Below are 72089 nucleotides of genomic sequence, written 5' to 3'. Positions count from 1 at the left end.
TCGAGCCGTAGGTTCAATAGGAGGTTGCTCTGGAGAGGGGTGCGTTATGATTTGCGCGGCCTGAAAGGCCGGATAATGTGATAGGGCCGATTCAAGGACGGGGCCTATCAGGGACGGAAGGAGGGCAGCCACTTGGGCAGCCAGAGTTCCCTCTCCCCTCGTTTCGTCCCCCGGCTCCCTGCCCTTGTGGGATTTACGGCGAGGAAAAGGAGAGCGAGGAAGGGAGGGTGAGTTGGGGGGAGAGGCTGTGGAGGGTGGGGACAAGCTGAGCGTCCTGGACCTCGGTGAGGCAGACCTCTTTTTCGAGCGAGATTTCCTGCCGGGTTCACGTGAGTGAACTAGGGAGGAAGACGAGTTCGTGGGGGTGCTTGACAAAGCAAGCCGTAAGGGTTTTAAGGACCCTTGATGGTCGGATGTATGGGGCTGCCGAGAGGCCTGAGGACGCTCGGGGACACCATACTCCGCAACATCAGACTCGTCCCCTTGTACTCCGAGAGGCCCAGGTTGTCCACCAACGGAAGTCTCGGAGACATAGGGAGACGGATGGCGAGGGCGAACGAGGCCCAATTCCACGCCTAACGCCGGATCCGCCCACACCAGGGGGGGGGGGTCGTCAGCGGATTTCAATTTCCGAGCTCTGTGCCATGCCTCCCGAAGAAGTTCGAGGGCGGCTAGCTTGGAACGGGTTTTGGGAGGAGCAGCACGAATCTCCTCAACCCGCGCTTTGCACACAACGCAGGCTAGGGGGTTAAAGCCAGCTTGTGAGAAACAAGGGGCATGGCGGGAGCAGAGGTCGTGGTGGCCGTCTGACGAGATCCTGGCTGTGCAGCCGGATTCCACACACAAGCGTTTGGTCTGAAAATAGAATAATGATAATCATAGAAGGGGTGTCCCAAAGGTGTCTGGACACAACACCGAAGGGGAAAAACTGCAGGAGAACAGGTAGGGCTCCCTACGAGAACACACGAGCACGAGCAGGAACCAGACTTACCGGCATGAAAAGAAGGTGGGTTGTGGAGTGACCGACTCGTCTGGTTCCGCGATGCTAAGTGACACGACGTCCGGCTCGAGCTAGCCGGGTAAGAAGGGAGGGGATAGGGAGGGGGAGGTGGGGTCGACAATGCGCATGCCTGCACAGAGCCGGGAATTTTAAATTTCCGATGATTTTGGCGGAAAATTCAAACCACACTCAACCTTCGGGAAATGGCCATATGACCAGGAGTGTGGTATGGGATTATCGCTATAGCTTCGCTGTGCAGGTTTCTTTCAGCCGATAATACTCTCATACGGAAGATGAACTCTGTGAGTCAATGGCCAGCCACTCCCACTATAGATCGGTCACACATTGGCCGTGCATGGCATTCCTGCAGGGTTTGGAGGCGGAAGTCCTGAAGTTCAGTAATGCCACAGTGCTGTGCTTGTGCTGAAGTACGACCTTGGGACATGACACGCCTCTTTGCTCCTCTATTTAGGCTCTGAAAGGTAAATCGGGTGGTCTGTCTGAATTTAGCCTTTTGGGTTAGGCATGTCCTGAGTCAAGCAACTACCGCCTGGATCAACACATCATGGTCCGCTGCTGTCTCCCCTTGTTACCAAGGTGGCGGGTGTGTACACTCCCCCATGACCCTTGGGGCTGTTGGGTTGAAATGTGTACCTAAATCCTGGTCTCCCTTTCTGAGCTCGGTGATGGGTGATGCGGTATGAGGGTGAATCTTAGACACATGTGCATGGTATTCATAAATGACGCTTATGTTGGGGGCGACCTTCCAAACCGTCCCTGTCAAAAACCACCAAGCCCACTATGCGGGTTGCCGGGGGTTTTGCAAGTGAGACACAAACACGTCGAGCCAGGCCTATGGTGAACCTCCGACGTTAGGTTAGGTTAGGTTAGGTTGAATGAGGGTTATGATTATTGTCATCAAATTGTACAACCGAAGAATCGTAAACCCAGGATGACCCACATGAAAAATTGTCACACTGGGACAGCCCACATGAAGAATTGTCACCCTAGGACAGCCCACAAGAAGAATTGTCACCCTGTCGAAGTCTGGGGTAACGATTCTTCATGTGATCCGGCGGGAACACGGTGGCGGTATTACTGTCCCCCACCATATGAACACAAGAAAATAAGAGGTGGTGTCCCAAGAGTGGTACAGGGATAATTCAATATCAGAAGAATCGAGGAACTGTAATATTTAGAAAGGGGTTCAGCATTCCGCTGTCTTAGTGGGGCTTTGTCTCCGAACAAGAATGTTGGGTGTCTCATAGTTATCACTAAACTACAGGTATGGACTTTATGGAACTAGTCTATGCAGCTATTACACCAGTATATGGAATATCTATATAGTAACTATTTTCTGCAACAATTAGAAAATTTAGCTATAGCTTTGTGAAAGACAAATGTGTGTGAAACGTCAGGCCATTATATTATCACGATGCTTCTTACTCTCCACAGACTCGGAACCTGCCATGGCAGTTGTGTCAGCAGATGTGGGCTCGGTACTTCACATTACTACTCCGGCGTCGCCCCCTCCTCCCGATGCTATTACTTTCCCCGGGTCCGATTTATACGAACGTCACCCACAAACTTCCCGAAGTCGGCGTGATTCTTGCAGCTCGAGCACACCAGAATCCACTGCCTTTACCTTTGCCTCCTTTACCATTCTCATCGCCCAGGGTATAGTCAACGTCGTCAATGTGATCAACAACAACAATAATAATAATAATAACAATAATGACAATAATGACAACAATGACAATAATAACAACAATAATGAAAACAGCAACAACGTTATGAGGAGTGTCAGTAGTGATGGTAACAGTGGAAGTGGTCTAAGTCTCCTATGGTCTTTGATAAGACCGTCACTAGACCAGGATAACGTAGAAATCCAAGCAAGGCACTCGCACACAGCCCCAGCCAAGCTGACATACATCGATTGCAATAAAACGATCAACCGGAATGAATCTAATGAAAAGTTGAACACGAAATCTGTGCGTTCGACAAACTGTTCTAATATAACAGAACTCCATGTACAGAATATGCCAATCGAATCTGAAGAGGTACCATCACAACGTTTACTTTTATTGAGATCAATTATTGAAGGTTCTAGAAGGAACACTTTGAACCTTCAGAGAGCACAACGGGAACATCATTTTGCCAGAAAACGCAGTTTTGGTTTGAAGTTTCCCGAAAGAAATTATTTTTCTCCCTCGCCCAACAGAAGTCAAATCAGAAGTCACCGCCAGATTAGGAATGGTGTTAATTTTCCATACGCTAGGTCAAATAACTTCTCCCGCTGCCGTTGTCAGAATAAAAATAATCTTGATAACTATAGAGAGATAAATAACAGTCAAAATATCAAGACAAAACGGTCGTTCACTGCTATTTTGAAGAACATTTCATATGCCCTAACTGGTGTTATTTTTTCTCTTCTGTGAGGTAGAACGTTTCACCACATTCTGAGGTAGAAAAGTTTTGGGTTATTTGCACTTTCGTTGACTGTCGGCCTACCTTTTCGCTCGAGTGCAACCGATGCACACCAAATAGAGGTGTTCAAATGGATCAAAGGCTTTAACAAGGGTGATGCAAACAAGGTCATCATATTAAAATAACAGGGCAGGACTCGCAGGAATGGATTTAAACTGGACATATTTAGATTTAAGAAAGAATTAGGCAAGAATTGGTTTACTAATAGGGTGCTCAACGAATGGAATAGACTTAGTAACTATGTATTGAGCGCTGAAACTATCAGTTGTTTAAAAAAACGGTCAGACAACTTTATGGATGGGGATGACAGGTGGTGATGGATATGGAGCTGCCTAGCGTAGGCCTTATGGCCTCTTGCAGTCTCCTTCATTCATATGTTCTTATGTTCAAAGCCAGTCCAGCATGTTATCAGAGATGCGTCTTATCACTCATAATGCTGTACACGCCTCTTTACATTTAACTGTATTTATCTTAGACCAGAGCCATATATGTCCTACGAACTCGACGCCGAAGAAAACCATTTATCCGTCTTCGAACTTCATCAACATCCCCACCTCCTAGATGTGCAGTCCTGAGGGGCAGGCATTCGGTCTCAGTTTCGACTGTCCTTCGTTATTTCAAATAAGGAGAGCTGACAACAGGCGATTGCTCTCCTCTTGCCAGACACTGACATAAAAACGGATCCTCACTAATACAACATAGATAGAGTCCAACGTTTCTTCCTGAAGAGGTCTATGGGAGGGCCCGTGGAATGTCGTTGATCATTATGGGATTGTGAGTTTTCAGTCAGTGAAAGTCAAGTCAACAACTGTTACCGCTTTATCCCCTTTCATACCTTGTCGTTTCTTAATCTGAATAAAATTCGCTGGCTGTTGACCAGACTAAAACCTACAACGTGTGTCATCTTTGTAAGGGAGTCATAGATCAAAATAGTCAAGCACTTTTACTACGGTGTCGTTCCTTAAACGAAATAAAATCGTTTTTAGCCAGAGTAACATAGATATGGAAAAAATTATTATAACAAACGTGTTCTTACACATAAATGCTCTTTTTTCAATCTGGTTAAAATTCTGTTTCTGCAAGTCAACTAAATATTTGTGCTGATTCACTCCCAATCTTAAAAGTTGTCGGGGTATTTTCTTATCCAATTTCAGAGATGAAAAACATTTAAAATGTTTTCTGCAATGCTTCCATTTTTCTCATGTTTCTTTATTTTTTTTCCAGCTAAGGAATTAACATTTACACTTTTATCTATTCATAACAAGTTAGAACAGTTTAATCAGTAATTCTAATTGTTTGGAGACATTTCTCTCTACCATACATTTACTCTCACACACACACACTAACACACACACACACATGAACCTCAAGCTAGGTATGATAACTGGAGAATTATGATAATTGAAGAGTACCCCACGAACGTTGCTACATTCTTGTATATTACAATGAGGTATGCGTATGTTTGAAGTGTATTGCAATGTTTTTCATTTATTTATCTATTTATTGTGCGTTCAGTGGGATGTGCTTGTGGCGATACAGTGTGATATGTATGAGGTGAGACGTTTCGAAGCCGTTTGCCTATTATTCTCTAGTGAAGCTATATGGGAAAGATTTTAGTTTTTGAATATAGATGTCCTGTTGGTATTGTTTCAGTGCAGCTGGTTATCATTCTTAATGTTTTATTTTACGTTCAAAAGACTTCAAAGGATGCATTATATTGGAGAAAACACATCTCGGTTCAAGGCTCAGGGATTGTGTAGACAGATGTTTACAAATTCATGTTTGGGGAGAGAGAGAAAGAGTTGTGCTTATATAAGAATGTTCTGCAGTGTTGAGAAGATTGGGTGAGACAATCAAGGAACTCGTAATACGAATAGAATGCAGGTACATGCTCAGTCATGCTACCAAATTGCCCTTCAAGCCATTGATATCAAGAGGAAATGAATAACATCTCATACAAATAAATAAATAAATATACAAAATTAATAGATATAAAAACGTAAGAGGGCATATTTATCATAGCGCCTGTATCTGCACCATTTGCTAGACGTTTACGTCGGACCTCGAAACATTTCCCCGAGATTTAGGCAAAGTACAATTATTACGCAGGAGCAAGTGGGGTGGTAAAATACTATAGCGTGAGCATGGTCGAGCATGTGACAAGAATTAACATAATTGTGTTAAACCCGATAGGATAAATACATTATCTGTACAGAAACCAAATGATTAATTACTTTAAATCTGCTAGAGACGTGATTTATGATATTGTTAATCTACACTAATGTAGAGGATGCCGATTATATGTAATAATTTGTTTACGGGTTTTTGTCTGTTGACTGAAAATTACATAATTATCACACTGTTGTAATAATCACAATGTGGTAAAAATGAGATGTCAACAAAACTCTGAGTTTGGTATAGCCATACAAGGGATTCTGGAGTTACGTTGAACTGTTCACACGGACAGTCGCTAGGCGATTTTAGACGCAAGTCGGAACTATCATAGCCTAAGTCACTTACCTAATCTAAAACACCCAAAATTAAACTTAAGAGAAAGAGAGAGAGAAATGAGTATTGCCGTAAAGTCGAAACGACGCATGTCGTGGATTTTTTTCGCAGCGTTGAGAGAAAAACAAGATAAATTGGTGAGTGGTGACGAATCTTATTTTTTCGATATTTTCATACTGATGATTTACATGTTCTGTGGATGTATGGTTTGATGGGAAAGGCATGTTCTAGTAAGATATAGTGTGTTAAAGATTCTTAAATGTTTTACAAAATTAAATTGTGCAAATGTATTTTAATAAAAAGGATAATGTTACTACCTTGCTTGTATACTTGAACACTTGTCTTTGGGTGGTACTAACATATTTTCTAGGTAACACTGATTGTGATAAAGTATTGTTAAGCTATCTATTTTTTAATAGATAGAACTGTTTGGGACAGAAACATGGAACATAAAAGAGGAGTTTATGTGTTTGAGATTAAATGCCTGAGAAGTAAGGTAGGGGTTACTAGGCTGGATAGAGTGAGAAACGAGGGGGTGAGGAGGAGAACGGGGATGGAAAAGGAGTTGGGAGATAGGGCTCATGAAAGAGTATTGGGATGGTTTGGACACATGGAAATAATGAGTGAAGACTAGTAAAAGAGTTATGGAAGGCAAAGGTGGAAGGAGTGAACTTGAGGGGGCGACCAAGGATGAAATGGATGGATGGGGTAATAGGGGCATCGGGAAAGAGGGGAATGTCTGTTCAGGAAGGGAGAAGACTGAATATAGGGGTGAGTGGAGAATGGTTGTGTATGGTTGACGATGTGATCCTTGGGAGTGGGATGGGAGGTAAGGGAATATGTGTGAATGATATTTTGACTCAGTCTGAAGGGATTGCTCCCGTCTTCTCTTTTTCTGCATGAGGGGATGGCGAGGGGAGGTCGCCGATTAAATGAAGCGGCCTTGCTGTGGATATTCTGTGTCTTGCTACATTATTTCTGAACCAGGGCATTAAGCGAGATACAGGGATGACCAGTCATCCAAGAGGAGCCAAGAAAAGAGGAAGGGGTGGTGAATAGTGGAGTATGTGATGAAATGGGTGGGAGTGGATTTATGCCTCATTACATCAAAAGGTGGCAGACACATAGCCATGCAGCCAAAATTAAATTCAGGTATTTAAAAAAATAATAATGTTTTCTGAATACGCTGCCCATATATATATATATATATATATATATATGTATATACATATTATATATATATATATATTATATATATATATATATTATATATATATATATGTGTGTGTTTGTGTGTGTGTGTGCCTATGTTTGTGTGTGCGTATGTACCTAGTTGTATTTTGCAGGAAGGGGAGCTATGCTCGTGGTGTCCCGCCATTGTATCTCACAGTGTCTAGTTTGCTTTTAAACTCATGAATGGTTTTTGCGCATACTATTTCATTATCCAGTTTGTTCCAAGTGTGTGTGTGTGTGTATGTGTGTGTGTTTGTATGGAACTTGAACCCTTGGTTGTGCAACTGTTCATCATAAACAGTCCATTACCATTGTACTGCACTTGGTCATACAAAATGTACAAAATGGAATCTGAGCTGACCATTCTCCCAATGACTCTCAAATGCAGTAATATCAATTTCATTGTCTTCATTCAGTCGAGCCATCCAACAAGAGTGTGAAGTTACAACAAATGAATGAATAAACACCGATACTGGGAAACAAACCCTTGGATGTGTGACTACTTACCACAAAGCAAGGACGTTACCATTGTACCATACTTCATTGTACTAAAGGAACAATCTATGAGTGTCGTTGGGGAATGGTCAGGTCAAATTCCAGATCATTCTTTTTTTGTATCATCAAGTGTGGTACAATGGTAACATCCTTGCTTTGTGGTAGGCAGCCACACATCCAAGGGTTCGAGTCCCTGTGGCAGAGCGTGTTAAGCCATTTGTCATAACTTCATACACTTATCAGATGCTCACTTGAATTAAGACTCAATGAAGTTAAGATTACATACTACACTATGCGAGTGTCGATGGGGAATGGTCAGGTCATGCTTCAGATTGTACCTTTTGTGTGATCAAGTGTGGTGCAATGGTAAGAACTGAACTGAAAACTAGAATCTCACAACACATAGTATTAATACAGCACAATCAAATAATGACCTTTTCCACCATAAAGCCACTTTTGATCACCACACTGACTGAACTGGTGTTAAGGTAAAGGCAAGGACAAATAGATTACCTTAAAATAAATGTAATTGAATCATGTCTGATTTTGGATAACTATTAGAAATGTTTTATTTTAACATATGGAAATTATTAATGTGACAAATCTTCAGCCGAGTTGATCATGAAACCGATTCCTCCTGATTGACATTTGAGGAACTTGAGAGACACAGCAGAGATGATGGTCATGACCTGAGTCACAGCCTTTCCCAGGTGTACTTTCATTGTTGTGGAGTGAAGAAAAAAAATTAATTCTCGTTTCTACATGATACATTGTCTGAAGATGTAATATATGAAAGATTTTACTGTCATTTTGTTAAATCTTCTTCTCTGGTTGTGTTGTATATATACTATACAGTGAAGTGAGATTTCTGCTGAACAAAAGACTCTCATATCATTCCAAGACTTGCATTACTATGCCAACCTCTGCCACGTCACTACTGTTAACTTACCTGCCAAACTCTACTTCCTCTCTTTTACATACATACATATACCAAGGCTTTTTCCCCCTTACAAGGGGGGTAGCCAAAAAGAAAAAGGCATAAAATCATTCCCACCCATTCCATCCCTGAATACACTCCACACCCCTCCACCCTCCCTCTCATCTTAGAACCCCCTGAATGACGGGTCATCCCTGCACCTTGTCCACTGCCCTGGGTCACAAGCAGTGTCGCAAGACACAGCACATCCACAGCAAGGCCGCTTCATTAAATCGGCAACCCCCCATTGCATAAAATGAAAGGACGGGGAGAAATCCCTTCGGGCTGCGTCAAATTTTGCTCACACATACTACCTCACCCCCCATCCACCCGCCCATTCCACCTCATGCTATCACAACATCATCCATTAACAACCATTTTCCATTCACCCGTCTTCTGTCCTCTCCCGTCCTTCCTGAATAGACATACCCCTCTTCCCCAAAGCCCCCTTCACCCCATCCATCCACCTCATCCTAGGACGTCCCCTCATGTTCACTCTCTCCACATCTGCCTTCCACACCTCTTTTACTAGTCTTTCTTCACTCATTCTTTACATGTGTCCAAACCATACTAATATTCTTTCATAAAACCTATATCCCAGCTCCTTTTTCACCCCTGTTCTCCTCCTCACCTCCTCATTTCTCACTCTATCTAGCCTAGTAACCCCCATCATACTTCTCAGACACCTCATCTCAAACACATTCAAACTCCTTCTCTCTTCTTTTCTTATGTTCCATGTTTCTGCCCCATACAGTGCTGTTGGCACAATCACTCCTTCATACAGTCTCCTCTTAGCATCCATTCCCAAATGTCTATTCCTCATTACACTCTTTAATCCACCAAGGCATTTACTCACTTCTCTCAATCTACATTCTACCTCCACCTTCACTCCTTTTCCTGCCACATTTGCACCCAAGTATCTAAAACTATCCACTTCCTCCAGTCGCTCTCCCTTAATGCTCACTTCCAGTCTACTGCCACTTTCACCCCTTGTACATCTCATCACCTTACATTTACCCACATTTATCTTTAGCTTTTTTCTATCACATACTCTCCCAAACTCTGCCACCAACTTCCTCAATCCCTCCTCCGATCCTGCCACAAGCGCAGTGTCGTCCGTAAACAACAGCTGGCTCACCTCCCACTTTTCTCCATTTTCTTTAACCATCTCCAATCCCTTGCCCACTACCCTTGCATTTACCTCTCGCACCACCCCATCCATGTATAAGTTGAACAGCCAGGGCGACATAACGCATCCTTGACGAAGTCCCACCTTTACCTCGAACCACTCAGTCTCTCCATTTCCAATCCTGACACAAGCTCTACTATTCTCATAAAAACTCTTGACAGCTCCTAGAAGCTTTCCTCCTATCCCGTATATCTGCATAACCTCCCACAGTGCCTTCCTGTCTACCCTATCATAAGCCTTTTCCAGATCCATAAAAGCCCAAAAAAACCTCCTTCCCCTTTCCTATAGCTTTCTCACATATCTGTCTTACCACAAAGATCTGATCTACACAACCTCTACCTGTCCTAAATCCACACTGTTCCTCACCAATTACTCCTTCTGTTCCTCTCCTAATCCTCTCAACCAAGATCCTCCCATAAGCCTTCCCAACTACACTCAACAAGCAAATCCCTCTGAAACTACTACATTCACACTTGTCCCCTTTTCCCTTGTAAAGAGGAACTATACAGGCACTCCTCCAGTCCTCCGGCACTCTACCCTCTCTCCAACAAACATTAAATAACCTCACCAACCAGTCCACCATCACTGTACCTCCCTTTTTCAGACATTCCGCATGGCATCCATCCAGACCAGATGCCTTACCTGCTTTCATCATCTTAACAACTGCCTTCACCTCATCCTTCCTTATTTCTCCTCATTCATCACTCTCATTTTCTTCGCACTTCCCACTGCAGCAATCTTTCCTTCCCTATCCTCCTTCACATTTAGCAACTCCCTAAAATATTCTGCCCATCTTCCCCTTACTGCCTTCTCTTCCATTATCATCTCTCCATCTGCACCTTTTACCTTTTCTTCTCTACTTGATTCGCCTCCTCTTCCTCTTAATTTCTTTCCAAAACATCTTTTTATTACTTTCAAAATTTTCTGTCAAACTCTTACCCCATTTCACATCTGCTCTCCTCTTTGCAACCTTTACCTTTTGCTTTACTTCTCTTTTCTTTTACTATCCCTAAAACATTTCATTCCAGTCTGCTCTAACACCTAATTTGCCCTTGTCTCTCAGTGTTTTTCCCACTAATGATCTCTCCCTTCTCCTTTGTGCACTACTTTGCTTCATTAGTTTCCAACTCTCACATCTGTATATAATGGCTAGCATTATACACCAATTATAAATTTGTATTTTAGACATAAAGGCAGAGCCTCTCATAATCTTATGCTCACCATTTTCCAACCAGTTATAATATGCCTTTTCATTACACTATCATAAGTCACTTTCACCATCTGGCTTAAATTATTACACCCTACTTTATGACCCACCAGCCATTATATCTTTACTTGTGTTGAATATTACTTTGGTTTTACTCATTTATTTTTAATCCTACTTGATATTTTCCTTGTTCTGAGGCATGTACCTATTTCTACCCAGTTCTCTCCCCTTCCATCTCAGCTCCTCATGGATGACAGGTCATCCCTGCACCTACCAACTGCCCTCAAAATTACTCTTCCAAAACAAAAGTCCACCCTGTGGGCATGTCATGTTGCTTAATCACCTCAACCATTGGTTCATTGCTATGTAGATTTTACTCATTGACCAATTATCATATTAAAATGGTTAGAGTACAACCCTAGAAGAGGTGCTTACATCATACCAAAGGTACCTTGCAGGCTTGTAGGAAGACAGAGCTTCAACCCTTGCAGGCTTGTAGGAAGACAGAGCTTCAACCCTTGCAGGCTTGTAGGAAGACAGAGCTTCAACCCTTGCAGGCTTGTAGGAAGACAGAGCTTCAACCCTGACTATACAGGTTAGTAAAATTCCCATTCTTGATCAGTCAATATTCCTCCATTACCATTACACTTGTACTAGACACCAAAGCCTGAGAAACATGTATCCTGTGTGTTGAACCACAGCATTCATGCACATCTGTTATTTATGCTCTTAGCCAGCCACTGCTACCAATATAGAGGGGAACATGAAACAAGGACTAGAGGCACTTTTTCTGGTGGGCCATTGCGTTTTTCTTTTCAAACAACCGATACTGCACCATGATGACAATGATAGCTTTCACATTACATTTTGGACGACCCTACTCGCTGGCAGCTACGTAGAAGATACCTTTTCCAGCACCTTCCTTAAGTCAAGTAAGCAGATCAGATAACAAATGGGGCTTATCCAAAGCCACATTACTCCCCATCCTTATATATGGTAACCACAAGGCCTAAACTGCCTGCTGTGGGAGTTGCAACTAAGGCTTTCTGGGATCATCTGCCTCCACTATCCCACCGTTAGCTTTTTGTTTGTTGGCAAGAAAAATCAATATCTATTATCTAGTGGGAGAGTTATGTAACAATACTATTAATCTCTTGTTTCTCCACTGCATTACCCAAGCACACTTGGAGGCTATTAGGTAGCAGCTTTTCACTTCCCATTTTCAAAGCCAGTTTTGAGACCTTGCCTCATCTAGGCAGGAGATAGGATGTAATACTTAAACAGGGTTCACAAGAGGTACGGAAAACCTAAACCCACTTATATGCTGTGAATCCCTGTCTCCCAAAGGTTAACTTAATGTTGTAATGTTAAAACTATATTCTACAGGTACAAAAAAACTATCATGTATTGTTCAACAATTTATTAAAAATATTTTTTTTTCAGAATGGTAGTTCTGCATGGCAAACAATTCCTACACTTTGTTAAAAGCTGCAATATCCACAGACTGCACAAAGTCTTCATCCTCCTGGATTTTATCTATAAGGTCGTCTACAGAAATTTTTGCATCTTCAACAGTGCATAAAATCTGTAGTTTCATGATGCCGAAGGCCAAAGGTGCTAGCTTACCTGGAAAGTAGAAGAAATAAAAATTAATTTCTCATCCTAACCTGTCAAAGGTTACTCCTATTGAATAATACATACACACACCAAGGGCTTTTTCCCCCTTCCAAGGGAGATAGCCAAAGTCAAAAGGCAATCAACTCTCACCCATTTCATCCCCACATACTCCACCTCTCCCTCCCTCTTTTCTTGGCTCCTCCTGGATGATGGATCATCCCTGCATCTTGCCCACTGCTATGGGTCAGAACCAATGTAGCAAGATGCAGCACAACAGCAAGGTTGCTCCATTTAATTGGCAACCCTCCCCCTCACCATCCCCTCATGCAGAAAATGAGAAAACGGGGAGAAATCCTTTTGGACTGTGTAAGAGTATCATTCACACGTACTCCATGCCACCCCCATCCCCCTCCCGCTCCCTTCCGTTCATCACAGCATCATCCATACACAATCATTCCCCACTCACCCCTATCTTCTCTTTTCTTATTGAATCGTATGGAAGGATTTTAATTGAGAGGATTAAGAGAGAAACAGTAAGTAGTAGAAAAATGGGTATGTTTCAAGAGGAAGTGACATGTGCAAGAAGATGGCATGTGAGAAGAGGAGGATGGGAGGAAATAGAAGAGAAATGAGCATACAAGGATTGCAAGGTAGAACTGAAATGTAAGGCGAGGTAAGAAAATTTCGAGTGTAGACAAAATGGGGAAGAATTAGAAACATGAAGATAGAAGAAAGTTTTAGAAGGAAGTAAAAAAAAAGATGAGAGGGAGGGTGGGAGGGGTGTGGAGTGTATTTAGGGATGAAATGGGTGGGAGTGTTTTTATGCCTTTCCCTTTTTGGCTACCTCCCTTGAAAGGGGGAAAAAGCCTTGGTATATGTATGTAAAAAAAGAGGGGTTGGGTCAGGTAGAAAGGAAAAGGTAAAGGGTGAAGATGGGAAGCATATTTTATGTATTTGTTGAATGTGGAGGAAGCTTGGGAGGGAGGGATTTTGGCAGTGGGAGCAACTAGTAAAGAGAAGAAAATTACAGAAATATAGGAAAAGATGAGGTACACAGCACTGAAAATTATGAAAGCTGGTAAGGCACTTGGGAAAACTAGGCATTATGTGCAGTGTGACAAATGTAGGAACAGTTAAATTGGACTGGCTAGTAAGGTTGTTTAATGTGTGCCTAAGGAAGGGGGAATGTGCCATAGGACTTGAGGAATGCTTGTAGTTCTATCTTACATAGGAAATGGGGACAAACATGCATGTTAGTTTTATGGGGATCAGTTTGTTGTGGGTAGCTATAAAGGCATATGTGTGGTTATTCATTGAGAGGATTAGAGGAGGTGTGGATTTAGGAAATGCTGAGGGTGTGTGGATATTTTTGTGATGAGGCAAAAAGAGACATTTTTGGCCAAATATCAGGTTGTCTGGGGCTACTGTGGATTTAGAAAAGTATGACCAGGTCAACAGGGAAGCGTTGTGGGAGGTGTGGGAGATGTACAAGACAAGGGAAAGCTCTTCAGGATAGCCCAAAACTTTTACACGAGCAGTAAAGCTCGTTTTAATGTTGGGAATTGTGAGATCAATTGGTTTAAGATAAAGTCTGGACTAAGTCACCATAGCTGTCCAATGTGTACATAGGTTGGTACAGGAAGTATGTGCATGGGCAATGGGTATTGAAGATTGCTTGTAAGAGTGGAAGTGGAAGAATAAATGTAGCAAGTTTCTGAGCTCAATCCAAAGACCATCTACAGCCTTGTTAGGACAGCATCTCTTTCTGGAGGTGGGGTTGAATTAAAGACCATGGTACTACGTCAAACTTCTAAACTTTCATTCTCATCTGGACCAGCAAGGCGCCCAATCGCAGCCCCGTATGCACTGGTAGAATGAGGGTATGCCATGGTTCTATTTAGTTTTGTTTTACTGTCATAAACTCCCCCTCTCAGATAGTAAAACGATGATACCTCTTTCCAAAGGGTTAAAGATGGGAATTCAATGAAGTTTGCCCTTACAACAAACTTGCTAGCTGCCATGCAGATCTTGAGCTGCTTACAATCCATACTTCCACAGCAAGTGGCACTGCTCAAACCCATTTGGCCAGCAAACGTACCTAGTATTCACATACATACATATATCAAAGGCTTTTTTCACCCTTACACAAGGGGTAGCCAAAAAGAAAAAGCATAGAAATCACTCCCACCTATTCCATTCCCTACATATTCCACTCCCCTCCACCCTCCCTCTTAAATTGGCACCTCCTGGATGATGGGTCATCCCTGCATCCTGTCCACTGCCCTGGGTCAGAAGCAGTGTCTCAAGACACAACACATCCATAGCAAAGCCACTTCATAAAATCGGCAACACCCACCTCTCTGTCCCCTCATGCAGAAAAGGAGAAGACAGGGAGGAATCCCTTCAGGCTGCATCAATTTTTTCTCGTACATACATCACCCCCCCATCCCCCTCATGCATCACAGCATCATCCATACACAACCCTTCTCCATTCATCCCTATCTTCTGTCCTCTATTCACACAAGAAAATTATAACAAAGCCAGCATCTATTTATACTTACTTGCACCCCAAACGAGGCCATCCAGTTCAATGGTTCGAACATGTTCCTCCATCACCTTCATGTCTGTTTCATCATCCCATGGTTTGACATCCAACATGATTTGGGATTTAGCAATTGGGCCTGGCTTCTTGGCTTTCTTCTCAGCATAGGCAGCCAAACGTTCTTGCCTTACACGCTCTGCCTCTGCGTCCTCCTGCAAAAGAAAAGCCAAGCTTCTTGTACATTCACCGAACAGGGTATGCTCCATCCCTCAGCACAACACAAAAGATTGTAACATTCATTTGCTTTCCACAACAGAATAGCCACCACAGGTCTATCAACAACTACAATGTACTTACCTCATCATCAGAGCCAAAGAGATCTACGTCATCGTCGTCATCATCGTCCTGTGCAGGTGCAGCCTTGCAACCGAAATCCTTACATTCTCCTGGGAAGGAGGAGCGCTGAGCTCCATATGAATCTATGTGTGTGTACCAGCGTAGAGCATGAGTGTACCTGCTTGCTGGGGCCTTTCCAATAGCATCATAAACTCCAGTGTCAGACTTTGTGGCTGTGTGTCTATGTTAAAATGCATGCATATATTTTGCATGCATGTGTGCACATTCAGGTAGTAGGTATGTGTGTGTGATTACCAGTGAAGCCCCACAATGTTTAAGCAGTTCACACGTTGGGACAGAAGAGAATGAGGCCATGTAGATCCCACAGATTCAAGGTATATAGTTGTATATATTGTGATGTATTCAAAGGAGATGGGGAAAAACAGGAGAAAAAAAAAAAAATTAATATTGATCACAAACAACATGTAGGGTCAGCACATTTTCCCATCAGATACTATCTAGCAAATGTACAGAAAAAATTCACAGTTAATATATATATCATCATGAAAGTGCTATGACTCTTACTCATGCAAGCCCTCCATACTGATACTAAAGGTATTAAATAAAAAATATTAGTTTTAAATTCTTATTACATCAGAACTAACCAATCTGTCATCACAATCTATTGTTGTTAACTACCTAAAATACAAACTACCTGATAATATGGGTGCTTATATTCCATTATCAAAAGATTTTCCAGTTCTTATGCTCTTCTAATTTAACGAAGTATAATACCCGAATTAACTACAATGAGATTGATGGTTCTTTACTTTACAAGCATGAAGGTGCACCCATAGGCATTCAGACACAAAGGTCCTGCCAGTAGAAAAGAGTATCACCACCACACTGTTCATATCCAAAGTTCACAAATACCTTACACCACCCAAAGGTACAGCCTACCTCTGGACAGGCCCTAGGATAATTGATCTCAGACTCGCAACTCCTAATGCTTTCCCACAATTCAACTCTAAGTGAAGACTACTAACTTGCATTTCCAACCCCAGAACAAAGCACCCTATCCACATTATAAACATGTACTGTATTTACAGGGGTACAGGACATACCCTCTCAACATTTGTGGAAAAAATTTAGGCTTTTTTTTTTACCACACATTTATAAAAGTATATTTGAAGTGGAAAATGTATGATTGTGATACATTTTAAAATAATTTTGCAGGGGAAAATGTACAATTCTGTGAATGCTTATACAATATTGGAATTTTATGGCATAAAGTATTAAATCATCTATTGTGGCTTTATATTATCCTTTAAAGAACATTAAATTTGTCATAGCATAAGCCACACATTTTAAGTAACAGATTTAGTGTACTTGGATTCTACTATCTTGTCTGATGGCACACCAAATGTCATATGATCTTGGTCTTTATTTTCTCCATGTGGAAGATCAACATTCGTTTCTATTCTTGCATTAATCACATACCTGTGAAACTTGTCTTCACATTTAGGAGACATTTATTGTGTTATTCTAGTTCTAGCCCTGATGCAAAGCTTATTCCTACTCGTAAAACTGGAGCACCACGATGATGACCCGCTAAATTATTTTGGGGGATACTGGAAACCAGTTTTGTTGATCTAACACCCATGATGGACTCATTGATGTCTGTCCATAGATACTGTACGAAAATAAAAAACCTCATTTAACTGTGCTAAAATAATCAAAATTTAAACCACGATTTTTGCTCTGGATTTTTTTTTAAGAAAGTATTGGGCTTAGTTATAATTATCAACACACTAACCATGAGCAAGTTCAGTGGTTATTTTTTTCCTCTACTTACATATTTGACCCCACAGAATACAGTTTATAACAGAAATCACTAGTAAAAAAATCAACACAAATGTAATACTGAATGCAAACACTTTCAGCTTTCAAATAAAAGATTCATGCAAATTGACCAAAAAAATACACTACTACTTTGCATAGAGAGAGAGAGAGAGAGAGAGAGAGAGAGAGAGAGAGAGAGAGGAGAGAGAGAGAGAGAGAGGAGAGAGAGAGGAGAGAGAGAGAGAGAGAGGAGAGAGAGAGGAGAGAGAGAGAGAGAGGAGAGAGAGAGGAGAGAGAGAGAGAGAGAGGAGAGAGAGAGGAGAGAGAGAGAGAGAGGAGAGAGAGAGAGAGGAGAGAGAGAGAGAGGAGAGAGAGGAGAGAGAGAGAGAGGAGAGAGAGAGAGAGGAGAGAGAGAGAGGAGAGAGGAGAGAGAGAGAGGAGAGAGAGAGAGAGGAGAGAGGAGAGAGAGAGAGAGGAGAGAGAGAGAGGAGAGAGGAGAGAGAGAGAGGAGAGAGAGAGAGAGGAGAGAGAGAGAGAGGAGAGAGAGAGAGAGAGAGAGGAGAGAGAGAGAAAGGAGAGGAGAGAGAGGAGCGGAGAGAGAGGAGAGAGAGAGAGAGGAAAGAAAAGAGAGAAGAGAGAAGAGAGAAGAGAGGAGAGAGGAGAGAGAGGAGAGAGAGAGGAGAGAGAGAGAGAGAGAGAGAGAGAGAGAGAGAGAGAGAGAGAGAGAGAGAGAGAGAGAGAGAGAGAGAGAGAGAGAGAGAGAGAGAGAGAGAGAGAGGGGGGGGGGGGGTTAGTTTACCTTGAAGTTTTTATACTCCAGACCCATCATCTATGTTAAGGACATGATTGGTGAAACGTGCAGATACATTATTTAATGTACCAAGACATTCAAAGTGTTTCTAAAAGTAGAGATTGGTAGCCCTATACCAGTATCGAGACCTTGCTCCTGGATCTGGAAACTGTATCTGACAATGTCAAGAATTTTGTTCCCCCATAAGCAGGCTTCTTTCTTGACTGGTCCTAGCCCAGATCACCAGCAGCCTGTAAGTCAATTACAGCATACTGGGACTTAGGATCCTTCTGCTACAACCTCTTCTTCCTAGGTTTCGATGGACAAACTTGTTTTCATTCTTCTCTTCTCCAAGTAGCAAAGTACTCTGGCATTCGCAGTACCAAGTTCTGGACCCAGATCACTTTGTACCCACATTTTCATATAGTACAACCAGGCCAACAGCAAAGTCACCTAGCCTGCAGGGTTTTGACTTCTGGGCACAGCTTGCAATTTTGTGAGTGAATTGACTTGTTACGGTTCTGGGTCTTGCCCTGCAAGCATCTTCCTACGAGGCTTTCTTTTGTCAGTGTCATACACCGTCTTGATCTTGAGAGCCAAAACCCTTTTCAACATTGATTTTGATCTTCAGTGTTGTGGTAGGGAATAGGTGTTAGCTTCAGTGTTGGCACTTTATTTCCATGAAATGAATTTGTTCCCTCTGTTTTGTCTTGTTCCCCCACCTTCTCTTCCTTTTCTTTCTGCTTTGTCACACTTGACTCCCTGTGGATTTGTGTAGCTGTGAGTGCTGTCACTTGTGTGAGATGGTGTGCAGCAGCAACAGCTGATGGGCTGGGAGTGACAGCACTCTCTCTTCATGCTTCCTTTCATATGCCTGATTGTCTCCCCTTCTCTGCTGCGGCCCTCTTCCATTTGAAACGTTTGTAAGTGTTTGTAGGCAGTAGAAAACCATGGAGCAAAGAAACAGTGGTACATAGTAAATGTCAACACAGCCACACCGACCACACATGCATCCCTACACATATTATAGCAGGAAATTATGCATTCTCCCTTCTTGCTCACACACCAGTTCATGTCACATGCATTATCTAAGGAAATAATGCAAAATGTGGAGCAAAGCCGTAGTCAACACAATAACAAGCAAGATATACTGTACACATTCATGTATTCTGATGCAGGGTTGTCAGCTTGCAACATTTCCATTGAAAGGATAACCATTCTTGGTGAAAACTGCCTTACCAATTTAAAACTTCCACATGTTCCCAACATTTGAAACTATTTCCAGCAAGTTTATTTTTTTTTTCATAATTTCTTTTTTAACTCTACAAAGTGGACCGATGTCCTTAAAACTTTACAATTTTTTTCAGTTGGTGGAAAAAAATATTGTGCAGCGGTCCATTACCTCCTTTACACATGCTGTGACATTTAGTTTAAACCTAATGTCACATCCCTTTATCACATTTCAAACATAGGTTTGAACTCTGCAGGAAATTTACCATAATATGCTATTGATATACCATATCCTAACTACCTCTGATTCAGATCAACTGTGTGATTATACCTTGGTCAAGTTATAAATTTCCATCTTGTCAGTAATGGCTAGCAAACAGTACAAGCAATCTGCTGCAAGTTTATGATAATAAACTATGATAATTTGGTCAGCTTTCAATATAACTATTGGTAAAAACAAAATTTGTGCCTAGGAGATTGTTCATCCGACACCATAAGCCTAATTTATAGCACTTCCCCCCATTTATATGGGCACACAGCAATTTTATCTAATGAATGAATGAATGAATGAATGAATGAGAGAGAGAGAGAGAGAGAGAGAGAGAGAGAGAGAGAGAGAGAGAGAGAGACCCCATATAGTAATAAGGTACATACACAATTCTTTTTTTTAATCAATTTTTTCTTTATGGTTTGGGTAATGCCCCCTCCCCCCTTCAACTATACAAGAAATTTCCAGGAAATTAGAAAATCTTGACATTACCAATGCAAGGCCAAGAAATATCTCCATGAGAACATGTTCCCCAAGTGGTCTATAACTATGTATACACAATATGAAATTTTAGTTAACACATTTTTCATCAAGAATGATGGCACATTCCCAAATTAAAAACAAGAGGTTTCATTTTGAAAACCTTATTTCAATGAATGTGCAAACTGGTTTTCACTAGTTCAACTAGTCTTAGAAAACCAGGAACCATGATTCAAAACTTTTTGCTGTCCAACACAAATATAGTTTCCAGGTACCCTGCCCCATGCCATTTAGACATTACTGAAATCATCCAGCCTTCAACCAATTTTTTTTCAACTTGAAAAATACCATAAAATTATTAAAATTTCATCTTCATATAATATTACTAATGCAGTATCTATATACAACTTAAATCATGGATTTGTACCAAGAATAATGGCTCCCCTCCTAAAACACTATTCCACAAGGGATTGTTGCCCTCTAAATGAAGTGGCTAACCCTGCCAGGGATGCAACATACCTTGCTGATTTACTTCCGACCCTGGCAGTATGCAGAATACAGGGATGTCCCTTAGTTTACAAGGAGCAAATATCAAGGGGAAGCAACTGATGGGTGGGGACAATTGCATGCCTTTGCTTGCTACCTCCCTCATTAAGGGGAAGAAATGGGGACAATTGCATGCCTTTTTGCTTGCTACCTCCCTCATTAAGGGGAAGAAGCCTAACAGTATATAAATGGATTGATATAAATCTTTATACCATTAGGTTCCTTCCCATTACCAGGGAGGTAGCATGTGCACCGATCAGTTGCCCCTTTCCCCCATTTTTTTTTTTATTCTATATTATTTGTTTCTGTTTTGTTATCATCTGTCTGTTAGATTCTCATTATTAGTTATATGTCAATTTAATATTAACTATTTATCCGTTTGTTTATTTAACTATACCTATGCATTTATGTATTTTATTTGTTATTTACATTATTATAGTTTTTATTTATCAATTTATTATTATTTCTAGTTTTTTCGCATCTGACCTAGATATGGACCAAAAGGTCTCCTGTCAGTATGCTCTGCCTTGGTAATCTCAGTTCCTTGTAACTGAAGGGTCACCCTTGCTCCCTGCCCAAGTCAGAGGCAATGCAGCAAGACAGCACATAACGGCAGGAACCACCGCTTTAATTGTATGGCAACTCCCTTCATCCCTTCATGAATCTCAAAACCAGATTTACAAATATTTGGATATGGTTTTGAGCTGCAAAAATCATAAATATAAACATTTAATTTACATAGTCAACCTCCCAAGATAGGAACTTTTATAGTTGTCAGGTTTAAATCTGCCTAGGGTAGGTTAGGTTGCATTTAAATTAAGGGATGGGATAATTAATTCACTATCTTCAGATTTCCAATTTTTTTAAGCAAAATCTTTAAGAAGCAATTAATGGTACAAGTTCTAATTTGAGTTCCAATTGTCCACAGTTCTACTCTTGGGGCATTATCATTATACACTTTCTTCGTGCCTAATTTTTAATAGTTTACATCAGGTACTTCATTTTTACCAGCAGACAGTACAAGCCAAAGACATTGTCATTTGTGTTTAGAAATGTAAAGAATTGTGAATGAGATTTTGTTTTCATTCAGTAGTAATGTTAATATAAAAAGGCAGTTGAATTTTTGGCTTTCTTTAATTAACCAGACACCAAAGTAAATCAATGTATTTGTAATTAAAACAGTGATTGCTAATATTAACAGGTCTTCAAATTAAATGTCCAAATATACTGAAAAATCTGTGTAAATATGTGCACTGTGAAACAATGTCAAAGATTGGCTTCTTCCAAACAGACACGTCCCACAGATCTCTCAAAACCTAAAATGAAATACAAATTCCTGCATTCTTACTGGGTAAATAGTTCATTAACACTACCCTAACCCGAGATATACTATCCTAAGCCAATACCCCCGACTTTGTACATCCCATACGGTTTAAAATCCTTGATCTTAAAAGTACTACGGATTCGTCACATCATTGCTATTTATGTTGGCCATATGCACACCTACAAGGAGTTTCGCACCTGCATGCCAATTGACTTCACAGAAAATTATGCCAGTTTTTCTACCGTTGTAGATGGATTAAATATGATATATACTCTTTAAGCTAGAGTGTTTTCACAAGTTTGTTTTTACAAATATCTGTAACGCTGTAAATCTTTTGGAAGCTATCGTGGATCCGCATGCTGAGTATGGGCATAGCACTTGTCTGAACTTGTTAAACAAACTTATATACTCACCCTTCAATATAACTTCTATCTGCCAGGTAATCATTTAGGGCTTTTACACCCGAATCTGATTTAAGGTCACCAAAATGAACCATAGTGATGAATTAAAGGGCAATGAAATAGCGCCCTACAGACAACCCTGCCTCCTCGGCAACAGTTGGACGGGTAAGAGACCAATGATCGTTCGGAAAGTAGAACTTCCAAGTTTTTTCTTGTATATATTAAATAATTTTCATATATTTTACCATTTTAGATATAACTATAAATAATGAAACATAAATCAAATGTAATGAATATGGTTCAGATGAAAAAAAATGTTTCCTAATTCAGACAGCATTTCCATTTTGCACAGCAAGTCGAAGTATAAGCCAAGAATCAACATAATCGGAATGAATTACGTCCAGCACGGTGTAGGTCCATGTGATTAATGGAACCTCTCTACAAACAAAAATTTATTCGTAATATAATGAAAATAAAAAATAAAATAAGCCCCAGTTTTCAATGAATAGTGATATAAGTGAAAAATATATTAATCTAGCGAAAAGCGTAAATTTCTTGACACGTTAGTTTGAATTTCCTTTCTGTATATGCCTCATCTCTACCGATATAATTCATCTGCAGTATACGGAGTTGGGTCTATGGTAATGGGGTACCATCTCTATATCACCATGTATCGGACTTTGTCAATTAATTCAAGGTGTCGGCCTGCACTATTTCTCCATATTTGTTCCAGAAATCGGCACATATGAGAGTAATTATACTCCAACACCTTTTGAGCAACCTCCCTTTACACATACACACAGAGGTCAGTATTAGCTCCAATAATGTTCGCTATTTGTGTGAATGACATGGACGAAGGTGTGGAATGTTACATAAGCGTCTTTGCAGACGATGCTAATTTGTTATAGAAAGTGAAAACGAAAAGGATTGTGAATCACTAGGGACCGAAACAAGGTTTGGAATTGGAGTCAGAATTGGGAAGTGGACTTCAACAAGAACTGTAGCATAATGGAGTTCGGAAAAAGTAATAAAAGAATATCAAGGCAATATACAGTTGGAACTAAGGAAGTAAAGAAAGTGGGATCTGAAAAAGACATGGGAGTAATTATCTCAAATGACTTGTCCCCTGATAAACAAATAAACAAAATTGTGGGAAAATCTTATAACTTTCTTAGATCAATATAAGTAGATTTTACCTATTTAGACAAAGAAATGGTTAAAAAATATCAGTCACAATAATAAGGCCTAGACTGGAAGATGCTGCGACATTATGGTCACCCAGTACCAAAAAGAATATAAAGAAAATTGAAATAATCCAGAGAGCAACCACGGAAATGGCCCCATCACTTTCAAACCTGTCATATGAGGAGAGACTGGCTAAATTGAAATTACGACTTTGGAACAAAGAAGAGAGAGAGGCGACCAACAGAATCATGAAAGGCATGGAAGTCCTTGATAGATAGGACTTGCTAAAATGGGATAAGAGAAACACAAGAGGACTTGAAAAATTAAAAAGGATAGTTATAGAAGACATATGAAAAGAAAAATAGTTTTCTACACAGAGTGGTGGACATCTGGAACAAACTGGACAAAACAATAGTGTGTGAAAAAAAACATACACGAATTTAATAGCAAACTGGACACTGCGAGATAAAAACGGGGTATCACGAGCATAGTTCCCCTTCCCGTAATATACTAGGTAAACTAGGTACACACACACACACACACACACACACACACACACACACACATACACACACACACACACGCACACACACATATATATATATATATATTATATATATATATATATATATATGTATATATATATATAATATATATATATATATATATATATATATATATATATATATACATATATATATCGGCAGCAGGTTTTCCTGTAGACAGATTTCAATAAAGAAAATAATAGATGCATTGATGATCTTCCTGTGTAGATTTTCAAGACGTCTAATTATAGACTTGGCCTCTGGGGGTAAGTTTGTTATCGCTGGTCCAAAGGACATGATTAAAACTCGACTTTTCTTCCATCTGAGTTTGAACCATGTCCTTTGGACCAGCGATATCAAACTTATATCCAGAAGCCAAGTTTATAGTTAGACGTCTTGAAATCTACACAAGAAGATCTGTTGGTGTTGTTTGTTTTCTGTACGTGTTGTGTTTCTTTCCATAATTTTGATGGCTTTGTGTTTCAGTTTTATAAGGAAGCCTAAAGGATTTGCTAATTCCTGGAAAGATTTAAATATATGGTTAAATTCATCCTGTAAAAATTCTTTACTACATATCCTTAGGGCTCTTAACATGAATCCGATGATTATTCCAGATTTGATTCTTGTACTGTGAGCTGAATAAAAATGAATGTAATCTTCTTTGTTTGTTGGTTTCCTATAAACTTTGAATTTTGTTCCGTTCCTTTTTCATCATTACAGTATCCAAAAAAAGGAATTTCATCATTTATTTCTTCTTTTAGCGTAAACTATATTTTTTCGCTCTACATCTACAGGAACTGTCTCTACTTCCTGACTGTGTAGTGGTGTACGATGTACCAGCTTGTAGTGGAGCCACGTCTTACTATAGGATGGTGTGGGAGATGTGTCTTCAGTTTCTGTAGAAAGGCATCCATCTGTCTTCTGAATATTCCACTGTGCGAGATCTGGTGTTCTTCAGGTAGTTCGGGGAGACTGTTGAAGAGCTTGGGGACCGCTTTAGTGAAGGAGTTTGCTCGGCGAGATATGATGCTACTGCTGATTCCTTCAACGTAGCAAGATCTCCCTCTCGTCCTTTCTTAGCTGAGTGTCACTCCAATGTTGGGGACGCGACCCTTCAGCGTTTTCCACGTGTAGATGAACAAGTACCGTTCTCTGTGCATATATATGCATGTATTTATAAGACAAATCAGATACCACAAGTGGCTTGAAGATTCAGACCCTAGACCTCCCATCGGTTAACAAGTGTAAGATACGGTTACATTAGTCAACGGATGGGTTGAATTACAACGACTCAGATGGATTTCGTCCAAGGTTGGGGGATTTGGGTTGGAATCCAAGCCAAGGACACCCAACCCAATATTGTTGTTGTAGTTCATAATTTGAAAGAGATCTGAGGGAGCAAACTGAAGATATATGTTAACAGCATTCATATTTACGACATATTTGGATATATATATATATATATATATATATATATATATATATATATATATATATATATATATATACACATATATATATATATATATATGCAACTTTGAAAGTATACAATTATCTTGAAATAGGGAAAAATATATGGATTGTATTGTAACAATAATCAAACAGTCGTTGACTACCGCTGTAATTTAAACACTGCTCGATTTTTATGTGCGAAAACTCTTCTCATCATCTGTTTAGTATCTACACTTTTTGAGGCGATGGAGTGGAATACTGAAGTTATCTATACTCCAATAGAGAAGGTACGATCACAAGAGGTGCTTTGGGATGTGAGGCATCCCAATAATATTAAGAAATAATGATGATATAATCTCTCTGATTGAGTCAGCCCTTCATTTACCATTTCCTGTGGATGACAAAGCTATTCTGCCTAGTACTCGATAATTTACGTGTGCTTGTGTGTATTTACGCAGCTGTATTTACCTACTTGTAGTATACAGGAAAAGGAGTAACGCTCGTTGGGCCCCGTTTCCAATTCTCTAATCATATCCTATCTAGCCTCAAATCCATGTACGATTTTTCCTTACTTTTTACAATTTCGCTCTTCACTTTTCTAGTCTAACGTGATCTCTTCTCTGCTGTTCCATGATCCTTCTGCTGACCAGATAACCAATCTTCTTGTACCTTTAAGAGTTTATTGATCTTATCTTCATTAGATGGGATCCTGGTCTCGTTTTCTTTTATGGTATTGATAAGATTCATTCTCTCGATTTTCAAAACCTTATTTTCCCGGTTATGTTGTTAAATTTGTTTTCTGCGACAGATCTGTGTTTTTTTTTTGTCCACGTTTTGTGTGTGTGTGTGTGTGTGTGTGTGTGTGTGTGTGTGTGTGTGTATTTATCCAATTGTAGGCCTATTCATCTAGGGAATCGTCAGAGAAAGTAGTAAGTACAAAGAACATTAGAGAAAACAAATATTCTAAAGCTACAAACGACCCAATTAAAAGAAGAAAAATAATGCAGATTAAAATCAAGAGAGACGAAATAGAGCAAAACTAGACAAGCTTATGGATAAAAGGCAAAGATGAGAGAAAAGAAAGAGAAATATGGATGAAAGAGAGGAAACTATTCGGAAATAAATAAACGAATAAATGAATAAATAAATAAATAAATAAATAAATAAACTAGGAAGAACACACACGGAAGATGGTATACTGATAGATTTTCTGAAAGACGCAGGGAAAGAAGTCCATTGTAAATTAGTTTAGTTGTATATCCAGTGTTTGAATCAAGAAAGCGTTCCTGAATCTTGGTGTAATGCTATAGTGATTTTACTTCATATAATAGGAGACCAGAAATACTTCAATAACTACCGACCGATTAGCTTGTTCATTGGTGGAATAAAAAAAAAATAACAAGTTCTCTCACTAATATCATACCAAGTTGATCCAATATAGTTTGTGTGCCTGTATAAGCCAACTTTTAATATAACCGGTTCGCGGAGCTCGTGAAATTCCAAGAACAGGTTCGTATGAACCCGTAAGAACCTACTGAATCCCACCACTAAACTTGTTATCAAAAGTATATAAAGTGTTCTCCAAGATCCTTACAAATAAACTAAGTCAAGTTTCAGATGGAAAATGAACCATGCGAACAGGCAGGCTTTAGACACGGATACTTGAATCTAGACCATTTACAGGCGGTGAATTAACTAATCGTGAAAACGACAACTTAAATATACCTTTTCTTTTGTAGATTACGAAAAGGCATTTGACTCAGTAAAACAAATAGCAATACTAAACTCGCTACGCAAACAGGGTGCAAACGTACATATTATAAGGTTTTTAGAAAAGGTTTATGCGAAATGTATCACTGTAATTTGACTACATAAAGATACATAAAAAATAATAATCGAGAAAGGAGTACGACAAGGCGATACACTTTCACCCAAATTATTTCAGCTTGATTGGATGAGATTTTTAAAAGGTTGAGTTGGGAAAAGAAAGGTTTGAAGACTGGGGGCGAATATTTTAATCACCTAAGATTTGCAAATAGCATTATTTTTATTTCAGGAAGAGCGGGGGGGACTTACAGTATATGCTGAGTGACCTGAACAAGGAAAGTCTCAAAGTAGGTTTAAAATGAATAAAAGTAAAACGGAAGAACTGCTCAACACAAAAGTTCAAAGTAAAGATATTATAATCAATGGTGAGTTTTGAAGTTGAAGAGTATAATTATTTAGGCCAGATGATGAAAGTGACTAAAGATTATGATAATGAAATAAAAATGCGTATTGTAATTGGTTGGAAAATGTTTGGTAAGTATAAGATCATGAGAGGCTCTCTATCTTTATGTTTCAAGTGCAAAAATTAAAAAGCAATGCATAATGCCAGCCATTATATACAGATGTGAAACTTGGAAACTGATAAAGGGGATAGAGTGCACAGAGAAGAATGGAGAGATCAGTGGTGGGAATAACGCTGGAAGACAGAAAGAGATCAAGTTGGGGAAGAGAGCAGACTGGAGTGAAATATATTGTGGAGGCGGGAAAAGAGAGGAGGCGGAATTGGACAAGTAAGTTAGCGCGAACGAATGATGAGCGATGGAGTGTGTTACTGAGTGGACACCGCGAGATGGAAAACGTGCAAGAGGAAGACCAGTTAGAAGGTGGAGAGACGAGGTAGAGAATCTTGCAGGAGTGACGTGGCAAAGGTTGGCACAGCCGTGTGAGTCATAGAATGCTATGAAAGAGGCCTTTGTTCACCAGTGGACTCAGGATGGCTGATTGACTGATTGATAGATAGCTTGATTTATTTATTCATCTATTTGATTGCGGCATACAGGAAAGGAGCAATGCTCGTTGCGATCCGTCTCCTACTCTCAAAATTATCCTATCTAGTTTCAAATTCATGCACAGAAGTAACTTAATCTAATTCCTTGATTTCCAATTACCATGTTTAGATTTGAATTCATGTAGGCTATTGTTCCATTTTGGGCTATATCACCTTCTAAGCTATTCTAAGTATATATGCATCTATACGGAAAAAATTATCTCCTCACATCCTTTACACATGTAGTCTTTCTTGATTTGTTCTCACAAGCCCATAAAGCCCTCCTCTCCGCAATCAAGACATTTCTTCTGGCAATGTGATTTATCGCCTTTAGTGACCACAATAATGTAATCATATCACCTCTTTCTCTTCGATCTTTCGAAGTTGGCAGACCCAATGTTTTTAATCTCTTTTCATGGTCTATTTGCCAGGCTGGAGAGCAATTCTGTTGTTGTCATTTGTATTCTCCTGATGTTGTTTATATTCCTCACTCAGTATGGGAACCATACTACTGAAGTATTTTCTAGTCTTGGACGGATCAGGGTTTATATATATATATATATATATATATATATATATATATATATATATATATGTATGTATGTATATATGAGAGAAATTCGCTAGTAACAGCGACATCAATCCAATAATTTTTATGACAGTCACATGCAGGATTCGAACCTACTGCCATCGGCCACCTATAAGATCACCTTTACATAGTCATAGCCCACTACACCAACAGACACTTAAAAGACTAGAAACCTGGAATCAAATTGATTCCCGAGGATAGGAAAGATCACTAATCTGCGACCCCAATTCCTGTTTTACACAAGGCCCAAGTGCACCAGTTGGCAAGGGGTAAGGATCGGAACAAATCCCTTTCACGCTTATCGCCATAGTATCTATGAGAGAAATTTGCTAGTAACAGCGACATCAATCCGATAATTTTTATGACAGTCGTATGCAGGATTCGAACCCACTACTATCGGCCACCTGTAAGATCAAGTGTCTGTTGGTGTAGTGGGCTAAGGGTCTGTGAAAGTGATCTTACAGGAGGCCGATAGCAGTGGGTTCAAAACCAGCTTGCGACTGTCATAAAAATTATCATATCATATATACATATATGTGTGTGTGTGTATATATATATATATATATATATATATATATATATATATATATATATATATATATATATATATATATATATATATGAGAGAAATTCGCTAGTAACAGCGACATCAATCCAATACTTTTCTGACAGACACTTGCAGGATTCGAATAAACTGCTATCGGACTCCCGTAAGATCATCTTCACAGAGGGTTAGAGCACTACACCAACATGCTCTTTAAAGCCTATTTGTTGGTGTACTGGTCTAACCCTCTGTGAAGGTGATCATACAGGAGACCGGTAGCAGGAGGTTCGAATCCTGCATGCGACTATCAGCAAACATTGTAATAGTTGGTGCATCTCTCCCACAATCCTGCTGATATGTCTGACATGTTGCCTTTTATGAACACTTCCAAATCTTTCTCTTCTTTTGCTTTTGCTATTAGTTCACTTCTCAAGGAATATTTTAAATATGGTCTTTTGCCACTACTGCCCATTTCCAGTGCTTTGGATTTTATGGTATTGTAATTAATTTTCCATTCATGCAAACATAGTGTCTAGATATTTTTGCAATAAACTAGTCTTTCTGGTTTTTCACTTTCTCGAGATTTTTGCATCACCAGCATAGCCTGTTGTACCTTCCGTCATGTCATTGACATAAAACATTATTGGTACAAACACTGAACCTTGTAGAAGTCTGCTCGGTACTGCTCTCCATTTTGACACATTATCCTTTATTACTATCCTCATGTGTCTTCCTTCAAAACATCTTTCATCCATTCGAGTAGTTTCCCTCTTAGTCTTCCAACATATTCCAATTTCTACATAAGTCGACTGTAAGGTACTTTATCAAAAGTCTTCTATAGGTCGAGGTGCATACAGTCCACACACACACATTCTCGAGTAAAAATTTAAAAGGTTCCACACACATCACATGAGCTTCCAAATCTGAAACCACACCGACTGTCGGGATGTACATCTCCTCGAAATATTTGATTCATCGATCTTTCATAATCCTTTCACATAATTTCACAATATTTTCTGTTATATTCGTAATATTTCTCCATTAACATTCGCACTATAGAAATATAGTCCATCGTGGTTCTTGTAGTCCTGAAACCACACAGATACCCTTCCAGTTTAACTTCTGTATAGGGGATTAATTGGCTGCATAGTATTTTCGTATGTACTTTGTATAAAAAGCCTACTAAGCTTATTCTTCTATACTTTTTGCCTTTTTGCTTTGACCCCTTTTTATGAGCTGGAATAATTATGTTTTTCTTCATTACTTTTGTATCTCTCCCTTTTTTTCAAGCAAGTCTTACAAGATTTTTTTCTCTAAAGTTCTCCTCCAATCTTAATTAGTTATACTGGGATCTTATCACAGCCTGGTGCTTTATCATTCTTCAGGCTCTTAACAGATCTCACTTCTTCCTTTTAGTACATGGTGTTGTGCCTTCGTTTTCATCTATGTTGCGTTTACATTCTTCTAGCGGGCTGTTTGGTTTTCGCCTAATTAGAAATCCATTGAAGTAATGCTCTCATTCATTCAATATTTCAATCCTCCCACAAGCCATTCCACTATTGTTCTTTTTCAGCATACTACTCCAGGCTTGAAACACTTTTTTTACAGTCTTATTTTTTTATTCATTATTATTATTATTGTTATTATTATTATCATTATTATTATTATTATTATTATTATTATTATTATTATTATTATTATTATTATTATTATTATTATTATTATTATTATTATTATTATTATCATTATCATTATTATTATTATTATTATTATTATTATTATTATTATTATTATTATTATTATTATTATTATTATTATTATTATTATTATTATTATTATTATTATTATCATTATTATTATTATTATTATTATTATTATTATTATTATTATCATTATTATCATTATTATCATTATTATTATTATTATTATTATTATTATTATCATTATTATCATTATTATCATTATTATTATTATTATTATTATTATTATTATTAATTATTATTATTACTATCATTATCATTATTATCATTATTATCATTATCATTTTTATCATCATTATCATTATTATCATTAGTATTATCATTATTATTGTTATTATCATTATTATTATTATCATTATTATTATTATTAACATTATTATTATTATCATTATTATCATTACTATTATCATTATCATTATTATCATTATCATCATTGTTATCATTACCATCATTATTATCATTATCATTACTATTATTATCATCAATACCATCATTATCATTATTATCATCATTATTATCATTAATATCATTATTATCATTATTATCATTATTATCATTATTATCATGATCATTATTATCATTATCATTATTCTTATTATTGTCATTATAATTATTATTATCATTGTTATTATTATTGTCATTATAATTATTATTATCATTATCATTATTATTATCAATATTATTATTATTATCATTATTATTAGTATTATTATTATTTTTATTGTTATTATTATTATTATTATTATTATCATTGTTATTAGTATTATTATTATTATTATTATTATTATTATTATTATTATTATTATTATTATTATTATTATTATTATTATTATTATTATTATAATTACTAACACTAGTATTTCTATCATTATTCCCGTCTTGGGTATTGGCTGCATGTTATTGTGAGGTAAAAATCAGCTCAGTAGCATTTAGCTGATACTTTAGGGCAGTGTTTCACAAACTTTTTTCCAGTACGTGACCCCTTTCAGTAGTACCAAAACATACCATGACCCACACCTTTGTATTTATTAATGCTTATTAAAAATTATTTAATCATACATTTTAATGAGAAGGATGTGCTTACTTTCTTGATAAAAGCAAATCAATACGCGGGTCTGTGCGGCTGAATGTACATACATACAGTTGGACCCTCCATGACCCCCCAGACAAAGGCTCATTACCCTTTGAGGGACCATGATCCGCAATTTGGGAACCCCTGCCTTAGGGTCTATATGGGGCGCCCCTACGGATCAAAGCCACAAGTAATTTTCTCTGTTTGAGGACATATCTACTCACAGAGAAATTATTCTATTATATTATACTGGGTCGTAAAAAGTAACTAAAATGGGGCGGAGGATAGGACTGGGCATTCTACTCTCTGTAGCCCTAGAGGGCAAATTCTTAAAAAAAAAAAAAAGGCATAAAAGAGTCTGAGTGGAATTTTCCAACCAGAACCCTAAGGTATAAGTCTTTTAATGTGTGGGGGAGTGGTACAGATGAAAGTAAAAGGGAAGAGATAGGCAGTATGTTTATGAGAAGAAAGATGAATGTGTTAGCTCTGAGTGAAATTAAGTTGAAAGGGAAGGGTGATTTTGAGTTTGGGAGTGAGAAGAAGACGAGGAAGGGAAGGGGTGGCTATACCAGCAAGTGAAGATATAGGTAAGTGTGTGGTGAAGTGGAAGGAGGTTCCTTCAAGGTTAATGTGGATGGTGAAACTGGGAAAGAAGATGTGGGTCTTTGTAAGTGCATATGGGCCTGGTAGTCCCCCAAATCAGGCTCGCCCAAAGTGGCTCGACAAAGAAACTGAAAAAAGTATTGCTAAAAAGAGACAGGCTTATAAGAAATATAAGTGCTCGGGTGCATCTAATGACTATGAAAGTTATGTATCAATACAGAGAGATTTAAAAAAGACAATAAGAAAAAGAAAACGACAATACGAAATGAACATCGCTGAGAAATCCAAAGAAAATCCCAAAGAATTCTATAGTTACATTAGAGATAAAAAGGTTGTTAGGAATCACATTGGTCCACTATTATCTGCTGACGGTCAACTTGAATATTCAAATGAAGGAATGTGTAATCTCTTAAACAATTATTTTAGCTCGGTATTCGTAAACGAAACACCTCAAAGTGAATTCCAAACTGAAACCTGTGAAAAGTCTGGGGTAAACTTACTCACTACGGTAAATATAACAAAAGAAACAATTAAAAGGTGTATAGACAAACTCAAAGTTAATAAAACACCAGGGCCTGACGGCTGGCATCCAAGAATCTTAAAGGAAATGAAAAATGAGATTGTTGTTCCATTAGAAATTATTTTCAAGAAATCCATCATATCCGGAGATGTCCCAAGAGAATGGAAGCTAGCTAACGTTACTCCCATATTCAAAAAAGGTGACAAAAAGAAACCAAATAACTATAGGCCTATTAGTTTGACTTCGATCGTAGGAAAAATAATGGAAACTATCATTTAGAAAGTAACCGTTTGATAAATGATAGCCAACATGGTTTCAGACGGAAACGTTCTTGCGTGACTAACTTACTCGAATTCTACAACACAGTTGTCTCGAATTTTGACAAAAGAAACAATATAGATTTAATATATCTAGACTTTGCAAAAGCTTTTGATACCGTCCCACACGAAAGACTTCTTACTAAATTAGCTTTGCATGGAATAAGTGGTAGCCTATTAGGTTGGACTAGTAATTGGTTGAAAGGTCGAAAACAGAGAGTTGTTTTAAATGGAAAAAACTTCTGGATGGAAAAGTGTTGCAAGTGGAGTTCCTCAGGGTTCCGTTCTTGGGCCACTTCTATTCATAGTATATATAAATGATATAGACCATGGACTAAAATCTACTGTTTCCAAATTTGCTGATGATACAAAACTATGCGGAGTGGCAAATGATCACTCAAACCAATTAGATATTCAAGAAGATTTAGATCAATTACAGCAATGGTCTGAAAAGTGGCTAATGAAATTTAACACAAGTAAATGCAAGGTAATGCACATAGGTAAAAATAACAGCAAATACGATTACAAGTTATTTGGAAATTCGTTAACAAAAGTGGATAGTGAAAAAGATCTCGGCGTAATTATCAGTAACGACCTCAAATCATCCAAGCAGTGTATTTCAGCCTCTGAGAAAGCAAATAAGATTCTGGGATTGATTGCGCGATCTTTTGATTTCAAAAGTCCATCACTCATTAACAAGCTATATAAATCGTTAGTTCGTCCACATTTGGAATATGCTGTTTCCGTATGGTCACCGAATCTCATTAAAGACATTGACAGACTGGAAAAAGTACAACGGCGAGCCACAAAACTGATTCCAAATATCAAAAAGAAATCATACGAAAATCGACTTAAGCACATGAATCTGTTTTCCCTAAAAAAGCGTAGACTCAGAGGTGACTTGATACAGGTCTTTAAGATTTTAAAGGGAATTGACAACATCAAAAGTGACCAAATTTTCACATTGAATGAGAATCAGACAATAAACAATGGTCTCAAACTGTCCGGAAATAGATTCAATTTGGAAGTAGGTAGAAACAACTTTGCCAACCGTGTAGTTAATGAATGGAATAAACTTCCTGCACAGGTAGTGCAATGTAGTTCAGTTCGAAGCTTTAAGAATCATTTAGATAAATACCTAAGTAAGATGCTGTAATTATTATAATTTATGTTATATTATTTGTTTTTGTTTTGTTATAATTTGTCTGTCTGATTTTCATTTATTATTAGTTATATGTCAATTTATTATCATTTACTATTTACCTGTTTGTTTGTTATTCAACTATACCAATGCATTTATTTATGTATTTTAATTGTTATTTACATTGTTATAGTTTTAATTTATTATTAATATGATTTTTTTTTTTTTTTTTTTTTTTTTTTTGCATCCGACCTAGATATGGATCAAAAGGTCTCCTGTCGGCATGCTTTGCCTTTGTAATCCTTTGTAATCCTTTGTAAGTGTAGAAGAAAGGGAGGCTTTTTGGATAGATTTAAATGGATGCATAGAGAGTCTAGGGAGAAATGTCACTATAGTCATCTACAGATCCAGAGGTCGAACGGGGTAGTCTAGATGGAGTTCTTAGGCCTCTGGAGTAATTTTCTCGAGGTATCCTAGTATAGTTCAGAAAAATGAAAACGATCGATGTTTAGAGAGGTCAAGAGCTTTGTGATCCTTCTAGGGCGATATTAAGGCATAGACAGGACTCAGCCCAGGCTATTCTATCCAGTGGTGGGGTGATCTCATTGATATTAAGGGAAATAGGGACATCGACAGAGGAGGCGGGAGCGAGAAGGTCGAAAATCAGGAGATTCAGGACGATGACGTCGCCTCTAAGAACAATAGTAGCGCTGTTGCTATAGGGATACCATCGGATTTTTAGCCATGTCTGCCAACGCTGACTCAACCTGGCCTGATTTGACCTGACTTGACCTTAAAAAGCAGAGAACTCATTCATTGAGAGCTGGTGGTCTGAGTCAACCTGATCTGAATTGACCTAATCCGACCTTAAAAAGATAATTGAGAAATGGTGGTCTGACCCAACCTGACCTGACATTAAAAAAAGAAAAGAAAAAAATCATTTACCGAAAACTGCTTGTCTGGAGTGTTTGTGCTCGTGTTGTACTGTCCCTTGTTTGATCCTAGGCCGCAGACATTCTTTGGCTCTGCAATCGTGTGACCTTTGATCTGAACGTTTTCAAGTTCCCCCCATAAAAAAAAATATATCCCTGACCTCTTTACGGTCAATCTGACCGTGCCATAAGAAGTTCAGCTGTTTTACGTGTATAATATCGTTTAAAACACGACACTGAAAAGTTTCTCGTTGGTGGAAACACAGAGACCATACCCCATGAGTGAAGTTTTTTTTTTATATACAAGCCCACCGGCTGCGCCGGCCCAGCTACGCCGGGGGCCTTGGCCTGCGGCGCTGCGCCTTAGGCGCGGGCGCTGCGCGCCCTGGGCTACGCCCCTTTTTTGGAAAATAAAGAGTTCTTCTTCGAGTTCTTCTTCGAGTTCTTCTTCGAGTTCTTCGAGTTCTTCTTCGAGTTCTTCGAGTTTTTTTCGAGTTCTTCGAGTTCTTCGAGTTCTTCGAGTTCTTCGAGTTCTTCTTCGAGTTCTTCGAGTTCTTCGAGTTCTTCTTCGAGTTCTTCGAGTTCTTCTTCGAGTTCTTCTTCGAGTTCTTCTTCGAGTTCTTCGAGTTCTTCTTCGAGTTCTTCGAGTTCTTCTTCTTCGAGTTCTCCTTCTTCTTCGAGTTCTTCTTCGAGTTCTTCTCTTTCGAGTTCTTCGAGTTCTTCTTTTTCGAGTTCTTCGAGTTCTTCTTTTTCGAGTTCTTCGAGTTCTTCGAGTTCTTCTTCTTCGAGTTTTTCGATTTCTTCTTCGAGTTCTACTTCTTCTTCTTCTTCGAGTTCTTCGAGTTCTTCTTCTTCCTCTTCTTCGAGTTCTTCGAGTTCTTCTTCTTCTTCTTCTTCTTCTTCTTCTTCTTCTTCTTCTTCTTCTTCTTCTTCTTCTTCTTCTTCTTCCTCTTCTTCTTCTTCGAGTTCTTCCTCTTCTTCTTCTTCGATTTCTTCGAGTTCTTCTTCTTCTTCGAGTTCTTCTTCTTCACCGTAGTTGGCGGTGTAACCGATTTACCACCAAACGCGAAGGTGTGACCGAATTACCACCGGACGGCGTAAGCAACCATTAAATTTTTTTATATATCAAGCAAACATGAAGACACAAACATACATGACGCTGTGAGAACGTTGCCTCATACAGGTGTCCGGGGCACCACCAGCCGGGGACGCCCTCTCCTGACACATGGGCCGCGTCCCCGATCCCCTTCAGGAACTTCCTCCGCCCGTCGCCGATTCGGACACCCACCAAGGTCGGAGCGAATGGGGGGAGGTCGACGGACTCTCCGAGGTGCCTCTCTCTCCCCTCAATAAGGGCAATGTCATCGTGTTCCTTTTCCCGACCGCCCGGGTTCGTCCAAGGGATGCCTATCCAGGGTCAGACGCTGGAAGGGGGTTAGTCGTCCTGACGGAGGGAAGCATACTTGATGAGAGCGGACACCCTGAGTCGTTGAGACACACCCAAAGTGCGCCAGCCGGAATGCCCCTCTTCCTGCCCGCGCCTTCGATGGGCAGACCCAAAGCGTCCTCTTCGGGGAGTCCTTCTTCTGAAGGAGTCCAGATATTCCGCGCCGGTCGGTGGTGCTTGAATTTGGCTGTCAAAAGGACATTCGTCATTAAGGCCCGATCTCTAGGCTCCGATGATAAGCATGATATTTGCCTTGTTGTTATAGAGATAGAGGACTTAAATTTATTGGGCCGAGTAGCAACAAAACAGATGGGAATCGTAGTGGATGAAACATTGAACGCTGTGAAGCCCTGCAAAGCAGTTTTCAGTCATATCAAGGCTGGAAATCGGTTGCGTGATCAATGTCGCAAACTTTACAATGAATTCCCGAATAAGTGGTATCCAGAATTGGAATGTCTCAAGGACTTCGAAGTCAAGATGGAGTTCAAGTCAAGCACTAGTCATCGTCATTGTTTTGCAAGGCAAGACCCGGACCTTTCACCATCCAAGAGGACCTAGAAAAGGCATACGAGGATGAAATTACCAATGGAATGTGGATAATTTGACTCGCCCCAAAGGAATTTCTTCTTCTTTGCTCTCTAAGTTTTTGGATGTATGAGGGTTGCCATGAAATGGAGCAGTAGAGGTAAACCAGCTTTGGTTGTCGGGTCCTGCCGTGGAGGTGCTGTGTCTTGCTGCATTGCTTCTGACCCGGGCAATGGGCAGGAGGCAAAGATGGCTCTTCTTCCAAAAACAGCTAAAATGAAAATGTTTTGTGTTGGGTGAAATATGAGTGCATGCCTAAATTGGTGACCCCTAACCACCTGTGTGATTGGTAGGCGTTTTGATATATGCATGTACAAGCTACTACGGGAATTTGGGGGGACCCCCCCTATACTTTGTTCTTCCTGGGGAACATACGTGCCCTGACGACTGAGACTTTACATGCCTACGTGCTGCCCCGGGGCAGAATTCTCAGTGCCTCCCCCTTCATTATTACTGCCCTCCCCCACAATCCCTCAGGCTTGCAAAATAGTTAAACAGATTTTAAAATTTTGTGTTTTATGTCCTAACTGCAGTAAGGGTTAGGGGAAATATTTCATATTTTGTCGATTTTAACGCAAAACTCGTCGATCACGGTAAAATATTCAGGGCTTATCTAACATTTTTATTATTATTCTGTCAGCTTTGTGGGTGGCAAGTCCTGGCTAGAATTGCCGCCCCCCTAAAAGTGCCGCCCCCGGACATATGCCCCCCCCCCTCATGTGAAGGCCTTGCCTGAGGGGGCACTTGATTAAGTTATAAAAGCTTGACCACTAGAGGACATATATTAAAAGGAAATTGGCTCCCCGCCAATCATCAATTATATTAGAATGCATTTCAAAGAGTCGTGAGCCCGCGATGATAGTCATACAATCCCGATACGACAGCCATATAAAATCGTTAAGGCACAAAGGCTGGCAAGTTTTAAGAGATGAAAACCATAAAAAGTTATATTTAAAATTCCCCGACCGTCCCCACTGTATATATTGGTAAGCTCGTCAGTCAATCTTGGCCACTTGTCCGCTCGTCTGATTACTAATAAAATTGTTGAAGGCCAGGTCTCAGAAAATATTTCAATACTGTAATCTAATTAAATTTAGTTAAATGTAAATTTATTTTGTAAATGAGCTTATGGTGTTTTGATTTTGTATTTTATTTTTAGTAGGCTATGATGCAGTTGAACCATTTAGTAAGTCTTTACGCAATGTTTTCGTCTGAGAAAAGTTTCTGCCCGTGAAAGAAAGAGCTCCAGCAGTAGGTATAGTATTTACGAAACTTTCACTGTAGGAAAGTATCATATAAAATGGATTAATTAGCGATTGGATCAGAATGGTTGAATATATTGTTGAGTTTAATGTACAGGCTGTATTTTTTTCACTTGACCGGCGTTTGCTGTATTTATAGGTAACCTTGTAGTTGCTAAGTATCGAGAAGGAATTTATTTACATTTATGAATTTAATGCAACAAAAATGGTTTTATGATCATTTTGCAGTAGGACATATAACGCAATAATAGAATAGAAACTTGTTCATTGGGTTTTATGTTGGGTCATTGTAGGCATAAAAATACTATTTGTAACTATAGATATCCCATAGCCAGACATATCTACCCCTGTCGATCTAGGTTATGGTGATATTAGACAGGTGTGCTATAACAACTGATTGTATATATGTTTACCTAGTAGAATCTAGAGGGTCTTCCTCAAAGCTGTGGTGGTTCACCATTTCTACCAGCACAGGTATCCTCCTTCAGGAGGGTGATCAGAAAATCAGTGCACATCAAAATGATATAAATATCATAGCAATAGAAAATTGAATATTGATTTATTGAACTATAATGCATCAATGTAATATACATTTTTATTGGTGGAAATCAGTAATGAAAAAGTTGCTAAAAGTAGTACAGTAGCATAAAATTTCGCCGTCTATGGAGTAGTATGATAACTCGCCTGAAGACATCAACCTAGACACAGACCACAGTCTGTCAAATAGGGCTATAAATCTAGACCTAACCCAACACACAAGCAGTGGGGACTCGCCTTTTACTGGCAGTATTAGTAGTAAATAGTACCAACAATGAGAGTTACATTAACGATGGGAGAAGTAATGGTAGTACCAGTGCCACTAGCCGTAGGCCTAGTGAAGATGAAAAAGATAAAAGTGAAAGTAAATTTCATCACAAAAAACACCGAGTTAGAAACCAAGAGTGAAGGAAAACCTGCTACTACTATCTAGGTTGCAAACACCACATTAGTGGGAAAGGCTGTAGGTATGGTCATCCAGAGGCCTGCCCAAAACTTCTAAAACAAGGTCTGGACAAGTCCAAAGGCAGCACACTAGGGGAAAAATGTCATTATTTCCACCTAAAAATATGCTACCAGTCCCTGAAGAAAGGTGTGTGCAGTAGAAGCAATTGTAAATATATCCATCAACAAGGTACTAAGAAGATTAAGTGTGAATCAAAAGAGACAATTATATAGACCAAGAGGAGCACTAGCAAGCAACCAGGCCAAACTGAGCAGGAAAGCACCAACAAGAGTGAAAATGAAACAAGACATTTTGTAGGCGCTGCACAAAACCAAATAAACACTCTTTAGGTCCAAATTGGGCAGGCCCTCCTGGCCATACAGCAGCATAACAAAGTGCCGCAACAAATAGTAACAGCTGGAGCACAAGCAGTGTGAAGTGCAGTATCCCACTATGTACAGTGGCACCCACATTCACAGTGGGCAATAACAGCTCCAATCCACACAGTGCATTACAAAGCAACAGTAACTTTATAGAAGTGCACACCTATGCGATATAGCAATAGAAAATTAAGTAGTAATTTTGTAAATTGTAATATGTCAACATATGTTATTTTTGGCAAAAATCAATAATCATAATGGAAAAAGTTGCTAAAAGCTATACACAAACAAATGAAGCACTTCAACTGCTTGAGACACCATCTTTGTTTTGGCAGATGCAAAGGCTGAGCAAATTAAAGAGTGATAAATTGATATATTCTAATCTAACCTAATCTAACCTATTTACCTAACATAACATAACCTACCTACCTAATATAACCTGCAATTAGTAATGTGGTACCTGTGATTGTAGAGGTCATCAGGGTCGTTGTCATCATCTTCGACCTCCAAACGTATCAAAACAAAGATGGTGTCTAAAGGAGTTGACATGACATTGTTTGTTTGTGGATAGCTTTTAGCAAAGTTTTTTGTTATTAATTTCCACCAAGTAAAATATTAATATTTAATTTTCTAATACTAAATTACATAGGTGTACACTTAAAAAAATACCAAAGCAACCCACCATTCTTTGAACAATTCCTAATGTGTAAGATACAGGGCCTCTATCCCATGAACAATCAGACAAAAGTGGCATATATAGAGGAACTTGCTAAAGATGAATACTACACATTCTTTGGTTTTACTGAAATGCACTTATATGGTGGCACATTGGACAAGGAAATGAAACTGGAAAATTATCCTGTACGGCATAGAGAGAAAGGACAGAAGCCATGGGGGTGTGGCATTATACCTCAGGGATGACATTGACTCAAATTCAAAATGTGGTATTCCTTCTCAGAAGGCACAAATGAGTTGATTATGTAAGTGTACCCCAAATCAACCATGTAGTTACACTAGTGTATCGACCACCAAATTCTGAGGCTGAAAATTCTTAAAACAATAGTTTCAAAGATAACAGAGAATCTAGCTGAAAATGAAACCAACATTATAGTATTAGGGGATTTTAACTTTTCGATAATTGGTTGGTCAAATGAATGCATTAATGGAGGAACAGTAAGAACCATCATTTAGATCAAATATTGAGGGAACCAACATGCCAAAAACATTCTAGATTTAATATTCATGAATGACAGTGAGCTAGTACACAGTATAACCACCGCAAGAATCATTATCTCCAACTAGAACCTAATCAAAGTGAAAATTACCCTGCCCAAAACAAAGGCCAAAAGATCAAAACCAAACAGGTTGGAAGTTAAAAGGTCTACTTAAACTTCTTTTGTGAGAAAGCAGACTGGGACATGATTAATGAAAAGCTAACGGAAATAGACTGGTCTGTTGTGAGCAGCCAAGACTCAATTGATGACATGCCCGAAAAATTAATGTCTATATGCACAGATGTATGTGAAAAGTATGAACTAAAAAGAAAACATAATGTTTGTGGATCTGGGATACCTTGGGACAGAATTTTTTTAATAAGAAAGAGAACAAAATTATTAAAGAGACTCGTAGTGAAATGGAGCAGTAGCAACAAATAAAACATAGAGGAAAAACGGAAAGAAATAGAACAAAAATTAAAAGAGATACTCTATGAAGAAAACAAAGTAGTAAATGCCATAAAAAAAGAACTCGAAGCTCATACTACCACTGGAACAGCCACACGCCAACTGACCACATCCTAGACATATGGTGTGAACACAGTGACATTATGTCGAAATGCAAAAGAAATATAACTGTACAAATATGAACCATATAGTGTGAAACAGCTCAGATCAATTTTCAGTGAATGTACCCAACAAACATGATTTCTGTTTTCTTTGTATTTTGAATTGGCAAGAACTTTTAATTTACAATAAAAATGTCTCTAACATTGCAAGTACTTTCAGGCACAAGAAGCGGGTGGATGTAAACTGGCATGAGGGAAACAGGTTAATGTCTTTGTGGGGGGAATGAAAAGTATCGGGAGACTCCATTGTATAATCTTTTGATCCCCAAAATGTATTACCTGATGAATGCATAGAGGTTGAAATTTCTAAACCTTTCAATTAATCCATTACCCCTGGTCTCTTGCTGAAGACCTGCTGCCTTCAGATTTTCTAGTATTTAAGGCAATATAAGAGGTTTCATATTGTAGTTGTAAAGATGAGATGAAATGTCTGAGAATGGTAGGGGTTACAAGGTTGGATGGAGTTGGAGATGAGGAGGTAAGGAGGAGAGCAGGGGTGGAAAAGGAGATGGCAGATAGGGTTGATGAAAGAGTATTGGGATGGTTTGGACACATGGAAAGAATGAGTGAAGAAAGATTAGTAAAAGATGTGTGGAAGGCAGAGGTGGAGAGAGTGAACATAAGGAACTGAGGAAGAAATGGATGGATGGGGTGCTGAGCAAGAGAGGAATGTCTGTAGAGCAATGAAAGGAGAAGGCAGAAGACAGGGGTAAGTGGAGAATAGTTGTGTGTAGATGATACTGTGTTGCAAGGAAGAGAGGATGGGGTGGGGTTTAGGCAATGGTTATGTGTGAATGATATTTTGATGCAGTCCAAAGGAACTTCTCCCCGTCTTCTATTTTTCTGCATAAAGGAATGGAGAAGGGGGAGGTCACTAATTAAATGAAGTGGCCTTGCTGTGGATGTGCTGTGTCATCCTGCATTGCTTTTGACTTAGAGTAGTGGGCAGGAGACAGGGATGACCTCTCATCCATGAGGAGCTAAGATGGGAGGGAGGAAATGGTGGTAAATGAGAATGAAATGGGTGAGAGTGGGTATATGCCATTTGACTTATGCTACCTCCCTGGTAAGGAGGGAAAACCCTTGGTATATAGATAGATAATTATATAAAGAATTTACCTGATATTGTGAAAATAAATGAATTTCATGTTTTATCATGCATGATATTTTTGTGATTACAGATTTAGACACAACGGCATAATGTTACGTCTGGGTGCACATCAGCTCCTGAAGCGGGGCATTGCCCCTTGTCAACTCGTAGCCTCCCGTGTTCAGTCTTCTGCGCCAGAGAAGATTGAAGTTTTCATCAATGACATGCCAGTTATGGTAGAGCCAGGAAGCACTGTACTGCAGGTTGGTACACTTCATATTACTTGACTAACAAATCCCTTTTTGAATGGGAACGTCTTTATGACATCTATAGGGGCTTAAGCACCTTAACTTACACTCCCTGGAAAGACACAGAGTGCAGGGTGATCTAATAGAGGTGTTCAAGTGGATCAAAGGCTTTAACAAGGGTGATGCAAACAAGGTCATCATATTAAAACAACAGGGCAGGACTCGCAGTAATGGATTTAAACTGGACAAATTTAGATTTAAGAAGGAAATAGGCAAGAATTGGTTTACTAATAGAGTGGTCAATGAATGGAATAGAATTAGTCACCATGTAGTGAGTGCTGAAACTATCAGTTGTTTTAAGAAATAGTTAGACAACTTTATGGATGGGGATGACAGGTGGTGATGAATATGGAGCTGCCTCGTGTAGGCCTTGTGGTCTCTTGCAGTCTCCTTCATTCTTATGTTCTTATGTTTATGTTCTCTTCCTTTCAAATTTTATAGGTATTGATATTCCCTACTATTGTTTTCATTGTAATACTTGAAGTATAAAACTGGTGCAATGTGTTTTGCAAGGTGACACAAATTGGTTCTCATTCCACAAATGGGGATTGTCAGCTTTATCAGCATTGGTTGGTTGTTAAACTATTAAAGTAAAGGAAGAGGAAGGGTAGGACTGATTTCTTTAAGCCTCCAGTAAGTATAAGGTTCTCCAAAAGCTTAAAGAATGTGGTGGCCAGCACAGTCTGCAGAATCCTTCTAAGGGTCGACTGACTTGATCTACAACAGTGCAGAGAATAACAGTGAGACAGATCACCATGCACAGGTCATTACTGTTTCAATAATGGCGGTTTCCCCAGGCTATGCTAAAGGGCTCAAGTTAGGTCACATTTAATATAGCCAGTCCACTATAAATGTACCTCATTGTACATACATAAACTAAGGGCTTTTTCCCTCTTTCAAGGGAGGTACCCAAAGTCAAAGGCATAAATCTACTCCAACCCATTTCATCCCCACATACTCCACTCCCATTCACCACCCCTCCGTCCCTCCCTCTTTTCTTTGCTCCTCCTGGATGATGGGTTATCACTGCATCTCACCCATTGCCCTGGGTCAGAAGCAATGGAACAAGACACTGTTAATCCACAGCAAGGCCACTTCATTTAACTGGTGATCCCCCCCCCCTTCATCCCTTCGTGCAGGAAAAGAGAAAACTGGGAGAAATCCTTTTGAATTGCATGAAAATATTCACACTTAGACCTCATTATAATAATGAAAATAAAAATATGTAATTGGACATATTGTTGAAATAAAAATATTTGGGTAATATAAAAAAAGCCTTTGGTATAAAAAAGCCTTTGGTATATGTATGTATAAAAAAAAAATTTGGTATAAGTATGTATGTGAGTAATATAAATCCTTTTTCTTAGGTAATAGATATCTTGTAGGAATTGAGTTTTGGGAATTATGCCACATCTATGTAAAAAAACAAGTCCTGCATTTGCACAACATGTTTCATATTCTTTGTGGCTAATGATATTATGGTTTTTCAGGCTGCAGCAGTGGCTGGAGTGGAAATCCCACGTTTTTGCTATCATGAACGTCTCTCTGTTGCTGGGAACTGTCGCATGTGTCTCGTAGAAGTTGAAAAGGCTGCTAAGGTAAGAGTTCTTAGTACTATGACAATTAAAAAAAAATGTTTTTATTAATTTTGTATCAAATACAGTGAATTGATCCAGTTCCCCATACATGTAATAAGATAGATGAGTGGTATCGAGGGCTTTGGCATAGAGCTGTGTACCTATCATTTTTGTATGATATTCTATGGAGAGGATTTTGGTTTCTTTGTGGAGGTTTCTATTGGAGTCATTTTGGTGCATCTAGCATTATTCTTACTCTTATTCTCGATACAAGGCCATAATTCTTGGGGGGGACTAAGGGGGCTGTAACCCCCCCCCCCTTTGTATTTTCATTTCAAAACTTGAAAAAGGATGAACAACTTTGTATGCTCACACAATGCATTAAATCTGGTAGTAGGTGACTTTGTGATAAGGGCACCACTTATGAAAGGAATGTTTGATAATGCCTATGAACTCACAAAACTCATAAGATGTTCACCCAAATGTGAGGTTTTGGCAAGTTAACCACTTCCATACAGTGATGCCTACGTAGGCGGCATGAGGAGCAAGTGGGTACTCGATGATGCCGACGTCGGCATCTTGATTATATTTATTGTAGTCGTACCTACGTAACCTCCATTCTCTCTAAACTGGCTTCATCATATTTTCTATGGTTATTAAAATACACGGGTGAAAGAGAACGGACGATTGAGCACTGACTATTTTTTATAATGCGATTATTATGACGCAGCATCGCACGTCGGGCAGCTAATGCTGCCAGACGTGCTATGTGCCCCGGAGTGAAGAGGTTAATGGACAATAATAGTGTATATTACATTTTCCTTGGTAATTTTTTGTAGAAAGTATCTAAAGGGTGAGGATGGCAGTGAGTTGGAGGTACTTAACCCCTTCCATATGATGACGCCTATGTAGGCGTCATGAGGAGCAAGTGGGTACGCGAGGATGCGGATGTCGATGTCTTGATTATATTTATTGTAGTTGTACCTGCGTAACCCCCATACTCTGTAAAGTGGCTTCATCATATTTTCTATGGTTATCAAAATTCACAGGTGAAAGAGAGAACGAGCAATACAGTAGCGACTTTATTTTTTATAATGCGAGTATTATGACGCAACATCACACGTCTGGCAGCTAATGCTGCCCGCGAGATTTTGGCCCGGAGTGAAGGGGTTAAGTCTGAAAGGAGAGAGGCTAGAGGAAGTGGATAGTTTTTAAGTATTTGGGGTCACTCATAGCTGGGAATGGATATTGGGGTTGGATTGGCAGTTTGTGAGAAGAAAAATTGATATGTTAGTGTTAAGTGAAACTAAGTTGAAAGGGTATGAATATGAGATAGGGAGTTTGGTGTGATTGATAATATGTGGAGTCAGGATGGATAGCCAGAAATAAAGTTGTTATCTGCAAGGCAGCATGTAATGCAGTTGAATGACCAGTCCTTTGAAAGTATTGAAGTTGGATATTTAATGAGAAAATATTTAACTGTTTTCCTATTATCATTACATTTGGAATTAAAATCAGGGCAATTTTTTTTCCTAGCCCATCCAAGGATTCAAATAGTTGGGGTGATGAAACACTGCAAAGCTATCTTAGGCTTATCTGTAGTATTTGTTTTTTCAACCTAGTTTATAAGTCTCTATGTTTAAGCCCAATATATCTTGTCAAAATCTTTCATAAACCTTATGAAGTAGATCTTATAAGTTTCTCTCTACCCACAGCCAGTTGCTGCATGTGCTATGCCTGTGATGAAGGGATGGCGTATCAAAACAGATAGCGACATGACAAGGAAGGCTCGTGAAGGTGTGATGGAGTTCCTGCTTATCAACCATCCACTAGATTGCCCCATTTGTGACCAAGGAGGAGAGTGTGACCTACAGGTAAGGACCAGACCATTAGTTTCAATTGTTTTGCTAAGGAAGAATTTTGGATGTATAATATTCTAAGGTGAGAAAGTGGGGGACTATCAGATAATTTTTTGGTGGAAGTTTAAGTTGAGAGTGGAGGATAGAGGGAGAAAGAAGAAAAGGACAGAAGGTAGGGAGGTACTCAGAATAAACTGCTTAAATGAGAAAGAAAAGGAGGAGTACAAGAAGAAGCTGAGAGAAGAGTGGGAGGGAGTGAAGGATAGAATAGAACTAGGAGTGGAGGAGGAATAGGGATGTTTCAAGGAGGGAGTCACAAAGTGTCCAAAGATGGTATGTGGAACAAGAAGGATGGTAGGAAATAGAAGGAAGGGTAGAGAGTGGTGGGTTGATGAAACAAAGAAAGTTGTACAGAAGAAATGAGCTTTGGTTCATTTCCTACCCTAGCATTAAGATCTCCCAATACCACTACATTGACATTTCTCCCTAAACTCTGCAAAAAGCCTCCATTTTCTCTACACTCTTCTCACTACCAGACCCATATGCACTTACAAAAACCCATATCTTCCTATTGTCACCATCATCCACATTAACCTTGAAAAAGCCTTCTTCCACTCCACCACACATTTACCTATCTCTTCAGTTACTAGTATAGCCACCCCTTCTCTCCCTCATCCTCTCTTCACTCCTGACACCCTCCTAACTACACTTCCATACTCAAATTTGCCCCTCCCTTTCAACTTAGTGTCACTCAGTGCCAACACATCCATCTTTCTTCTCTCAAACGCACTGCCTATCTCTTCCCTTTTACATCCATGCACATTAAAAGGCCCAAACCTTAGGGTTCTGGTTGGAAAACTCCCCCCAGACCCTTTTATGCGTGATTAATAAACATGATATCGTGTAAAGTCTGGGGGATTTTAGTTAAAAAAAAATAATTGTGTCCCATCTTTTATTTTATTAGTTGATTGATATTTGAATGTGTTGATATTGATGAATAATCAGAAATTATGTGTGTAAATCTCTGTAATATTGCTAAAATTAATTTTACCCACTTGCAGGATCAGTCAATGGCTTTTGGGTCAGACCGATCTCGCTTCCTTGATCGGAAGCGTGCTGTGGAAGACAAGAATATTGGCCCATTGGTCAAAACAATTATGACTCGATGCATTCACTGCACACGGTGCGTCAGGTTTGCGTCTGAGGTAAGCGCTATTTGTCCAGGTGTTCTTGTTATTTAGGCTACCCCCCGAGTAAGGAGAAAAAAGCCTTTGGTATATGTATTGGTATATGTTCTTGTTATTTAGGAAGGTTTTATTCATGGAAATATTGGGTGGAGAGGGTAGGGGTGCAAATCTTGCATTAATTTGTTTTACTTAGTTGAGTGTTATTAAGGCAGTATGTATTGTGATATTGAGACAGTGTGTGTTATGGGATTGAGATGGTTTAGATATCCATTTTCCCCCCCACTCAAATTATTAATTTATATGCTTATATATTTTTATGTTTTTAAATGTTCAGCATGGAAGTTGTACTTTCAACCATACTGGCATACTACATAGCCATAATATACAGGATATAATGAATTTAAGAACGAGGTGAATGTAAGTAATAACTGGGGAAGAACAGTGTGGGATCAGGAAAGGTAGAGGATACATAATCAAAATTTTGTAGTAAGGCAGATATGCTTTTCTCTCTCTCTCTTTCTTTCTCTAAGGTATATATTTTTTTAAGATCTGTGGTTTAGTCTTTTTTTTTAGGTATCTCGTTTGTAATTGGGGTTGAATTTTTTCCTGTAGCCTTTGGGAATACACATTTTGCTTGCCTTCTTGACAGATGATGCAATTTCTTCCATTGCTCTGTCTAGCAATGGGAACTGGTCAGCGTTGTAGTTCTTTATATTTAAATTAGGGATTGTTCTAGAATTTTGAGTCCTCTTTGGTCTGTTTGTGTGTTAGATAAAAGTGAGTGATTTATTGTCAGATCACTTGCCAATATAAAATTGGTGAATTCACTGGTTGGAGTTTAAGATGTAGCTACAGTGGGTGGGTATAAATGTTTGTGATGTAAGTTGTGTATCTTTATTTGTATTGAGATTATTTCTGTTGTACCTGAGTGTTTGATTTCTTTTCTTTTGTTGAAGAATATACTGTTGTGTAATAGTCTTATGAATCTATTTGTGAATTGTTCATTGCCTTCTTTTACTGTTGATGTGTTTGTAAACCATCTGTATAATTTTTGTATGGTGTAGGAAAGATCACTTTTAATTTTTCTTCACATGTGAGTGCATGTGTGAACAGCAATGGAGAATCATTAGGGCTTGCAACAAATTAGTTATGGAATTATTTCACGTGTAATAATTTTTTTATTTTATATTATTTTTAAATACAGTGTTTCGGAAGAAAGTCAAGCATAAGTACACATGGGAGAGGGTGGTGGAGGGAAGGGTGGTAGATAGAGCGCTAATGGATTATGTAGTGGTAAATAGGATTATGATAGGAAGAGTTAAGGATGTACATGTGCTAAGGGGAGAGGGTGGGGGAATATCAGATCATTTTTTGGTGGAAGGTAAGTTGAGAGTGGAGGATAGATGGAGAAGGAGGAAAGGGACAAAAGGTAGGGAGGTTCTTAGAGTGAACTCCTTGAATGAAAAGGAAAAGGAGAAGGAGTACGAAAAGAAGCTGAAGGAGGAGTGGGAGGGAGTAAAGGATAGAGCAGAGATGGGTGTGGAGGAGGAATGGGGATGGTTCAAGGAGGGAGTCTTAAAGTGTGCAAGGATGGTGTGTGGAACAAGAAGGACAGGGGGAAATAGAAGAAAGGGTAGTGAATGGTGGGATGAGGAAACAAAGAAGGTTGTAGAAGAGAAGAAGCGAGCATTCACAGATTGGTTACAAAAGAGGACAGGGGAGTCATATGAGAGGTACAAAGAAAAGAAAAGAGAAGTAAAGCAAAAGGTAAAGGAGGCAAAGAGGAGAGCAGATGTGAAATGGGGTAGGAGTATGACAGAAAATTTTGAAAGTAATAAAAAGATGTTTTGGAAAGAAATTAAGAGAGGAAGAGGAGGCGAATCAAGTAGGGAAGAAAAGGTAAAAGGTACAGATGGAGAGTTGATAATGGAAGAGATGGCAGTGAGGGGAAGATGGGCAGAATATTTTAGGGAGTTGCTAAATGTGAAGGAGGATAGGGAAGGAAAGATAGCTGCAGTGGGAAATACGAAGAAAATGAGAGTGATGAGTGAGGAGAACGGAGGAGAAATAAGGAAGGATGAGGTGAAGGCAGTTGTAAAGATGATGAAAGCAGGTAAGGCACCTGGTCTGGATGGATGTCATGCAGAATGTCTGAAAAAGGGAGGTTCAGTGATGGTGGACTGGTTGGTGAGATTATTTAATGTTTGCGGGAGAGAGGGTAAAGTACCGGAGGACTGGAGTAGTGCCTGTATAGTTCCTCTTTACAAGGGAAAAGGGGACAAGTGTGAATGTAGTAATTTCAGAGGGATTAGCCTGTTGAGTGTAGTAGGGAAGGCTTATGGGAGAATCTTAATTGAGAGGATTAGGAGAGGAACAGAAGGAGTAATTGGTGAGGAACAGTGTGGATTTAGGACGGGTAGAGGTTGTGTAAATCAGATCTTTGTGGTAAGACAGATATGTGAGAAAGCTATAGGAAAGGGGAAGGATATTTTTTGGGCTTTTATGGATCTGGAAAAGGCTTATGATAGGGTAGACAGAAAGGCACTGTGGGAGGTTATGCAGATTTATGGGATAGGAGGAAAGCTTTTGGGAGCTGTCAAGAGTTTTTATGTGAGTAGTAGAGCATGTGTTAGGATTGGAAATGGAGAGAGTGAGTGGTTTGAAGTAAAGGTGGGACTTCGTCAAGGATGCGTTATGTCGCCCTGGCTGTTCAACTTATACATGGATGGGGTGGTGCGAGAGGTGAATGCTAGGGTAGTGAGTCAGGGATTGGAGATGGTTAAAGAAAATGGAGAAAAGTGGGAGGTGAGCCAGCTGTTGTTTGCGGACGACACTGCGCTTGTGGCAGGGTCAGAGGAGGGATTGAGGAAGCTGGTGGCAGAGTTTGGGAGAGTATGTGATAGAAGAAAGCTAAAGATAAATGTGGGTAAAAGTAAGGTGATGAGATGTACAAGGGGTGAAAGTGGCAGTAGACTGGAAGTGAACATTAAGGGAGAGCGACTGGAGGAAGTGGATAGTTTTAGATACTTGGGTGCAAGTGTAGCAGGAAAAGGTGGAGTGAAGGTGGAGGTAGAATGTAGATTGAGAGAAGCGAGTAAATGCCTTGGTGGTTTAAAGAGTGTAATGAGAAATAGACATTTGGGAATGGATGCGAAGAGGAGACTGTATGATGGAGTGATTGTGCCAACAGCACTGTATGGGGCAGAAACGTGGAACATAAGAGAAGAAGAGAGAAGGAGTTTAAATGTGTTTGAGATGAGGTGTCTGAGAAGTATGGTGGGGGTTACTAGGCTAGATAGAGTGAGAAATGAGGAGGTGAGGAGGAGAACAGGGGTGAAAAAGGATTTGGGAGAGAGGGTTGATGAAAGAATATTAGGATGGTTTGGACACATGGAAAGAATGAGTGACGAAAGACTAGTAAAAGAGGTATGGAAGGCAGATGTGGAGGGAGTGAACATGAGGGGACGTCCTAGGATGAGGTGGATGGATGGGGTGAAGGGGGCTTTGGGGAAGAGGGGAATGTCTGTTGAGGAAGGAAGGGAGAGGACGGAAGACAGAGGTGAGTGGAGAATGGTTGTATATGGATGATGTTGTGACGACATGAGGAGGAATAGGCGGGGGGGTGGGGTAGTATGTGTGAGTAAATTTTGACGCAGCCCGAAGGGATTTCTCCCCGTCCTCTCCTTATATGCAAAGGGGGACGGAGAGGGGGGGTCGCCGATTAAATGAAGCGGCCTTGCTGTGGATGTACTGTGTCTTGCGACACTGCTTCTGACCCAGGGCGGTGGGCAGGGTTCAGGGATGACCCGTCATCCAGGAGGTGCTCAGATGAGAGGAAGGGTGGGAGGGGTGTGGAGTGTATTTAGGGATGAAATGGGTGGGAGTGTTTTTATGCCTTTCCTTTTGTGGCTACCTCCCTTGGAAGGGGGAAAAAGCCTTGGTATATGTATGTATGTATGTATTTTTATTTATTTATTTATTTAATTTTATTTTTGTTATTATTATTTTACTTAATTTGTATTTGTTTATTTATTTATTTATTTTTTTCCACAGATTGCTGGTGTAGAGGATTTGGGCACAACAGGTAGAGGGCACGACATGCAGATTGGTACCTATGTAGAGAAGATGCTAATGTCTGAGCTGTCAGGTAATGTGATTGACATCTGCCCTGTGGGAGCTCTTACCTCCAAACCATATGCATTCACGGCTCGCCCCTGGGAGCTACGAAGGACCGACTCGATTGACATCATGGATGCCGTCGGCTCAAACATCGTAGTTAACCATCGGACAGGAGAAGTCCTAAGAGTTCTACCAAGAGTGAATGAGGTTCGTACTTAAGTCATTTTTATTGTAATGTTGCGTGGTTGATATATGTTTATGAAATCAACTGTGCACTTTTGGGACTTTCTAAAGTATAATACTGACTGCATATTTATATACAGCTCATACTGTAGGGATTTGTATGGACACCTCAATAGACCAGAGCCACACTTTGTTTATATTAAAGGAAAACGTACTTGAATGAAGAATTGTTACTGTTTAAACTAAAGGTGCTACAGGACATACTGTTAAGTGGAAGTGCTACTAACTGAAAGAAGGAGACTCTAATGGAGAAGACACTGATGTCTCCTGGTCGTAAGTGTCATCCCCACCCCAACCTCCCCAAGGAGGTGTAACACCTGAGGGACAAACCTGGTCTCTGGGTTGGGTACAGAAACTAACTCAATCCACATCTCCCCACATGTCACTGAAGTCCTGAAAATGCAGTCTGCATTAAATTTACAAGCAATACCTCATGGGGCCTGTTACTAGCATTTTGCTTGTAGTCTTCCTTCCATACACTTTGTTGTGACTCTTCTCAGGGGAAACTAACGTGGAGGATAAGTCTCACTCCCCTCATTCAGTTGCATGTATGAGAACTTTGTAGCAATATTATTTTCCACCACAAGAACCTAAGAAAAGAAAGAGGTGGAGAGTGGCAAACAATAAATTCAAGGAGAACAGTTGAAAAAAACTAATCAGTATTTTTCTGTGAGTGAAGAATAGATGAACACCACATGACTGTGGTCCATAGGGGTGCCTCTAACGTCCCTCAAATATGGTCTGAAATAGGTGTGCAATCAATATCCTAGTATTGGGTGTATGAGTGTATTTGTGTGCATTTACCCCAGTATATGGATTTTGTACCTGTTATCGCATAACATTGGAGTCGTGTCTTAATGGTTATTCTTTTGTTTGTAGGTGTTGCACGATGCCTAAGTTAAGTTTTGGTTTTCACCCTGCAGGATGTCAATGAAGAATGGATATCCGACAAGACACGGTTTGCCATTGATGGTCTGAAGCGTCAGCGTATCTTGTATCCAATGGTTCGAGATTCGACTGGTGAGCTGAAGGCATGCGAGTGGGAAGATGCACTTATTGTAGCTGCCAAGGCTCTTCAAGAAGCTGACGGGAATGTTGCAGCAGTGGCTGGAGGTAAGTTAATTTTGTAGTCAGAGAGTTTAGCACCACAGATCTTAAAATGATGTTATTCATGTACATACATATACCAAAGGCTTTTTCCTCCTACACAGGGGGGTAGCCAAAAAGAAAAAGGCATAGAAACCACTCCTACCCATTCCATTTCCTATATATGCCACTCCCCTCCACCCTCCTCCATTCATGTACATTAATTAAAGTTCAATGGAGTCTTCAAGAAGCAGTTCTTTTACCTGCATTAGTTAACCTCTTCACAAATGATCTCTCAACACCAAATGAAGAGCATAACACCTAAGCACTTGCTTATGCAAATGATCAAACCATGATAACACAGCAGTTAATAAACAGCAAATATCATTCAATCCATTGATTTGGATCTTACTTGCAGGAGACCCACAGCATTACAAATAGGCCTTGCTGTTCGTCTTAGTCAAAATTATGGTTCTAAGCATCTACTGAATGTTCTCTCTACCATAGGATTATGTGCTTCCTGTGATGAGGCAGCACTCTTTCAAGTAATAGATTTTGAAGCATCCAAACAGAGAGGCTCAATCTGACTCATCAACACAATTTGTATTGACATTGCTGATGTAAACATTTGTGTCATTTATAGGTTCAACACTTTCCACAGCATGTCACTCCTAATTATCTTACAACAGATGAGCCTATCCCAAGATTAGAAAAGATCCCCTCTGCACCCACTGTTGGCCAGTTTGGTCATGTCCTCATCAGAGCCTTTTAGAGTAAAAGTTAAAGAGGACTTTTGGATATAACAGTCAGAGATTGAGGAAAAATGAGTAAAGTATCCACCACTGCCTCAGTATCAACAAGGGAACTCCTGTGACTGTACGACAAATGGCAAATGAAAACTTGACTGTTCAGGTTGGAATGGTTACTTGGAGAAATGTACTGCGGACCTGGAATATGATGTGTCTTGCATCTCATACTTTCCATTTACAAATGCTCCACCTACTGACTATGATACCATATAAACAGTACTTAACAAGTTGTGGAGAAATGCAGAGCTGAAACAGCAAAGTTGCTATATAATGTTTGGCCAACCTATGTATGAGGGTGGAGGGGTGTAGAGTGTTTTCAGGGATGGAATGGGTGGGAATGATTCTATGCCTTTTTCTTTTTGGCTACCTCCCTAGTAAGGGGGAAAAAGCCTTGGTATATGTATGTATGTACATCAAAGCTCGTGATAGTGTTGCAAAATATGGCCAGGAATCACCACCAAGTAATGAAGATTCTCTTTACAATTGAAGCATTTCCCTGAAGATATTCTTCCCACAGGACAAGAATAGAGCTGTATGTTTCTGGTCAATGAAAATCGAGGCAACAGTTATTAGTGTACTTTGTTACCTTCATACATTGAAAGCCTTTGATAACAGTTAATGCATCTTTAATAATAGACGTTTGAAATCCATATTATAGTAAGAATATTTTACAGGTCTTGCAGATGCTGAGGCTCTGATCGCACTCAAGGACATGGTTAATGGTCTTGGAGGAGACCATGTGTGCACTGAGGAGGTAAGATTTGCATATATATGGTATAGAAGTTTTAGGAGGAACTCTATTGGACTGGACATAAGTGACATGCAGAGCTATAGCATATGATCCTATTCAAAGTTAGGGAGGTCAGATGATGTGAAATGTAATTATGAACCTTACAGATTTTCCCAGACTCCGGAAGTGGAACAGACATGCGTTCATCCTACTTGTTGAATTCTCGCATCACTGGCATTGAGAAGGCCGATTTAGTGCTGTTGATAGGCACCAACCCTCGCTTCGAGGCACCTATCCTTAATGCACGCATACGTAAAGCCTGGTTGCACAACGATCTCGACGTTGCATCTGTTGGATCTGAGGTAGACCTTACGTATCAGTATGAGGTAAGTCATGATCGTATTTCTCTTGTTTGTGTTACTATTCCTTTATGTTTCTACTTCCATTTCCGCTTGCCACTCGTCCTCCTGTTCTGTAGATCAAGTACCAGCCCCCTTGGGGCAGTACCACTTGTTCAAGGTAGGGATAGGTGAATCGCCCTTGGCAATAATTTGGTGGTTGGTTCCTCTCCAGAGGGTGGGGGGTGCCTTTTAGGAGTCAGTTCTTCCTCAGCGTCAGATTACCAAAACCTGTCAGCAATAAGACAGTCCTGAAATACTGGTATTTTTCACTATAACTCGTTGAAAAGGCAACATAAAAAAGAAAAAAGTAAAAATGTGGCATTGCATGACAGGGGCATCTCATTTCTCTGTTCTTTCTTTGTTTAGGGAAATAAAGAGTTTTGTCAGAACTATTTAACTAGTGGGAGAGTATATTAAAAAAAAGTGTTAGTATGATTTGCAAATTTGTATACCTTGTGCAGTGAATAAATCTTGTAACATTCAGTTAATATATATTTTTGTGTAATGATTCTTCAATCATGCAATTGATTGTCCTAGGTACTCATTGTCAGTAAATTTTATTTTATTTAATTTTTATTTATTTAGTAGAAAACCAGGGCAGTGGACAGGATGCTGGGATGACCTGTCATCCAGGAGGTGCCGAGATAAGAGGAAAGGTGGAGGGGAGTGGAGTGTGGTAGGGATGGAATGGGTATGAGTGGTTTTTATGCCTTTGTTTTTTGGCTACCTCCCTTATAAGGGGGAAAAAAGCCTTTGGTATATGTATAACAGTTGTTGCACAGATATCGGACAATTTCTCAATGGCGTTGCTCAAAATATGTGTATTTTATTATAAATATAGTAGGTGCTAAGATGGGAGGGAGGGTGGAGGGGTGTGGAGTGTTTTCGGGGATGGAATGGGTGGGAATGATTTTATGCCTTGTCCTTTTTGGCTACCTCCCTGGTAAGGGGAAAAAAGCCTTGGTATATGTATGTATGTATGTATGTATGTATGTTATTTATTTGATTTAATTTTTATTTATTTCAGCATCTTGGTGCCAACGCTGGAATTTTGCAAGCCCTTCTCGAGGGCACGCATGATTTTTCCAGTCGTTTAGCTGCAGCTAAGCGCCCACTGATTATTGTCGGATCAGCTGCCCTTTCCCGTCCAGATGGAGCAGCTTTGATGGCTTTGATTCACCAACTGGCTCAACAGGTACTTTTTTATTTTTATTTTTGTAGTTAAGGTAGAGTGAGAAATGAGGAGGTGAGGAGGAGAACTGGGGTGGAAAGGGAGTTAGGAGATAGGGTTGATGAAAGAGTATTGGGATGGTTTGGACACATGGAAAGAATGAGTGAAGAAAGATTAGTAAAAGAGGTGTGGAAGGCAGAGGTGGATGGAGTGAATATGGTGGGGTGTCATAGGATGAGATGGATGGATGGGGTAAAAGGGGCATTGCAGAAGAAAGGAATGTCTGTTGAAGAAGGACGGGAGAGGACAGAAGATAGGGGTGAATGGAGAAGGGTTGTGTGTGGTTGATGCTGTGATGCATGAGGGGGAGTGGGTGGGGGATGGGGGGTGAGGGAGTACGTATGAGTAATAAATTGACGCAGCCCGAAGGGATTTCTCCCCATCTTCTCATTTTCTGCATGAGGGGGACAGAGAGAGGGGATCACCGAATTAATGAAGTGGCCTTGCTGTGGATGTGCTGTGTCTTGCGATACTGCTTCTGACCCAGGGCAGTGGACAAGATGTAGGGATGACCCGTCATCCAGGAGGCGCCAAGATAAGAGGGAGGGGAGTGGAATGTAATAGGGATGGAATGGGTGGGAGTGGTTCATATGCTTTTTTCTTTTTGGTTACTTCCCTTGTGAAGGGGAAAAGGCCTTTGGTATATGTATGTATGTAGTTAAGGTTTATATGATTGTGATCCTGTATGATTCACAATAGTGACTGTTACCTGCTCTGTCCAAGCACATTGGGCAAAGGTGATAACTTCACTCACAATCTTGTTTACCTAGTTGTATTATACGGGAAGGGAGCTATACTCATGGTGACCCGTCTTTGTATCTCTCAGCATAAAGTTTTTTCTTAAAATATTGAATAGTGTTTGCACACACTGTTTCTTTGTCCAATTTGTTCCAGGTATCTATCACTTGTGTGGGAACCTTTTTTTTTTTTTTTTTTTTTTTCTCTTCTGTAAATATTTTTTTTTTTTTGTTTTGTTTTTTTGTCCTTTTGTTTTTCCATTGTCCTATTCCAATAAGTCATTCTTATCTAAGATTTCCATATTGTGACTTCTTCCATATTGTGACTAATTCATACCAAGCTACAAAAGCAAGTAAGAGGTAGGGAGAAGTAGTAAAATCAAAGGTGAAGGAAACAAAGAGGAGGGCAGGAGGTAGGAATTTGACAGAATTTTTTTTAAAATGTTAAGATATTTGGGAAAGAAGTGAAAAAAGGGGAGATGAGTTAGTAGAGAGGATAAGCTAAAGGGTGCAAATAGACATATGTTAATGGAAGTGAAGGTGGCAAAGGGAAGATGGGTAGAATATTTCAGAGAATTGAATGTGGAGGAGGTTTGGGAGGGATTGAGTGTTGCAGTGGGAGGTACTAAGAATATGAGTGACAGGAGAGGAAAATGACAATATATTAAGTCAATTTGTCACCACAGGTCTCTTGTAAGAAAGAACCAAATGGACAGATTAATTGAACTTTCTATAAACTATGTTTTAATTACAGGTTCGTGCTGGATGCGAAGACCAAAGCTGGCAGGTATTGAACGTACTGCAACGAGTGGCTTCACAGGTTGCAGCCCTGGATCTTGGCTACAGTGCAGGGTTGTCAGCAATTAGAGAATCCAGCCCAAAGGTACTGTTTCTACTTGGTGCTGATGAAGGAGCTATCACAAAAGAAGACCTGCCTGCGGACACCACGATTATTTACCAGGTAACCACGTCTACTTTTCTAGTAGACAAGTAGACAGAGGTGCTCAGATGAGAGGGAGGGTGGGAGGGGTGTGGAGTGTATTTAGGGATGAAATGGGTGGGAGTGTTTTTGTGCCTTTCCCTTTTTGGCTACCTCCCTTGGAAGGGGGAAGAAGCCTTGGTATATGTATGTAACCATGTCTACTAAGTAGGGATATCAGCAGAAATGAAGTACGAGTTAAATACCATGTGAGGACGGAGCCTTTATTTGTACGACGTTTCACTTCTTACAGCTTTTTCAAGTACGTGTACAGATTGACCTCTTATAAACGGACATTAATTAGCTGTTTTTGATGTGTTTTTGGTGCTGTTGTTTGGTGCGTGCAATCACTATACCACGCACAAACCACTCCAAATCAACGGATTATTCACATCAACGGACACCGTTACCCCCCTTTTATTCAGTTAATGAGAGGTCAATCTGTACTTGAAAAAGCTGTAATAAGCGAAACATCGTACAAATAAAGGCTCCGTCCTCACATGGTGTTTAACTCGTCAGTCTTGTTGGCAACTGCTATTTTCATGAAAAAGAAATGAAGTATTGGTTTGAGACCCCCTTTTCTGTTTTTTTTTCTTGTTAATAGTTAAACCTGACTGGGACAGAACATCATTATTACCCCGTCTCTTGTTATTTTCATAGTTCAGAGATGACATTGGACTTTGAACTTCAGAGATATCCAGATAGTTAATGTTTGAGTACACACTGAGTTAGTTGTGTGAATATATTTACTTAACTGTAGTCTACAGGAGATGAGCAATACTCATAGGTGTCTCTTACTCTCAAGATATTATACCCAGGATGAAATTCATAAATGGTTCCAATTTGAGCTGTATTGTCTTCTAAGCTATTCCAAGTATTTATGCATATATATGAAAAATATTTCTTTATATCCTTTAGACATTGTATTTACCAATTTATCATAACTTCGTGAAGCCTTCCATCTCTTATCTAGAGATTGCTTTTATTGCTGTAGTCCACCCCTTTTATCTGTCTGAACACTAGTCAACCTACCAAAGAGTAAGATGCATTTAGACTTATCAGCTTCATCTCTGACAAGAGATTCTCTTTTTCTTATAACCTAGACCAGTAATTCTTAACCTTTTTACCTTTGCATAACCTTTAAAATAAATTGCAAGTCTCGAGGAACCCCTGTGCAAAAAAAATATATATATATCTTTCTCATTTGATTTTCATTGTAATGATAGTTTAGATAGGATGATGTCTATATTACATTATTACAATAACCAAGAATATATTGTGTGTGTTTAATTATTTTACGCATATAAAATTAAATAAAAAATCAAAAGTGGATTAACTTATCTCACTTGTTCTCTCGGAACTCATAGGGACCTTTTGCGGAACCTTAGGGTTCTGGGGAACCCTGATTGAGAAATGCTGACCTAGACTATTCCTACACTTTGGTTGCCATGAAGAACATGTCACCTCATGGAAGTAACGCCACAAACAAGAAATACAAATGATTTGGGAAATTACCTCAATAACTCAAGGGAAGGACTTGGATGTAACAGACCAGATTGATGGCATGTATAGGTTAGGTTAGTACAAGAGAAATGGCATATGTCCAATGAAAACTGTTCAAGTCACATGCCATGTCAAAAGAAGTAATCAGCAAGTCTTGCAAGTTAGCACAAGTAGAAAAGCTAAAAAGATATTTGGGTTAGGAAAGATGCTAACGAAGCGGGACGAGGGACCTGTTATCCAGGAGGAGCCAAGATAAGAGGGAGGGAGGGTGGTGAATGGGAGTGGAGTTTGTGGGGATGGAATGGGTGGGAGTGGATTTTATGCCTTTGTTTTTTGGCTACCTCCCTTGTAAGTGGGAAAAAGCCGTTGGTCTATGTATGTACAGCTGTAGTATAGTATAGTATAGGGTTAAACTTGTTTGATTGTGCATTGCAGGGTCACCATGGAGATGCAGGGGCTGCAATGGCAGATGTTGTTCTCCCAGGTGCTGCGTATACTGAGAAAACGGCCACTTATGTCAACATGGAAGGACGCACCCAGCAGACTCAGCAATGTCTTGTGCCCCCTGGTATGGCACGTGAAGACTGGAAGATTATCCGGGCTCTTGCTCAGGTATCTAGTTTGCTTTGATATAAGCACTCGGACTTTTCGTTCTCAGAATGGCTTATTGGTGGACAGATTTATAAATTACTGTCTTTTAAGTTTGAGAAATGTTGATATTTTAATAGAATATCTCTTTGACTAGATTGCGGGACTTACTCTTCGGTATGACAATCTCAATGAAGTTCGACAGCGGTTGAGTGAGGTTGCACCCAATTTAACTCGCTACGGAGATGTCGAAGAAGCTAACTATTTTGCCCAGGCAGCTGAGATTGCTAAGGTACAAAATATTAATGCCTTTCCAACCACACTCAACAAACTGATCCCTTTAAAACCACTACATAAACATTTGTCACCTTTTCCTCTGTAAAGAGGAACTATACACACGCTACTCCAGTCCTCTGGCACTTTACCCTTCCTGAGGCACATGTTAAATCTCCTCTTGTCAAACACTCTGCAGGACATCCAGCCTAGGTACCTTACCGTCTCTAATCAGTTTCAGTGCTCTTTTCCAATAACCCTATCCTCCCATCACAGTTATATTCCTAGTTTCTCCCACTACCACAATCCCTCTTTTACCTCCTTCACATTCAATAACTCGGAATTTTAAATCTTCTTCCTGCCCCACACATTGCTGTCGGCACAATCACTCCTACATACAATCTCCTCTTAGCATACATTCCCAAATGTCTGTTTCTTATTACACTTTTTAATCCCTCAATGCATTTACTTGCTTCTCTCAATCTGCATTCTACCTCCACTCCTCCCTTTCCTGCCAAATTCGTACCCAAGTGTCTAAAACTATCCACCTCCTCTAGTCTCTCTCCCTTAATACTTACTTCCAGTCTACTGCCACTTTCTCCCCTTGTACATCTCATCACCTTACTTTTACCCATATTTATCTTCAACTTCCTTCTTTTGTACACCTTTCCTAACTATGTCACTAACTTTCTCAATACTTCCTCTGATCATGCCACAAGCACAATGTTGTCAGCAAACAACAACTGGCTTATCTCCCACTTTTATCCATTTTCTTTAACCATCTCCAATCCCTGACCCATTACCCTTGTATTTACCTCTTGCACCACCCCATCCATGTATAAATTGAACAGCCAAGGTGACATAACACATCCCTGATGAAGTCCTACCTTTATCTCAAACCACTCACTCCCTCTCTCATCCTTACCTTTTCCTAAAACTTTCTTACATATGTCTTATCACAAAAATCTGCTCCACACAACCCCTACCTATCCTAAACCCATACTGTTCTTCACCAATACTCCCTCTGTTCCTCTCCTAATCCTCTCAATAAAAACTCTTCCATAAGCCTTCCCAATTACACTTAGGAAACTGGTCTCTCTGACACTACTATACTCATTTGTCCCCCTTTCCCTTGTAAAGTGGAACTATATATATATATATATATATATATATATATATATATATATATATATATATATATATATATTTTTATATATATATTTTTATATATATATATTTTTATATATATATAGTTGTATATATATATTTTTATATATATATTTATATATATATCTATAAAGTAATGTCGTAACACATTCATAAAGATTCAACAAAAACCCACTGTGTTGGATAAGAAGAAATGAAATAAAATTAATTCCATATATTTCGATCACGGACTGTGATCCTCTTCAGTGGAATACAGAAAGGTAGAGCAAATGGCATGTCTTATATACAATAAGAATAAGGGACAAGGGTAGGACTCAGGTAGCGTCTAGTACTTTGCGGGGCAGGTCACCCGCCTTCACCAACGATGGTAACAATTTGTTGACTGCCCAGGTGGTAAGGCAGTCAGGTGACCACTGTCCAAATTTTAATATGTCATATGGACAGTGGTCACCTGACTGCCTTACCACCTGGGCAGTCAACAAATTGTTACCATCGTTGGTGAAGGCGGGTGACCTGCCCCGCAAAGTACTAGACGCTACCTGAGTCCTACCCTTGTCCCTTATTCTTATTGTATATAAGACATGCCATTTGCTCTACCTTTCTGTATTCCACTGAAGAGGATCACAGTCCGTGATCGAAATATATGGAATTAATTTTATTTCATTTCTTCTTATCCAACACAGTGGGTTTTTGTTGAATATATATATATATATATTTTTATATATATATATATATATATATACATATATATATATATAGATATGTATATATATATATCTATATATATATGTATATATGTACTTTTGTTTATATATATATATATATACATACATACATACACCAAGGCTTTTTCCACCTTACAAGGGAGGTAGCCAAAAAGGATAAGGCACATATATATATATATATATATATATATATATATATACAAACATATATATATACATATAAATATATATATATATATATAATATACACATATGTACATACATGAATATAATCACACACATATGTCTTGCCTTAACAAATATGTTGGACTGCACACTTACAAAGTTTGAGTGCATATAAAGTGAGTAAATGTACTTTTATTTGACACACACTTCCTTCCTTTCAGCTGGCTGGAGGGGGCTCTTTATCGGGTGAAACCATTGATGTCCCATTGAAAGAACTGCAAGATTTCTACATGACAAACTCGATCTCTCGTGCATCCCCTACCATGGCGAAGTGTATCACGGCAGTTAACAAAGAAACCTCCAACAAATATCGGATATAAGATTGTAGGAATACTTGTTTAAGCAATTTACAAAAAGTCATCAATATTTGGTTGTTGTAGCAATTAAAAACTACTTTTGTGTCAGTAATGATGCAATTGATTTGTTTTGGAGCCATGTAAAACAAGGTAGGAAACCAATATCCTTAGTAAATTTTGGCAGTTGGATTATTAGTGATAATCATGCGTATCTTCTAAGTTCAAGATCATTGAAGATAGTTGACAAAGGAGAAAAGAGGGTGAATATATGAAGTTTTAACTGAAAATTGCCATTAATTTCTCCAAGGATATGGATTATGTTTTCCATCTGGGAAAATGAAGATATAGAAGTTAGAAATGATGGATATTATTCAAGTAGGGCAGGTAAAAAAAAAAAGTGTGTAAGTATGGGTGAGACATATTTAAATCTAGCGAATTACATTTATTTTGTACATAGAATTTTATGGCACAGAAAGCAACATAAATGGGATAACCAGCAAGCTTGTTCATGTGCCATGGTGTTGCCACACCATGATATTGTTTGTACAGATAATTTTAAATAAATGGTTATTATTACCGGCTACATTTTGTTTTACCTCTTTATATGCAAGGGTGGATGCCACATTGTCTAACTTTCAAGCAGATATTCTGAGTATCAAGACAGTAAGGAGAGGAAGATGCCCTCCATCCCCCACCAGAAGAAAGCCAGAAACCCAAGACAGCACAGGTTCCAAATAAACACCACACTACCCACCTTCTCAAAGAGGTGTGATCCAAAGGGGCTGACTGGTCACCATACTGAGCCAAAGAGTCCTTTACATTCTCTCACACAGTTCCCAACTATCTACCTTTCCTATATTCCTATTTTTTTCACACAAAGAGGTTGATACACCAGTACCTACTCTCCCACTTCTATTAGCCAGCAACAGAGAAACCAACATAGGCCCTTGCACTTGCCTAAAACTAAAAACTCACCATCCCACTCCCATGCAGTGGAAAGTGAGAAATCCCTGATAGAGCAAAGTCCTGTCAGTTGTGGCAAGCTGCTGGTTTTTTTAGGCCGGTGTTGGGTTACCTCCCTGCCTGACCAGGGTTGTTAAGAATCAACACAATATAGCCTGCAGCAGGTCCCAGGAATCAAACCTTCAACCACCTGCTCATGAATTCAACACCATCTCTGGGCTACCTTGCAGCCCAAAATGCATTAAACCTATAAATTATACATGCATACATCTAATGCAATATAGGTCACTGTTGGTTCCAGAAGACATGTACAACACCTACAACTTACTTATCTTAGCTCCTCATGGATGATGAGTCATCCCTGTATCTCACCCATTGCCCTGGGTCAAAAATAATCCAGCAAGACACACTACATTCACAGCAAGGCTGCTTCACTTCATCAGCGACCCCCTTCTCTGTCCCCTAATGCAGAAAAAGGAAAGGTGGGGAGAAATGCCTTTGTGCTGCATCGAAATAGCATTCACACACAACCACTTCCTATCCTTCATCCCCCCACCCCTCCCTTTCGTGCATTATAGTAACATCTCCACATAGCCATTATCCATTCATCCTTATCTCCTGCCTTTTCCCTTCCCTACTCAACAGACATTACCCTCCTCAATCCCCCTTTCATCCCATCCATCCATCTCATCCTCAGTTATTCCCTCAAGCTCACTCCAGCCACCTCTGCCTTCCACACCTCTTTTACTAAACTTCATTCTTTCCATATGTCAAAACCATCCCAATAGTCTTTCATCAACCCTATCTCCCAACTCCTTTTCCACCCCTGCTCTTTTCCTCATTTCCTACTTTCTCATTTTATCCAACCTAGTAACCCCTACCATACTTCTCAGATATTTCATATCAAACACATTTAAACTTTTCCCCTCTACCACACTTAAATTCCAAGTCTCTGGTCCATACAGTGTTGGCATAATCACCCCTTCATAAAATCTGCATCCATTCATAAATGGCTATTTCTCATGAATTTTTAATCCAAGGCATTTGCTTCTCTCAGTTTATAGTTTACTTCCACTCCTCCCTTTTCTGTCACTTCCAACCTCTCTCTCTTAATACTTAGTTCCAACTTGCTGCCATCCTCACCCCTTGTACAATGTACATGCCATCACCTTACTTTTACACACATTTAACTTCAACTTTTTCCTATCGCATACCTTCCCAAACTAGATCACTCCCTTCATCCTCCCTCTGACCCTGCCACATGCACAGTATCATCACCAAACAACAACTGGCTCACTTCCCACTTTTCTCCATTTTCTTTAACCATCTCAGAGGAGGGATTGAGGAAGCTGGTGGCAGAGTTTGGGAGAGTATGTGATAGAAGAAAGCTAAAGATAAATGTGGATAAAAGTAAGGTGATGAGATGTACAAGGGGTGAAAGTGGCAGTAGACTGGAAGTGAACATTAAGGGAGAGCGACTGGAGGAAGTGGATAGTTTTAGATACTTGGGTGCAAGTGTAGCAGGAAAAGGTGGAGTGAAGGTGGAGGTAGAATGTAGATTGAGAGAAGCGAGTAAATGCCTTGGTGGATTAAAGAGTGTAATGAGGAATAGACATTTGGGAATGGATGCGAAGAGGAGACTGTATGAAGGAGTGATTGTGCCAACAGCACTGTATGGGGCAGAAACGTGGAATATAAGAGAAAAAGAGAGAAGGAGTTTGAATGTGTTTGAGATGAGGTGTCTGAGAAGTATGGTGGGGGTTACTAGGCTGGATAGAGTGAGAAATGAGGAGGTGAGGAGGAGAACAGGGGTGAAAAAGGATTTGGGAGATAGGGTTGATGAAAGAATATTAGGATGGTTTGGACACATGGAAAGAATGAGTGAAGAAAGACTAGTAAAAGAGGTATGGAAAGCAGATGTGGAGGGAGTGAACATGAGGGGACGTCCTAGGATGAGGTGGATGGATGGGGTGAAGGGGGCTTTGGGGAAGAGGGGAATGTCTGTTGAGGAAGGAAGGGAGAGGACGGAAGACAGAGGTGAGTGGAGAATGGTTGTATATGGATGATGATGTGACTGCATGAGGAGGAATAGGCGGGGGGGTGGGGGCCGGGGTAGTATGTGTGAGTAAATTTTGACGCAGCCCGAAGGGATTTCTCCCCGTCCTCGCCTTATATGCAGAGGGGGACGGAGAGGGGGGTCACCGATTAAATGAAGCGGCCTTGCTATGGATGTACTGTGTCTTGCGACACTGCTTCTGACCCAGGGCGGTGGGCAGGGTGCAGGGATGACCCGTCATCCAGGAGGTGCTCAGATGAGAGGGAGGGTGGGAGGGGTGTGGAGTGTATTTAGGGATGAAATGGGTGGGAGTGTTTTTATGCCTTTCCCTTTTTGGCTACCCCCCTTGTAAGGGGGAAAAAGCCTTGGTATATGTATGTATGTATGTATCTCCAATCCCCTGCCCTTTACCCTAGCTTTTACCTCCCTGACCACTTAATCCATGTACATATTGAACAGCCATGGCAACATGACACATCCCTGATGCAGCTCCACCTTTACCTCAAACCACCAATTTCCAATTCTAACAGGTTCTACTACTCTTGTAAAAACTCTCCATTCCCCATAACAGCTTTCTCCCAATTCCATATATCTGCAGAACTTCCAGTGTCTTTCTACCTACGCTCTTATAAGCCTTTTCCAAATCTATAAAGACCCCCAAAAAATCCGTACATTTTGCTGAAGCTTTCTCACATATCTGCCTTACCACAAAAATCTAATCCATGCAACCCCTATCTTTCCTAAACCCACACTGTTCCACACCAACCACTCCCTCTGTTCCTCTCTTAATCCTCACTTAAAAATCTCCCATAAATCTCCACAACAACATTCAAACTGATCCCTCTGAAACTATTACAATTGCATTTGTCCCCTTTTCCCTTGTAAAATGGAACTATATGGGCACTCCAGTCCTCCAGCACTCCCTCCCTTAAGCACACATTGAACAACCCCACTCGCCAGTCCACTATTATTGTACTTCCCTTCTTCAGGATCTTAGCATGACACCCATCTAAGTTCTAACTACTTGCACCTCATCTTTTCTTATTTCTCCTCTCCTTTCACCACGATTTCCTTAGCGTCTCCCACTGTTACCACCAATCCCTTCCTATCCTCCAAATTTAACAGCTCCCTAGAATACTCTGCCCATCTTTCCCTTACTGCCTCCTCTTCCATTAAGATCTGTTCATCTGCACCTTTACCTTTTGTTCTCTACTTGACCTGTATCCCCTTCTCTTAATTTCCTTCCAAAACATCTATATTACTTTAAAATAAATTGTCATATTCCTCCCTCATTTTACATCTGCTCTCCATTTTACCTCCTTTATCTTATGTTTTGCTTCTCTCTCTTTTTTTTTATACCTCCCATATGTTTCATCCTGCTTTGTAACTAGTCCCCAAATGCTCTCTTCTCTTCTACACCCTTCTTCACTCTGTCATCCTATCACTCACTATCCTGGTCTTTAAAAAAATTACCCTTGATAATTTGTTGAATATTCTTCCAATTATTCTCACTGGTGTTTTATTAAATGTTGGGGGGAAATCTGTCGTTGTATTACTATCTGAGATGTACCGGTGTACACGAGGCAGGTTTCTCGACCTCAGCAGTGAAGTAATGAAAGAATAAATTAAGAGGGGTCTTCTGCCCCTTTTAGATCCCCCTTGATCCACCACTGAGCTAAATTGATACTACAGTATGCTCACTAAGTCGTACGTAATTTGTTTTCATTTTGTTCTGAGATGTTGATTTAACGCAAGAACTTATACAGTTCAAATTAATTACATTCGAAATATATTGGAAATATAAAATTGAGTGTTAAAAATGTAATTCTTATGGCATATATATAGTTATTCTAAAACCGACAAGACTTTCTGATTATGATGTTCGTTTCCCAAGAATGATTTACTAATTTAGATTAATTTAATTAGACATTTTAGAGTAATCTGGATTAATCTCTATTTGCTTAGTTTTGGCTTGATTTCTACACATTCAAAAATTTAGAATAGATTCCTGAAGTTTTCCCCGCTACTACTAACTGTAGTACTGTACACATTTGAACTCGTCGCCTGGGACCGTGCAAGTTCATGTGGTCCAGTATTTTTTCCAGTGATTTTCAAGAACTCGTAAAGATTGAGGCATATAGGAATATTACCCAAGGGCAGTCTTGAGCTTCATTAAATTCTGAGTCACAACAAGGATGAGTCAATTCGTTTACACAGGTAACTACATACATATACCAAGGCTTTTTCCCCCTTATAATGGAGGTAGCCAAAAAGGGGAAGGCATAAAGACACTCCCACCCATTTCATCCCTAAATACACTCCACACCCCTCCCACCCTTCCTCTCATCTGAGCACCTCCTGGATAACTAGTTTTAGAAAACACTTGTTGACCCATGACTGTCAAAAAGCGTTTTCCCACGCTTGTAATCTCGACAATTTGGTGATTTTGTAAAGCCTCCAATATCAGACAAAAATAAAGCAATGTTTATACTGCTTAGCAAGCTTTAATCGCCAACATAGGGCAACTGCCTAAAACAATGAAATCTTACATTAATTTGTTTTAAAATCTGAAATAACTAGAGACGTTGCGGATAAACTTTGCTACTTATTGATATTGTGACTGTCAACAAACATTTATTTTAATGTAAGGTTGTCTAATTTGCTATATTTGTATCGAGTCGGGTTGGTTTTGAAGAATCCAAGGTGACAAGCATTGAGTAGTCGCAGTGTAAATTTCCGCTCGTTTGAATTGCCGAGTGGTATAGCCGTATAGGTCAAATACACTAACTAGTGCACCTTAAGTGATATAATTTACTCTACAGGTGTGATAAACAGGTGAAAGCTTACGACGGTTTTTATTTATATTTGTTGCATATACTTGAAGTTGTGGTAATTGTTGTTACGGGAATGCCATCGTTTACCTTGAGCTACGGCAATTTCCCGAAAGCTTGTTTAGTTTTCGAATCGGGAATCTTTCCTGTAACTTCGTACCACACTATCGTAATTTTAATCGATATTATTAAACTCCCCTCCCTCTTTATTAATTATTGAAGCCTATGTTGTAATTTGATTAACAAATCGGGAACTTGAGAACTTACTTGAAGTATCAGTTGTCCCGTGGCTTCGAAACGGTTTTTTGAAGGCTCTTTAGAACTCCTGCCGAACAAGGCTAACTTTCAGTCCCGGTACGTCAGACTAGCTTCAACCCTGGTGCCAGTGACAAGCTTTAACCATGTCACCAGAAGGACAATAAAACCTCGGCAAGGATCTACAGCCATCGAAGCCTCAAGCTTATATTAATTTCTAACGATTTGTTAGAGAACTCAAACAGGTAAGTTCTCTAACGTTCTGTTTTGTTCAATTAATTACGACTAAGACATCCCAGGAGGATAAAAGGTTTCCCATAATTTTCTCCAACTTTCGAATCTATCAAAACAAAAATGGCGTCTATAAAGGAATCGAAACGACTTCATTCGTTTCTGTATAGATTTTAGCAACGTTTTCTGATATTGATTTCCGTCAAGAAAAATATGTATTATATTGATTTATTGTAATTTGCATTTTTTATATTTAATTTTTTTAATGCCATACCGCGTAGGTGTACACTTAAAAAAAATACCATCTTATACATGTGATTACATAGTCACTAGTGTTATCAGCCGATCAGGTAACATTCCAAGAAAATAAAAGAGCAAAAACAACCATACTATTTGTATTTGTTTAGTATCGTGTAGATATTCTACTGTTTTAATGATTTCTAATGGAAGAATATTTGTACATACATATACCAAAAGCTTTTTCCCCCCACACGGGGGGTAGCCAAAAAGAAAAAGGCATAGAAACCACTCCCACCCATTCCATTTCCTATATATTCCACGCCCCTCCACCCTCTTATCTTGGCACCTCCTGGATGAGGGGTCATCCCTGCATCCTGTCCACTGCCCTGGGTCAGAAGCAGTGTCGCAAGACACAGCATATCCACAGCAAGGCCGCTTCATAAATTCGGCGACCCCCCATGCAGAAAAGGAGAAGACGGGGAGAAATCCCTTCGGGCTGCGTCAATTTTTTTTCTTAAATATACTTCCTCACCCCCCCATCCCCCTCATGCATCACAGCATAATCTATACACAACCCCTCTCCATTCACCCCTATCTTCTGTCCTCTCCCGTCCTTCCTCCACAGACTTTCCTCTCTTTTGTACCCCTTTCACCCCATCCATCCATCTCATCCTAGAACGCCCCCTCATGTTCACCCTTTCCACCTCTGCCTTCCACACTTCTTTTACTAATCTTTCTTCGCTCATTCTTTCCATGTGTCTAAACTATCCTAATACTCTTTCATCAACCCTATCTCCCAGCTCCCTTTCCACCCCTGTTCTCCTCCTCACCTCCTCATTTCTGTCTATCCAGCCTAGTAACCCCTATTTGTAGATTTAAATTTAATGGTGTGAACAGGTGCTATAGATAAAAATGGAAAGGAAAGATAGGAAAGGAAAATTGTGTACCACTAAATTTTATTAACCTTTACATGGTGGTATATATATATATATATAATATACATATATATATATATATATATATATATGCAAAGTAGACCACTTTGCATAAGTGAACACACGTACCCGTGTTCTTATTAGCATATATATATATATATGTGTGTGTGTGTGTGTGTGTGTATTATCATGGTTAGTTGATGTAGAAGATATAGATAGGACTGAAAATGACAAGGAAATATTGCTCAATTCAGAGGTCAACTGCAGAAAATGTGGCAACTAGACCATTTCATACTTAAGGGGGACATCTTGCCCCCCACCTCCCCCCTACTTTATCGAAGTAAGTACAACTTCATCTATTCCTCAAACATGCGTTCGATGAGGTTTCCTGGACTCGTGAACGGCAACGCGTCCGCAAGGCGAAGCTGGTCAGCATCTGCTTCTAGATGGGTTGAGAGACACGATTCGGTCAGTATGTTGCTCGAATTCCTGCCGGTTATTGCTATCTTTAACATCAACCATCTGCTCAGAGGCGCCGGCTGAGATGTTTCTGCTCCACTGCAGGCGGCGAAAATATACGAGGGTGACATTGACGCCTCGAGTCTCGTCAAGGCGGAAGCAGAGCGATGGTTTTCGTCAGTAATCAAGTGCGACTCCATTGGGCAGGCATGGTATTCTTCCGATTTAAATCTGAATTCCGATTATTTTCTTTTCCTGACAATGATCTCGATTTTTTTGGTAATTAATTCCCGATTGTAATAAACTATGCTATTAAAAAAATGTTTTGTTGTGGTCGAATAATTTTTGGTTGATGTGAGGTTTTGGGCGTATGTCGGCTGTACCTATGTTAGTTAGAGGGCAGATTAGATAAGATGGGGGAGAGGGAGGGAGGGGGGATTTAGGGGTTTAGTAGAAGGAAAGAATGAAATGGAAAGAAGTTAGAGTTATGATAGATGTGGGACAGACCCACTTGCTCGGTTAGTTTATAGTCTTTTGGACT

At 39.5% G+C, this 72089-nt stretch overlaps 4 protein-coding genes and 1 long non-coding RNA gene across 6 annotated transcripts in view; 2 read left to right on the top strand and 3 right to left on the bottom strand.

Moving 5' to 3' along the window:
• The window catches only part of LOC143037257 (uncharacterized), a 1254-nt gene extending 218 nt beyond the window's left edge, over positions 1 to 1036 (bottom strand). The window contains exons 1-2 of the mRNA XM_076205387.1: positions 992 to 1036; positions 1 to 855 (exon numbers count right to left, since the gene is read on the bottom strand). The exon at positions 1 to 855 is cut by the window's left edge and continues 218 nt beyond it. Coding sequence (XP_076061502.1) covers positions 1 to 855; positions 992 to 997 — 861 coding nt within the window. The 5' untranslated portion in view covers positions 998 to 1036. The remainder of the gene's footprint in view (positions 856 to 991) is intronic.
• Positions 1 to 4475, top strand: part of LOC143037259 (uncharacterized) — a 12676-nt gene extending 8201 nt beyond the window's left edge. Inside the window, exon 2 of the mRNA XM_076205389.1 lies at positions 2456 to 4475. Within this exon, the coding sequence (XP_076061504.1) occupies positions 2470 to 3438 (969 nt within the window). The 5' untranslated portion in view covers positions 2456 to 2469 and the 3' untranslated portion in view covers positions 3439 to 4475. The remainder of the gene's footprint in view (positions 1 to 2455) is intronic.
• An 8025-nt stretch (positions 4476 to 12500) lies between these two features.
• eEF1beta (elongation factor 1-beta) lies at positions 12501 to 22671 on the bottom strand. The gene is made up of 4 exons (XM_076206151.1): positions 22484 to 22671; positions 15612 to 15831; positions 15274 to 15466; positions 12501 to 12721 (listed from the first exon to the last, which is right to left on the bottom strand). The coding sequence occupies exons 1-4, from the start codon at positions 22564 to 22566 to the stop codon at positions 12567 to 12569; spliced, it is 651 nt and encodes a 216-aa protein (XP_076062266.1). The 5' UTR covers positions 22567 to 22671; the 3' UTR covers positions 12501 to 12566.
• On the bottom strand, positions 19530 to 22477 carry LOC143037626 (uncharacterized). Its single transcript, XR_012967491.1, has 2 exons — positions 20898 to 22477; positions 19530 to 20843 (listed from the first exon to the last, which is right to left on the bottom strand). It is a non-coding gene; the product is annotated as an uncharacterized LOC143037626 (long non-coding RNA).
• Positions 22672 to 39096: 16425 nt separating the features above from the next.
• ND-75 (NADH dehydrogenase (ubiquinone) 75 kDa subunit) lies at positions 39097 to 64155 on the top strand. 2 transcript variants are annotated; one of them, XM_076206149.1, is made up of 14 exons: positions 39097 to 39233; positions 43627 to 43798; positions 45334 to 45441; positions 47136 to 47294; positions 48341 to 48484; positions 52520 to 52792; positions 53752 to 53941; positions 55398 to 55477; positions 55621 to 55839; positions 56882 to 57049; positions 58577 to 58783; positions 60740 to 60916; positions 61050 to 61184; positions 63444 to 64155. In XM_076206149.1, exons 2-14 carry the CDS (start codon positions 43646 to 43648, stop codon positions 63600 to 63602), a joined length of 2172 nt encoding a protein of 723 aa, XP_076062264.1. In that variant the 5' UTR covers positions 39097 to 39233; positions 43627 to 43645; the 3' UTR covers positions 63603 to 64155. The 2 variants fall into 2 exon arrangements, with proteins under 2 accessions (XP_076062264.1, XP_076062265.1); XM_076206150.1 differs by having other exon boundaries at positions 39156 to 39229.
• The last annotated feature ends 7934 nt before the right edge of the window (positions 64156 to 72089 follow it).

Source organism: Oratosquilla oratoria, chromosome 22 (genome assembly GCF_046742065.1).
Source record: "Oratosquilla oratoria isolate Oo_2021 chromosome 22, ASM4674206v1, whole genome shotgun sequence".
In the NCBI taxonomy this organism is placed as follows: domain Eukaryota; kingdom Metazoa; phylum Arthropoda; class Malacostraca; order Stomatopoda; family Squillidae; genus Oratosquilla; species Oratosquilla oratoria.
The sequence above is the reverse complement of the archived record's forward strand: the minus strand, read 5'-3'. Positions and strand labels throughout refer to the sequence as shown.

What these genes read in the sequence shown, in the direction of transcription:
- eEF1beta (XM_076206151.1), bottom strand. Translation starts at nt 22,566, where the DNA reads ATGGTTCATTTTGGTGACCTTAAATCAGATTCGGGTGTAAAAGCCCTA. An exon ending in TCTTTGGCTCTGATGATGAG is followed by an intron (nt 15,467 to 15,611) that starts GTAAGTACATTG and finishes TTTCTTTTGCAG; the next exon opens with GAGGACGCAGAGGCAGAGCG. An exon ending in TGGCCTCGTTTGGGGTGCAA is followed by an intron (nt 12,722 to 15,273) that starts GTAAGTATAAAT and finishes TCTACTTTCCAG; the next exon opens with GTAAGCTAGCACCTTTGGCC.
- ND-75 (XM_076206149.1), top strand. Translation starts at nt 43,646, where the DNA reads ATGTTACGTCTGGGTGCACATCAGCTCCTGAAGCGGGGCATTGCCCCT. An exon ending in TTCTACCAAGAGTGAATGAG is followed by an intron (nt 52,793 to 53,751) that starts GTTCGTACTTAA and finishes TTCACCCTGCAG; the next exon opens with GATGTCAATGAAGAATGGAT. An exon ending in AGGCAGCTGAGATTGCTAAG is followed by an intron (nt 61,185 to 63,443) that starts GTACAAAATATT and finishes CCTTCCTTTCAG; the next exon opens with CTGGCTGGAGGGGGCTCTTT.